Source organism: Periplaneta americana, chromosome 16 (genome assembly GCF_040183065.1).
Source record: "Periplaneta americana isolate PAMFEO1 chromosome 16, P.americana_PAMFEO1_priV1, whole genome shotgun sequence".
In the NCBI taxonomy this organism is placed as follows: Eukaryota; Metazoa; Arthropoda; class Insecta; order Blattodea; family Blattidae; genus Periplaneta; species Periplaneta americana.
Window position 1 is genome coordinate 31491429 of NC_091132.1, and position 72089 is coordinate 31563517.

The window sequence follows — 72089 nt, forward strand, 5'->3', positions numbered from 1 at the left end:
CCCCACTCGTGGCTACTTCCGTCATTGACTTCTAGCAGAATGTGGTGCCCACAAGTGGTGAGGTAACACGTTAAAGTACAATGTGTCAACATGCCCGACTGTCCAACAGACCCTAATTTACCCTAACTCAAAAACTATCCAACATTCTGTGATGAAATTATTCGTGTGTATTTATGCATGTCACATCTACAATATGATGCAAGATCACTTTTCTACCTTTGATAGATTACCTGATAAAAAATAAATTCATTTTAAAGAATGGTCAAATATCAGTATTTTCGTCTAACACAATATAAAAAAAATATTACAGTACTTATTAAGGAATGTAGCTGAAAGAGTATGATGTTGTAAACATGCGTTTTAGCAATAAAATAAAAGAGAGCATGAAGTTAACGAGTTTAAGAGTTATGAGAGAAACGCTTCATCACTGCACAGTGAAGTTCATAATTTTAAAATTTGAAAAAAAATATATATATATTTTTTTTTTAAATCTAAAAATATTTTTATATAGCAAAAGGACACTGTTTTTTAACACATACCAATTTTCATTATCGAACAATATACAGTAATGGATGAAAAAAATGTTGAATATTTCCACAAATTTTACTGCTGTAAGCCGTATCTAACCCCTTGAAAAAAAAAATATATTCGTTTGGACTAAGTACATTTTGATCCGTTGCACATGTATACATTTTTCCTTGATCTGTTCAATTCTGTCACTTTCGTAGAAAAAAATAGCGTGTAACAAACTTGGGGCAATGGCAATTGCAAATTTCGTGCTCCAACGTTCATAATCATTTTACGATAGAGTCTTCACTGCATTTCTATTAATGTACTATTGTATCACTATTGACATAATTTTATACAGCTTTTATTTTGTCTCCCTCATACATATCAAAGAAAATACGGTATCTGAAAAACATTTGTGCGAGATCGTGCGTATTTGCTTGGTTTCCTCACAAAACCAATCCGCCGAAAGTCTAAAATTCCACATTCAGTATTCCCAACCTAACACACATAACAATTTCCCTCTTCTTACCGCTTAAGTGACATATTGATTTTACTGCTTTAGGCTTTTAACATATTATTTTTAGAGACGTTTAACATAGTAATAACTATAAATTGGAAACTTACCACTGCAATTTCACCTAAATTGCAATGTTGATTATTGTTTTTAAATATTTGCAAAAATTAAGTAAACTCTACAACTCCACTAAAGTTACTGCATTCGTGATGCAAGTAACATTAAGGAAGCCGTGAAGAAATCAACAAGATTCCAGACTCATCATAGACTGGGGGGAAAAAAAAGACAGATGTATATTACGGCCTGCTGGAGAATAGTAAACACAGAAAACATTTTGTGCGAGATCGTGCGTATTTGCTTGTTTTCCGCACAGAACCAATACGCGGTAAGTGTGAAATACCACATTCAGTATTCCCAACGTAACACACATAACAATTTCCCTCTTCTTACCGCTTAAGCGCGACATTCATTTTACTGCTCTAGGCTTTTAACATATTATTTTTAGAGACGTTTAACATAGTATTAATTATAAATTGGAAACTTACCACTGCAATTTCACCTAAATTGCAATGTTAATTATTGTTTTTAAATATTTGCAAAAATTAAGTAAAGTCTACTACTCCACGAAACTTATTGCATTCCTGATACAAGTAACATTAAGGAAGCCGTGAAAAAATCAACAAGATTCCAGATGCCGATGTTGTTACTGCAATATGTTATATAAATAATATTGTTAAAATATTAAAATGAAAAATAAATCACTACATAACCTTACCGCTTCTTTTAAGTTCGCATTTATAGACTGGGGGAAAAAATACAGACGTATATCACGGCCTGCTGGAATATAGTAAACACAGAAAACATTTTATAGCAACAATGTTGAAGAAAGATATTTTGGTTTTCCGAAGTTGCCGTCATTAAACAGAAACCAACATGGAGATTTCATTGCAACTAATTAGAAATTCGTCTTTCAGGTATGTAATAAACGATCTTCGCACAAAATAATGTACGATACACCAGCGGTATGTTTGTTTTCATGTTCTCGGAAATTAAAAACGCTCAACTACGTTTCGCTTTTTCAATCTTTTCTTCGACCATGAAAACGTCAACATACCGCTCTTGTAACGTATATTACTATTAAAGCAAGAATGTTGAAGATAGATATTTTTGTTTTGCAAATTTGCCGTCATTGAACAGAAACCAAGATGGAGATTTCATTGCAACTAATTAGAAATTCCTATTTCAGGTATGTAATAAACGATCTTCGCACAAAATAATGTACGATACACGAGCGGTATGTTTTCTTTCAAATTTCGGAAATTAAAAAAGCTCAACTACGTTTCGCTTTTTCAAACTTTTCCTCGAACATGAAAACTTCAACATACCGCTCTTGTAACGCATATTACTATTACATGTTTACTTTTAATAAATAACAAAGTAAGTTCAGAAAGAACACGACAGTCTTTTTTTCAGTTGTAGGCCTATTTGATTTCATGAACTAGAATTTTATTATTGATGTATTTTACTGCCTTTCTTATTCTTTAACAATATTCTATGAGGTGCTGATATAATGCATAAAAGTCCCTACATATTAAACTCGCTAGAGAACGCAGAGAAATACAGAAAAGTCACATGCCTCCATTTTATTCTAGCGTTTTATTTCACGAACAAGATTATTATTAATAATGTATTAGATCGACTTATCCCCTGTTTTATTGTCATTTTGCAGAACCAGTATTCCTCGGAAGCTGTTGTTCATGTGTGTTGAACGAGCAAACCGTGAGCAGCTTATTTAAATCCGAACGCAATGTGGCCCCGACCTCGGGGATAGCGGTCGCATTCCCACAGAGCCAAGGCGCAGCGGACATTGGTGTACATGTGCAACTTCTTCATGTAGGCCTCCGGTACTAAATTACGCCTGTAACAAAGTCTGTTACATTAAGGGAAATTTCAACTTTGTGATTCCAATGGATAAGTCCTGAGTCTAATAAAAATGAAGCACTCACATATTGTTTTACATTTCATTAACAATAAGGTGTACATGAATTTGACAACAGTGCCCTCGAGTAGCCAGATATAACGAGCTCAATAGAGCAGGAGATTTCTCTGGTAGTACATTCTGCGCATATCGGCTGTGTTTGTAATGTGCAGTGGCGGCTCATGATAAAATATTGCATGTGTTCAGAATTTTCTTTTTCAAAATCGAAGATAACTTGAAATAATAAGTCGAAATTAATTAGTAGTAAGAATAAAGCTTAAGTACTTTCTCAAGGTTTATACTTATGAATATGAGGATTTCCTGTGATTATATACTTGTAACCACAGGAACATACTCATTTTCGTAAGAATAAAGACATTCTATCTAACGCGAATATATACTCATCTCTACAGTCTTCTTTATCGTTTAGAAGTTAGTATATACTCGTGTTACCTATTCTCTTTGACCACATTGCACCGTGATGCTCAGTTTTTTTTTTATAGACTTTCACATGCTATCGGCATGCTGTAGAGGTTTTTTTTTTTGCTTTTTCTAAATTTTGATAATGGATAAATAAATGAATGAATGAATTAATTAATTACATAAATAGATAAATAAATAAAATAAGTAAATATATAAATAAAATAAACAATTAAATAAATAAGTAAATTAAATAAATACATAAACAAATTAATAAAATAAAATAATTAAATAAATAATTTAATTAATTAATTAAATAAATAAATAAAATATATAAATGGGTCAATTTAATTAATTACATAAATTAAATAAATAAATAAAATTAATAAATTAGTTACATAAATAAATAAATTAATTAAATAAATTATATTAAATAAATAAATAATTAAATATAATAATAAATAATAAACTAGATTAGTAAAATAAGTAAATTAAATAAATAAAATAAATAAAATTTAACAGTAATAATAATAATGATAATAATAATGAAATTCCAATTATTTTATTTCAGTTTACTCACCACGTTTGTCTTGTGGGATATGATTGTCATTATAGCATGACACATATAGCTAACTAAAGTACTCTGAAGGATATAATTCACTAACTTCATACTTGTAACAGCATTGTACACAAACCCATACAAAATAAAAGATCTGACAACGAGAAATGCTGATACCTATGAACTGTATAGACTATTTCCTACTTAGAGAACGCAGCGACGCACCTGATATATTATGCAGGATAGATTCAATGTTCACTTAACGCCTTGTGCTCTTGACGAGTCATAAGCTGCCATCTATAGACATTTTGTTCCGCGCATGCATGTTAAGACGTGTGGCCACCTTCAAAAGAGCACGACTTTCATGTGAACGTGCTTTGTCAAATTTATACAAGAAGTCTGTGAAAGTTGCGGGAAGTTTAAACAACTCGATTCGATATTATACATTCACAGTACGTCAATACGGCAATGAATAATAAAAGTAGCCATGCGTGAACGGAAACAAGGTGTTCACGCGCTCGTGCGCTCTTATTGACACATCGCCACTGGTAACTTGTGACCAAAGGTTCATATATAGAAAACGTAAATGTATGAAACAAAACTTGGAGAGACTGCCTCTCTATTGGCAGTTATTACGTTGGTGTATAATTAATGGTTACAGATAGGAATTATCGTGAAATCGGAGAAATAATTTTGGGACACTATGTACAAGTTAAATAGTAATGGCGAAATAGGACAGCCAATTAATTAGCATCTTGTCTACTCTCTGCATATCACCCATTCTTATTACACGTGAAGCGTATCTATACAGACTCTTCATTATTCCACCATAAATTTATTTATTTATTTATTTATCTATCTATTTATTTATTTATATTAATAATAAATCTGTAGCCGAATTTTTTCTGGTAATTTTCGATTTTCCAAAAATAATTGGTCCTAACATATATAATTAACCACCCTGAAACAGAAAATCGTTTTTTTTTTTTAATTTTTGTCTGTCTGTCTGTCTGTCTGGATGTTTGTTACCTTTTCACGCGATAATGGCTGAACCGATTTATATGAAAATTGGAATATAAATTAAGTTCATTGTAACTTAGAATTAGGCTATATGTAATTCAAAATATTTTATTTGAAAGGGGGGGTATAAGGGGGCTTGAATTAAATAAATCGAAATATCTCTCTTATTATTAATTTTCATGAAAAATATTACATAACAAAGGTTTCTTCAAAAATAATTTCAGATAAGTTTTATTCCATGCAAAAGTTTGATAGGACTGACAATTAATGAGATAAATGAGTTTCAAAATTACAATAACAACGCCATCTAAGGCGGTGTAATGAAATAAAAAACAAATGACTTCGTCTATAAGGGGCCTTGGACAACAACAATCGAAAGCTATGAAACATACGGTAGCCTACAGAGAATGTTTCTGTGTTTGTATGAAGTAAATCGGAAGCTAAATTAACCGATTTGTATAATTAATTATTAATTTACCATTGGAAAGTGTAGTTTCTCTAGATGGACATAATGCTATAATGTTATTACAGTAACGTCTGAGTGAATCGAGGACAGGTAAGATTAAAATAGCTTCTTATGCACAGAAAACTTGATAGGCATTCGTTTCCTGAATTTCCTAAAATAATTTTTATGACCAAAAGATTAGTCTCTGGATCAAAATGATCGTATTTTAATTTTTTTAATACAATTTAAATTAAGTAACATAATACACGATTTATCCTTCTATCAAACACGAATGTTCTCTGGATCAAACGTCCTATTTTAATTATGTAATTACTTTATATTTATTTCTAACGGGTGCAGCGAAGCGCACGGGTACGGCTAGTTTATATAATAATATAGAACAGAAGAAACAATACAGAATAATACATAAGACTACGGAATATAATTACAACAATAGAAATAGAAATAAAATAATAAGCTCAATATTAAAAGAGGTTAAAATAATATTAACAAAATTTGAGGGCCGAATGAGCAACTACATTTTAAAGAATCAGCCAGACACGCGGTAGTTATCAGAATTTTACTTCTTGTGACGTATTATCTTCAGAAATGGGAACTGGAACTACCTATATCCGGTTTCGGGTCAATAGTTTCCGTACTAGAAGCCAAGTTTATGTCATGGATAAAAAGGCTGCTCCTTCGTACAAGTTACAGACGAGAAATGCTTCTTCAAAAGAAAGAACGAGAGAGTCTTAAAAGAGCAACTTATCGTGTTACTCGTTCAAGACGTTGTAAAACGGAAGAACGTGATGTGTTTGCACTGGTTTCAGGGAAAAGAAACATAAGTGTTTCATGGTGGACGTTCTTGTGTATGTGTCATGTAATAACATCCGCATACATCAACTAAATTTGATCAAAACCATTGCACACATATATACGCTCTTTACGGATAGATGTAATGCGAAATATTTATCAACTAAAAGAAGAATAGAAGCTACAGAAATGAGATTTCTCTGCTTACAAGTAAACATTCTCATGGGGGCAGATAAAAAGTTTTTTTTCTTCTTCCAGCATGCTAATAATGTTTAAACAAGTGCTTACACAAATTTTGGCCACTACAGCGCAATTACGAGAGCGATAAAAATAAGTTTACCTGTGACCGTTTACAAAAAGAAAGCAAAATTTCATGGCAGGATTTATTGAAACAGATACAGCAATTGTTGATCTACCATGGGATCAACTTTTGTATTCCTGTGTCGTAGAAGTCTGTCGCCTGGGATCGAAACCAGTGTGTGACAGCCGTCTGCATCTCTCTGTCGACCCGTGGCATGACAAATGTCTCAATTCCACTGGGGAAAAATAGCTCAACAACTGTTGTATCCGTTCCAGTAATTTTTTTAAGAAATTGTGTTTTCTTTCTGTAAACAGTACCAGGGAAACTTATTTTTACGGCCCTCGTAATTGCGCTCGTGTGGTCAAAATTTCTACAAGAACTTGTTTTGACATTAATAACATGGTGAAAGGAAAAAAAATAACTTTTTATCTGCACCCATTACAATGTTTGTTTGTTAGATGAATATCTGAATATGTGAAATTACATATCACTCGACAAAGTAAGCGAAGATTAAAACATACCGTATATAAATTAGAAGAAAAATATAACAATATTAAATGAAAATTGTTCTAAGAAATGGAAAGGATGGAACCAATTAGGATCACAAAACAAATCTTACAATATTTACCACAAGATCGCCACTCAATAGAACATCTCAGAGCCAGATGGGAAGATATTTTTACGTCTTAACAGGCTTATACAGCCTAACATTACAGTGGAAGAAGAATAAATATTGCAAGTCACAAAACAACAGATCAAGAATGGAATACAGATATAAAAGAAAAAAAATATAAATATTTGAGATAAATGACAGAATAAAGTAATACAGGAATAATTGAGGGGCTCCAACGTAAAACATGGTAACTGACATTTAGGTCAAAAATGAGATATTTAGAGTATAATATGGTATCTTACATTCTGTGTCTAACGCAGTAGTCAGTTTTTCAATATCTCAACAGATGGCAGAATTATACAGATTTCATTTTCCTGGTAACTATACAAACTGTTGTATGTATAAATTTTTACCTACCTAATAACTTCAAAAAACTAAAACGTCACTTACCATGTTTTACTCCCGAACCCCTCAATTAGTACTATGCTCTCAATTTTGTAATTTATACCATATTCTTTATGACTTATTAGAAATATATTATTATTCACACAATCTTTCTCATTTATATAGTGTACCTGAAATATTGTGAATTTTATTAGTAACAACAATGTAATTTATTCGCCACAACAATAATTCCTTTCTACAATTCACCTTAAACGCTCTCGTCAACAATTGGATCTTCACTCAACACAGTATTCCTTATAGCACTCCACCGACGACAATGACAATTTACTTGGACTATTACGCACAACAATGAACTGTTAATCTTAACTAATATTTACAAAGCACTATTTACAAATCAGAACTATCAGTTCTCAGTTCACAGTTCTTCTATCTCAGTCACTCGAGTTCACGGTATCTCGAACCACAGACCTTCAGAGACAGTTCACTGTACTCGAACTCGGGTCCCTCCAACTGCGGTCCACTGCACTCGAACTCAGGTCCCTCCAACTGCGGTCCACTGCACTCGAACTCAGGCCTTCGGATGCTGACGCAGATGCGGACGCACACTCGAGTCGAACTCCGGCTGGCTTGCTTGCTCTGGCTTTCTCACTGACTGAATAACTGAAAACTCTGCTGTCGTTCCTTCGCGTCCGTAATTTATAACCACAGCGACGTAGCCTCGAAAGTTCGAATTCGCGAGTCTTCCATTTCGACGGATTTCTCGGCCTCTCTAGGCAAGCAGAAGATGCGCGCGCAAACTCTCTCCACTCTCTCGCCGCGTTGGCCCTCTCCCCTCTCAGCCGCGCGCCATTCCAAAGTGCTCCGCGCGATCTTCTCTCTTGCGGGACGCTGGTCGTGAGTTCGAATCTCATGTCGCTGTCACAATATATTAAGGCTTTCTTTAATTTTATTTGTCATCTACATTTTCATATAAAACGAGTCTAATATTAAAAGACATCTTTTAGTCTTATTTTCATGTCAATAATGCAACGCAATTTATCTCAAATTTAAAACAGAAACTGAAAATTTGAAACTTGTTTAATATTAAAATGTAATACCATTTTTCAAATAGAATCATAACAATCTTTGAATTACACAACTGGACCTAGTTGGATGTATAATTACGTATATATATTTTAGTCTCATATTCATTTCAATAATGCAACACAATTTAAAACAAAAACTAAAAATTTGAAACTTACTCAATACTAAAATGTAATATTCTTTTTTAATGTGGAATCGTAACAACTTTTCAATTATGCAACGGTGACCTAGTTGCGCATAAATTATGCTGTATGTTGGTGGATATTCTGAATGCAGAATAAGAGAGACCAGCAAAACAGTTTATAAATAATGCTCTACGCTGATTAACTTCGAACAAAAACATGTTGACTTACCATGATGCAATGAACGAGTATACCAATATTTGTTCTCTCCACTGGCTCAACATGCTAATTCACCATGTTTAATTAATATGTAAACACTAAAAAGATATTCTTCATCAGTTTTGATTTGAGTTTACATTCTATAGTCATTATGCAGATGGTGAAACCTTAATATTACATTTCCTAGATTTAAAACAGATGCTTTTGTGTTTCAACCGTACATTAAATACATTCATTTCCTTGTAATTATGTATGTACTGTGACCCAGTTTACACTTCGAGCTTTTTCCCATTCTACAGTCTCTGGAAATATATTTATATAATGTCGTTATAATTCACCGGATCGATTCCAGGCGTCGGTAAATACTTATATCTTTTCTACGCGTGTGGGATTTTGTCCTTGTAATGTACAGTGAGGGACATAATTTTGTTGAGCAGGTGAAAATATTTTAATATCTTTAGCGAGATTCATAAGACCTATGGGTGCTATGCATAGACATTTCGCTAGCCCGCGCTACGAGCGTGCTAAACTAGCCCCGGCTATCGACTGATTATTTGTACAGGATTCATATCGTATCATATCGCTAACACTGGTTTATGAATACGAAAAACGTTAGTCTGCTGATCATCCACCGGAAGCCCGCGCTAAGAATGTCTATGAATATGGCCCTTCAGGTTTAATTCCTCCTTAGTATAGATACTTAATATTTAAGTAGAACAACGAAGCGAATATGTCGTCATCTTATGAACCAATGCTTTTCGCTCTTTGAAGATACTCGAGTCTCTCAACTGTTATGTCCCTCATTGCACAGTCTAACTCTTGAAGAACTTTACAGAGCACGATTCACAACACAATGATTTAACAACTGTTTTCAACCCAATGTTGTTTGAATAGTATTAAAGGAAGATATTTCACTAATGCAAAACGCAGGAAATGAATTTGATAATAAGATCAAATTAATTCAACAAACACTATACAGTACGACAACCCCGATTATGGCAATTCATCGCAAGAATTCCGACAGCTCTGTGTTGCTTGCTCGCAGTTCAGGGTTCAGATACTGTTGGGCACAGAGGTTTTTTTTCAATTAACTGTTGTTTAGTCAACTGTCCGAAGACAGGTTTGAACCTCATGGGTAACATCAATAAGGCATCACTCATGAGGCAACTAGGCCAGGAGATAATGGGGTAGGGTGGCCAGTTCCTTTCCTCCTCCAATGCATACATCGCCAATTAGCTACACATTCCACTAATCAGACTTCAGACATGCAGCTTAATTTCGTTTGCCATCAATCCACTTTAAATATTTGGGATTTAGAGGGATGAAGTCACAGGAGAATAGAAAAAGTTCCACAATGCAGAACTGCAAAAATTGTATTCTTCACCTAACATAATTAGGAACATTAAATCTAGACGTTTGATTTGGGCAGGACATGTATCACATATGAGAAGGTGGACATCTTAAATGACTGGAATGCAATGTGGTTAAATAGTACAAATGGTCAAATCACAAAATCACTATATTTTCCCACAGTTAAAGATAGACTAACCGTAAAGAATTATGAACCATCTTACATATCCACGCACTTTATGACTGGACACGGAAAATTTAATTCATATTTTGAACGTTTCAAAATTGACAATCCAAATGGCTCTTCATGTCCCTGTGAACACCCCACGCAAACAGTCGACCACCTGTTATTTCAGTGCTCGCTACAAGAACGCAAGAGATACCGGCTAGAAACCCACCTTAGCATGTGCGATACAACTTTCTCACCACCAATTACAAAAGTTCTTCTGAAGCAATGTTGCATAAAGGAATTTCACGTATTTATTACAGGTGTATTTAAGACCTTGTAGAAATAACAGTATTTAGTAACAGTGTCCTATTTATTCTTTTGCAGCCAAATTTGTAACTTTTAAAAGTATAGTTATCATGTTGAAGTGTATGTGTTGTAGAGGATGCTTGATTTGTTGTGTATGTGACTCATAGTTGTGGGATGCTTGATTGTGTTTGTGTGACTATTGTGTATTAATTTATGATGTGTTAGGGAAAGTTGCTTAATTGTGTTATAGAGTACGGCTATAAGAAATGTTTTGTTTATGTGTTGTAACTGTTTTCTGTATGTCTCAATTGATGACTGATGTTTGATTTGCAATCGCAATGTTTAAATTACGGATTGTTTAGGTTTTATTTCCATTGTGCAAGCTAATTTATTTTTCTTTTCAATTTGTTTTACGCTTAGGCCTATTTTTTGTGTAAAACTATAGCCCTAGCATACATATGTAAAATAGGGCTACACCCCATTGGAGATACAATAATAATAATAATAATAATAATAATAATAATAATAATAATAATAATAATAATAATAATAATGTATCACATATGAATCCAGAAATGCATATAGAGTGTTCGTTGGAAGACAGGAAAATACCTTTGGGGATGCCGAGATGTAGATGGGAGGATACTATAAAAATTGATTTGAGGGAGGTGGGATATAATGGTAGAGACTGGATTAATCTTGTTCAGGATCGGAATCGATGGCGGGCTTATGTGAGGGCGGCAATGAACCTCCGAGTTCTTTAAAAGTCATTTCATTTCTAAGTATAATTTCATTTTACTGCACGATTGATAAATATTCATCTTGTATCAAGTATAGATCAATTTTTATTGTTTCTTTTCAAATTCCTTTCCGATTGTGGCAATAATAGAAGTAAAATTAATTTCAATAACTACCAAAGCGATGTCGTGTGTACCACTGATTCAGAGCACCGAGCATGCGCAATGCGTTGAATATGGAACGGAAAACTGAGGCGGGCCATTTTTTTTTCTGGAACCGTACTCGTCCAATAACGCCTCCGCGGTTGTCCTGCAAACCGCTGTCCATACGTCAAAAATAATTTTATGTAATATATATTCAAAAGACGAACATGGAAAAATGCCAAAAGAAAATGGAGAGGAAGATAGTTGGCGTTTCACTGAAAGACAAGGTCTCCAACACGGCACTGCAGAAAATTACAGCTTCCGAGAACATCACAGAAAAAGCCCTCATAACGAAGTGGAAGTGGGGTGGTCATGTAGCAAGGCAGATGGGCGCGAGAAACCACCATGTGGGACCCGTACATAGGAAGGAGAACACAAGGCAAGCCAAGAAGAAGATGGGCAGATACATTCAAGCAGCAGCTGGGAGGGAACTGGTCAACCATCGCCCTCAACAGGAACGAGTGGAGACAGATAGTGAACAAACTCAAATAGAACTAAAATTTGACGAACTCTCGTGTATCTCACATAGTGAAGGTGAATGTAAATATTGTTCACGTGAAATAGCTCATCATGTGAACCACACCAACCGAGCTTCTCCTCCTGTAGGAGGCCCTAGCCCTTCATGGGACACAGTGGCTTCCTTCCTTCATTCATTAATTCATATTTTACAGCTTTATTATGAATCACTTAGAAATGTTTCAAAATGTGAGATGACTTTAGGAGCATAGGTTTCCTTTAATCACTTGTGCGTGATTGCAAAACACTCTGTATATAGTATATTGCATAACTAATGTGAACATATTAGTTTCATTTATGCACTTTATTTTTTATTTATTTAGCCTACTTAATTATTTATACTCGTATTTATTTATCGAATTACTTCTCTGTGTATGCACCTCTTTATGTGTCTGTTTGTTTTAATAAATTTATAGCTACGCATATTTACACGCTAATTTGCTCATTTACATAACTACGCCGCTCTGAACTGCGGATGTCAACAGTTACTAATGGAGCTATGAATCAGTACACCGAACTCCATACCAAATAGGGTGGTTACGACGTGTTTTAAGTTGTTATTCCAAGACTTACGTAGAGAAACGGGTTGCCGGATAACTGAGATGGTGAATAAACTAGGTTAATATTGAAATGTCCCGGGTTCAAACGCGATTGGCGGCGGGGCTTTTGTCGTCAAAATTTCCAGAACTACCGACGCTAGCCTGTATACATGCTGATCTGGAGATGCGTTTGGTGTGGGTTTGATTCCCTCTGTACTGAATACCTGGTTCGGCTTTTCCGAGATTTTACTCAAGTGTAAGGTGAATATCTGGTATTCTCATGGAAAATCCTCAACTTTATCTCGCACACTATCTCGGTATCACCAAATGCATGGATGCTACGTAATTTTATAGTTGCTACAGTTCCGTAAGTCCCGCGCCGTGGCGTCGTGGTCTAAGGCATCCTGCCTAGGACTCGCGTTACTGAATGCGCGCTGGTTCGAGTCCTCATGGGGGAAGAAATTTTCTCATAAAATTTCGGCCAGTGTATGGGACCGGTGCCCACCCAGCTTCGTGATGCACTTGAGGAGCTACGATAGGCAGCGAAATCCGGTTGCGAATGCCAGCTACAACGGCTGGGGGATCATCATGCTAACCACACGATACCTCCATTCTGGTTGGATGATTGTCCACCTCTGCTTCGGCATGTGGACGTGAGGCCAGCAGCCTGATGGTCGGTCTAGGCCCTTCACGGGCTGTAGCGCCACGGATTATTATTATTACAGTTCCGTAAAAAAATCACTAAAAAGAAACTTCCGAATGGCCTAGAAGTCCACTCTTCTTCCTGTCAAATTGATTACCGTCTCTTTCCCGGGAGCAAAATGCGTTCAGAGAGTGATGCTGACCACACCATCTAATTCCAGTGCACCTGCGTCGATGTTTCCCCTGAGTCTACGTTTCATGCTTTGACGTCTGGAATGTTTCGTAATTGTTCAAATCTATTTAGGATATGCTCTCACAGAACATCGTCAAAATTAGGTACAGGAGTTGCATGAACTATGGATTTAAAATGTCTCCAATGATAAAAAGCCATTGATTTTAAATCTGGCGATCGGGGAGACCATTCAGTGGATATCCTCGACCAATCCATCTTTGCGGAAAACGGCTATTCAAATTACGAAATAAAGTGAACTGGAGTGCCATTAGGCAGGTACCACATTCTGCGAATAACGCCCAGAGGTACATCATCCTGTAACTGTTGCAATTCGTTTCTGACAAGCCGCTTCAATCTGTCACTCCACTCACTGAATTCATTCCTGTTACTATGGGAACAACCAAACAAACAAAAAGCAATTAAACAAAGGAGAACAAATCCCATGGCCTCTTATATAGAAAACGTTACAAGATGACAGCAATTTTGAGTTGCCTGCTCTTCACGAGTCAATGTAAGGACAAACTTATTAATAAGTCTTAAATTAAGCATTTTTAGAACCATGTTTGTATGAAAGTTTTACAATGTTTTGTTGTTAAGAATATGTTAAAAATTGTTTGACACCGATTTGCATTCAATACGGATATTCTAGCTTTATTTGCCTCCCAGAGAAAGTCATGCCAAGAATTTTATTTGCCTTTAAAATCCATCGCCCCTGCGGGCTTAAAGTTGAGAACTGCGAATGAAATAGTTGTATAGATGACAACAAGATACCGAGAACGACATTAAAATTTAATTTAGTAGAAATTTAGTTCCGTAGAAGCATCTACAAAGCCAACCATGCATGGATGCATGCATTGATGGATGGATGGATGGATGGATGGATGGATGGATAACTGAGATGGCGGGGAGGCATGCAGGCTTAAAAACATATCAATTGGAGATATAATAATGGTAAGAAATATTCAGTGATCAATTTATATACGTTCACTTTTCTTGTCACATATTCAAGACCTCAGAAATTTAATTTTGCTCTACGGGATGTGGCGTCAGTTTCCCTCCGAGGAGGTTCAAAAGTTGACCCACACGGTGTAATAATTCTTCATTGTGGAGAGGCTCTGCCTGGACGGGACGTATTAGATCGCTCTTGTGATGAGGTTAGTATCGACATTCGAAAGAGACGAAGCACTGTCTGCTCTATATATTTTTCCTCGAGTACACACATTTCAGTTTTAGATCTCCTGCTAAGATATTTTGTGTGAAAATGTTCACGGGGACCATTTTTCATTACAGGTAAGTAGTAACTTTAAAAATATGTCCGACATTTAAGGCACTGAAATGAATTGTAGCGAATTTCAGCTGCCTACAATGAAAATAAATTTCTCCAGGAGAAATGTATCCATTTACTACATTTTTATGCATTTATTATTTTTCAATTACGAAATTCGCGTATCTTATACATAAGTGCGTAAAATGCAAAATATTGAATTGAAACTGGTATGATGCATACAATAATTCAAATAATGGATTTAAGTTAATAAAAAAAAAGGTTTGACATAAATTATCTTTCTATCAACGAAAATAAAACCATAATTATCTCATTCTCATCACCTGAAAAATGTAACAAACCTCCTACATCTATATTAAGTATTAAATTACGTAATTTTAATTGATGCCTTATACAGTATAAATGTCCGATTATTAAGGAGTCCTCTGAAGTTAAGTATTTAGGCATAATTTTCGACAATCATTTAAAATGGAACCAACACATTAATTACCTTTGTAATAAATTACGTAAAATAATATATTATTTTGTTTTATTGAGGAATTACTTGTCAATAAGTTTATTACGCACAATATACATATATATATATTTTATGTTACAGTTATTAGCAAAATAAATAAATAAATAAATAAATAAATAAATAAATAAATAAATAAACAAATAAAATAATTAATTAATGACATTGGTAATTTCGATATTTGTCGTATTTATGTAAATCAATTCCGTATGTTTTAATATATACTGTTAAGACGATTTGGTCCTAAAATACGTAACACCAATATTGACCAAAAATACATTTTAAAAAATCTATTAAATATCTTTAGATTTTGTTTTACCACAAAAAAAACATAACTTTATGAATTAAAATAGAGAACAATTGGGATGAGAAATTAAAAAGGTAACACGCGAAAATGAGTCCTTGCAAAGGAAGTTCGTTGCTGAATATGTGACCTCCAAGCCTCTTGGCCACTTTTCTCACTCCGGGTTTCAATGCTCCACTGAAGCAGCTCTAGAAAATTTTGAAGGGGAGAAATCTCTTAGGTATCACATACGGAGGGAACATAACTTTGTAGCATTGTCGCTCTTTTTACGCCCTTTAGCGGTCAGATTTTAATTAAAGGACTCAGATATAAATACAGAAACTATATTGGCATGCCCCAGCTTTCAATTCATTTTTAACATTCTGCTTTATAAGAATGCTGAAGGTTCCACAAATTTTGTTTCATTTACTCAAAATTTTTACTACAAGATATCTAGAATAAATCAGCAGAAAAACTTACTAAATGAAATTTTGTTATATATATATATATATATATATATATATATATATATATATATATATATATATATATATATATATATATATATATATATATATATTAAGATTTCGACTATTTTAAATATTCAAATATGGAAAAGACAAAACAGAACTGTCACGAAAAAAGAGTGCACTTCAAAATAAATAAAAGAAAATATTTCACTATTAATATATGGCAAATAATATTAAAACAGAAATTGATAGTTCGACAGATGCACGAAATGGACGCCACAGAAGCACGAGACTTAAGTGCTAGATGCAAACTGACGTTGAACCTCTGATCATCCTATTTTCCTCTTGGATAGGCTCGGAAATATGTAAGAAAATATTGACAGCAGCTCTCTAACGGAGTCTACAACGATATGGAGCCGGGATGGCTCGAGGGCTCTCAGATATTACATCTGCATAACAAGATATTGAGATCGGATCAAAAACTAAACGCGTTCCTCGTATTAATTCACTATGCCACGCGATTTAACAGATTCTATTACCAGTCGAAAGGTTCAAAGAGTTCTGATTTTAATCGATAAGGCGATTTGCTTTCGTGCTTAAGTAATTTTATCTTTGGAGCTACATTATAAACAACTCAAATGTGAGAAAGGGTAGGCTTATTGTAATATTAAATATTTCCATACAACGTTTTTACATTTTGTACAATATAATGTTCAATGCTTATAAAGCGATATGAAATTAAATAGCTTATTTGTAAATAATTAACTGTGTTACATCAAATCTTACACTTCAAAGATTTAATCTGTTTTTTAAAGTATTTGAAAAACAATATTACTCGTTTAAAATTCATACTGCGGATTTTTGTTAACGGTGACTCGAATAATGTTATAATTTTGATTTGGTTTTGCCTCAATCATAATAACATTAATAACTTATCTTGTTTTTATAAAATACCTATACAGTGTGTAAACGATATAAAGTGTCAAAAATACTTGTGATGGAGTATAAATTACTGAACAAAAAAGTCTAATACAATTTTTCTTTAACTTTTACGGGTTCTCTATAAAAAATGTGAGTCTAATGTTTTTGGAAATGATAGTAGACCGTCATTATTTACTTCGTTCCGCCACTTACACTGCAACTGTTGTTTCCAGGATGTCGCAATATTTATCTTTTCTTGAATCAGAAACATTTTAAAGTGACTTCAGACAAGAAAAATTATGAAACTCATTTTCTTTCAGTTGCACTTTCCAAGCATTTATATCATGGAAAAGATTTCACCGTGTCATACATGTCAACTATGTTCTGATCACGTCCTTGAATTCGGCAGCTTAGTTTGTCCAGCTGTCCAGAAATATCAGATATATGGAATAAAATTTTACTAATCTCAGAACGCCAAATCACTATTCAGATAGTACTTGATAACAGAATAAGCCACTACTGACAGCGCACGCGGAACTTACGTCAGAGTACAGGCGCTGTTTCACGAAACACAATTTTGCGATGCCTGCTCTAAATTCAAATATTTGGATGTTTTATTTTCTAAAGGAAAATATTTTACATATTTTATGGCATTAAATCTAAACGGTCTTGGCTGGGTAATAGATATTGTTTTGTTTTCCTAAAGTTTGCAGCACTTACTCATACAGAGATCAGCTGTTAATGTATGTTATTCAAGAAATTATTGTTGAGGGAATAGCTTTAGAGTTGGCACCGTTAATTCAAGAGCTCCAGGATCAAAGAACTTTTTACTCTGTACTGCATTCTTTCTGCTATTTATTTTCAGTAGTTTGGGTTAATAACAATTAATCTTACATTTCAAATGAATATTTTGAGTTCGAAATGTCACAGTTGTTCGAAACTGGAAAAATAAAGGACATTAACTCATCTGTAACATCCGTGACAAAATGTGTGTAACATCCATGGCATGGAAGAAACAGCTATAAACTACACTATCTGCCAAAAAGTAATTGGACACTGTTTTTGCTCTTTTAGAACCTCGTGGTACCTCCTCTTGTTGCTATAACAGCAGACATCCTGTCAGGCGTGCTCTCCACTAGTTTGGGTAGGATAACCACTGGAAATGCGTCGCTATTCCTTTTGAAACATGGCAATCAGTTGGACAATGGAAGTTGGCCCCATGTTTCGGCGGCTACTATGCAGTGGTATGCAGACAATAATGTTCACCGGTTGGACTGGCCTGCATACAGTCCTGATCTCAATCCCATTGAGCACCTTTGGGACGAATTGGACAGGCGATTGAGGTCTCGGGAGATGCGGCCAACTTCAATTGTCCAACTGAGTGCCATGTTGCAAGAGGAATGGCGACGCATTCCAGTGGATATCCTACACAAACTAGTGGAGATCACACCTGACAGGGTGGCTGCTGTTATAGCAACAAGAGGTGATACCACGAGGTTCTAAAGGGGCAAAAACAGTGCCCAATTACTTTTTGCTAGATAGTGTATTTACCGATTATGCTTTTGTGAACTAATTGGATGCCATGAGATTTGCTTAGCTTTGGTCACTATAAGAATGAATCTGTTTTTGCTTAAGGCATATACCTAAGTTTTACACGTTTTGTTAATAAAGTGTGAAGCGAGTTCAGAAATCTTGTAATATCCGTGATGGAACCTTTTCTTTATTTTCTGCAATAATAATAAATTTTAATAAACAACTTTTTTTTTCTGTAAAATGATAGACTACTCATCGTCTAAATTAATTCTCACAATAAAAGTTGAAAAAAGTCATTTCAGTTTCAATATATAGTTTGAGAATAGTAAAAATCTAACATCCTTGGCAACTGGAATGCAATGACTGTTCAGCACTTCACTTATTTCCGTTTTCTGCTGCTTTTTTCGTTCCTACGTAACACATGTTTAATTCATTTCCCATATTCCGTTCCTATTTTCATCACTGAGAGCTCAAACTCAACGCTTATTCTTTACTAACTTCATTTTAACGTATTATCGAGACTAGAAACGTTCTTCAATTCCCATACACGCTCATTTTCATTCATAGGCTCTATTTTTATAAACAGAAGCAAGTCAAGAACTTATACGAATCTAAAGAAGATTAAAGAACTTTACGAAAAGCATGTTGGAGCATTGTATACTGTACAAGCCCAATACCTCATCTCTTTTAGTTCTCTGTAAGTTTAACGAAGACAATTTCACTGTAATGTATCACCGAAACAGGGTTCGAAATGAAGATATTGTGTATACCTCGATGCTAGAATTTACCAGACATGTCAGATGATTTACAGTGCAGCTAACATACTGCAGTTTAATAATTTCTACTGCCAACTGTGACGACATCTGTCATAGGGAGCGAGTTTTAGTCCCGAAACCACTGAGTTAAGTGAGAATGGACTGCAATCAACTGAAAGTAGTATGAAAGATTTAGTAACTACTATGCAGCGATACTTGCAAGTACAGTCAGCTTAACAACAGTTGGGCCTGGCTCAATAGCTACTTGGGGAATTATGAAACAAAACATGATGTGTTGGAAATATATGTAGATAGGCCTATATGTATAATTCACTGAACAATAAGAATTTTGCTCCGACTTAAAACAATGTGTCCCTTATGGTTTGGTGTGCGCTGAATCCGAACATTCATCTCTTTTCTTCGTATCACGTAGGATTTTTAAGATATACTATAGGTTCATGGATCAGTTCATGTACTGTTCCTGTACCATCTTATGCGCATGCGCTAGTTGCGCATCTGCTATGGGATTGAAACTGACTGGACGCTGTTGGAACGCTTTCGCGGATCGTTATGTACTAAATCCAGAGATGCTATAACTGTGATTATCTTTGCTAAAAACGAGATGCTTATTATTATTATCGTTTCGCAGCTAATTCTAATTGCAGAAAATAGAATTTCGATCATTTTCTATAAAAAGATGAGAAAAAATATGGAAGGCAAGAATTCCGCTAATTCAATGTCGTGTACTGGGGGACTCTCATCTAAAAATAGTTCTTTTTATAATTATTAATGTATGCACATTATTTATTATACTTTTAATCAAAACTGCATGCTGAAATTGTAATTAACTATTTCAATACCCAAATAATTTCCATTCCCTTTCTTTTTGGCGAAAATTTAAATTAATCTCTAGTTTTATTATTCGTCTGTACTGTCACTTTTCATCTTTAACCTCAATGATATGAACAGTCGATCGTGTCTTTCTTCAGTATCCAGGAGACGTTGGTGAGCTTATGCGCATGCGCGTCTTGCGTACTCTTCCGTACATGCCTCAATCCGCGGACTATTTCTGACCGTTCCGAACCCGTGTCAAAAGCTTGTTGGAACGCCCGACTGCAGTACATGTTTCCGGTTCAGGACTGGTTCGGATTGTGTTGGAACGCTTTTTCTGTACTGCGCATGCTCACGATGGTTACGGACGGTTCCTGACTGTTGTTGGAACGAACCTTATGATTTAACTTTTCGATAAGACTCTCCCAGGAAAAATCTGGCGCGGGTTGGGGGGGTTGTAAACCAAAACAAAAGCTAATGCATTTTATGAGTTTATGAACTATTTCCGGTTTCTTATGGTTGTTAACATGTTATTTTGTACTTCTAATAAATAAACAGATATTGGTCCCTTTTATTCAATAAATTTCATAAGAGTTCAAAGTGAAGTCTACGCAATGAACAAACAAGGGTGTAGTTTTTCAGTATTTAAAAGAAAAGATTACCAGTTTGAGTGAAGGCAAATGAAAAGAGGGCATTTTCATCTGTCCACATATTCGAAAAGTTATGGCCGACTCTTTGCTTTAGGTAAAACTTTCCATTACAAAAATTGACGTGGCGCGCTTTCGAAGATGTTTGCTCAAATTTCCTTGGAAATTCTAGGGCAGACAAGAACATCGAACTTGTGGAAACCATGTTTGCATAGCTGTGAGAAAATGGGATGTAATATGTGCTTCAAAACACACTTTCTATATTCTCATTTGGATTTGTTTCCTCCTGACCTTGGAGCGGTATGTGACGAGCATGGGGAAAGATTTCAGCAAGAAATATCTGAAATGGGAAGTTGATATAAAGGAAGATCATCATCCAGCATGCTTGCAGACTTATGTTGGTTCCTTGTGAAAGACAGTCCCGGGTTGGGTTGTGAGGGTAATGCATCCAGAAAATCCTTTTAAATGAATAGTTCAAATTCCGAGATTTTCCTCATTATACTCACATGAAATATTTTTATTGTTCTGTTTTTTTGTGTTTTAAAGTGTGTAACATCATTTTTGTATCCAGTACACATTTTTCAAGTATTATGAGGCATTTTGAATCCCTAGTCTGTCGTAATTTTATCAGTAACGGCGAATAATAAAAAAGAAGTTTTTTTCATAAGAAATTAAATACACTTTTCCCGAAAGGTGGTGCGTGATGGGGCAATTTGGATTTTAAATTCAGATTTAGGGCACATATATTAGTAATATTCACCTATTTTTACTTCGGAGCAAAAAAAAAGTACAAATGTCTTGTAAGGCCGGAGAAAAAAAAAACCTTTGTGGAGGCCGAGACGTAGAGGGGGAGGATAATATTAAAATGGATTTGAGGGAGATGGGATATGATGATAGAGACTGGATTAATCTCACACAGGATAAGGACCGATGACGGGCTTATGTGAGGGCGGCAATGAACCTCCGGGTTCCTTAAAAGCCATTTGTAAGTAAGTAAGTAAGTAAGTATAAATTTGAAAATAAATAAATGAAATCACAGTTCCTTTTTGTAAGTTTTAACGTTAATTTAAATATAAAAATTATTGGATAATGCCTTATTCAAGCAGGAAATGTGTAGTTTTGTAGTTCTTTCCATTTTAATTGAGTTTACTACACTTTACAGTTTGATTAAAGCATTTAATATCTCGAAATCAATGGTATTTATTGAAATAAGAAATATGCATGGAAATTATAACTTGCATAGAAATGAATGTCATTTCGATACAGATGATCATTGCATAATAACTTCATTTCAGTATGGTCGTAGAAGAAGTATATTGCTATACAAGATTGGAAAGTGTTTTTTACAAAATCAAGAAAAGTTTAAAAAACTCGCTCTGCTCGTTTTTCATTTTCCGACATTTTGTAATGTACTTCACAAACGTGTATTGTACAACTTAATTTTTTTGCACGATCGTATGTTTAAAATTGCAAGTGCAATATATTTTATGCTCGACCATGCCGAAATGTAGTAATTACACACCTGGTAGCAGTCCTTTAATGCATGTCATTAAAGTACACCTATTCATTAAAGTTCAGGTTTTCGATTATTCTCGGATATGCAATCGAAAGACGAGGGAAACGTCACGGAGGCTGGAAATCCAGTACTGTCGCAGAAGGTTATGTTCTGTTACTATAATAATTAGCATTAATTGTAAATAATATTCAAATAAATTCAATTTGTCATCTCGTTTTGCAATTATAAATCAATTTCCAGGTTTGTACATTCTCTGCATTACATCAAGGTCAATGACATTATTGTTCCTCGGAAAAAATCAATACTTTCGTGTCTGCGCACATCTCACAATTCACGAGCTATGAACAAGGTCACTTCCGATCTTCTTTCAGATACAAATAAAATAAATACTTCTGAATAATTTCAAGTTAGAAATATGGTCGAGCATAAAAAGTCGTATGAAACTTGCCTATAATGGTAATTAAGACGCTCGTATGAAAATTATGAAACTAGCTTGCGCTCGTTTCATAAATAAACATACTTGCGTCTTAATTACTATCATTATAGGCTCGTTGCATAATGTACTATTGCATTGAACATTTGGAGCAATATTATTCCAAAGCCTTCGCAAAATTGCACTGTAATGGTAACTAAGTAACAATAAGTGTGCACTTTAATGGATCTATTTCAGTGTAGTTTTATGTTAAGAAGAATGGTTTCCATAGAAACAAGTTTTTTTTGTGGAAATTCTAACTTTCAAACCTAACGATAATAGCCGTGAATACAGCAAAAAAACACGATCGTTAAAAATAGTAATATACGTTACAAGAGCGGTATGTTGACGTTTTCATATTCGAGGAAAAGATTGAAAAAGCGAAACGTAGTTACATACCTGAAAGACGAATTTCTAATTAGTTGCAATGAAATCTCCATCTTGGTTTCTGTTTCATGACGGCAACTTCGGAAAACCAAAATATCTTTCTTCAACATTGTTGCTATAAAATGTTTTCTGTGTTTACTATACTCCAGCAGGCCGTGATATACATCTGTCTTTTTCCCCCAGTCTATAAATGCGAACTTAAAACAAACGGTAAGGTTATGTTTACTTAATTTTGCAAATATTTAAAAACTATAATTAACATTAAAATTTAGGTGAAATTGCAGTGGTAAGTTTCCAATTTATAATTATTACTATACTGAACGTCTCTAAAAGTAATATGTTAAAAGCCTAAGGCAGTAAAATCAATATGTCACTTAAGCGGTAGGAAGAGGGAAATTGTTATGCGTGTTCGGTTGGGAATACTGAATGTGGAATTTTTTTCTTTCCGCGGATAGCTTTTGTGCGGAAACCAAGCAAATACGCACGATCTCGCACAAAATAATTAACATAACGATTAGAAATTTAGGTACAACTTCCACAGATCCTTAATAAACAGGTACTCTCGAGTGATAAAACCCATCAGCTTTTGCTGAGTCTGATGGAGGGAAGTGGCTTTAAAATGCTTCGAATAATAAGTCTAATACTACAATGCCCATTATTTGTTTTTAGAGTATCATCACTTAGTGCAATTTATCGGGTAAAGCCTTTAACAAAGAGCGTTTCTCGTTGCAAGTAAACATACCACGTTACTCTATTACAGTATAATCGTAGTTTATCAGACACAATGGACTGTTTTGCTGTTGATAATACTATTGCAATGGGGCCTGCTTGGTTTTGTATCATTGATGTAGCAACAATACTGCTGTAATGTTGTCGCAAGGCACACACCTGTGTATGCACTTTATCTGCAAACAATTACATCGGTGAGTTATTTGCTCTCCGCACTACATCCATGTACATGTGGGTTTACTGTAGAGGTTCCAATCTTTCGGGACGAAATTGACCCAATGAAATGTTACAACTGCGTCCATAATACAAACCCGGTTACCCCACGTTACGTTGTTAAAAACTCTGTTATGGTTAGTGTTTCCACCTAGCACGAATGCAATGCCGAACATAAAGCTGAGACACGGCGATATTCTTGTCCATCCGATACTTATACTTTACAGCATTCATCGAGAATATGGAGGGGATTTTATGGAAAACAGGAAGGAATTAGGAAGGAGGCGTAATTTATTTAATGACATGGAATTCGTTACCTAATGACGTCAGGGACTGCCGGACTTAAAAAAAATTAAATTGGAAAATTTTGTCTTAGTTAATGTTTTTAGGTATTGCTAGAAGTATTGATTTGCACTTTTTTTTATTTTTATTTTTTAATCTAGATTAAAACTGCAAGTTTCTAGTTTATGTTAGTTAATTAGTTAGGATACAATTAATTATGATACTTAATCACTCATTTAAAGTTTGTGTGACTGCAACCTGTGTATATTTTTGTGTGGCTTTACTTTGTTTATAGTGTTTTCTCTCTCTCTCTCTCTACTTCTCGTGTAGTTTTAATTTGTATATAGTGTATTTTTTCTGTTTATTTCTATTATTGTATTTGTATTCCAGGTGTTGTAGAAGAGAAGGCCTGATGGCCTTAACTGCATCAGAGTAGATAGATAGATAGATAGATAGATAGATAGATAGATAGATAGATAGATAGATAGATAGATAGATAGATAGATAGATAGATAGATAGATAGATAGATAGATAGATAGATAGATAGATAGATAGATAGATAGATAGATAGATAGGTAGATAGGTAGATAGGTAGATAGGTAGATAGGTAGATAGGTAGGTAGGTAGGTAGGTAGGTAGGTAGGTAGGTAGATAGGTAGATAGGTAGATAGATAGATAGATAGATAGATAGATAGATAGATAGATAGATAGATAGATAGATAGATAGATAGATAGATAGATAGATAGATAGATAGATAGATAGATAGATAGATAGATAGATAGATAGATAGATAGATAGATAGATAGATAGATAGATAGATAGATAGATAGATAGATAGATAGATAGATAGATAGATAGATAGATAGATAGATAGATAGATAGATAGATAGATAGATAGATAGATAGATAGACAGATAGACAGATAGACAGGTAGACAGGTAGATAGGTAGACAGACAGACAGACAGGCAGACAGGCAGGCAGGCAGGCAGGCAGGCAGGCAGGCAGGCAGGCAGGCAGGCAGGCAGGCAGGCAGGCAGGCAGGCAGGCAGGCAGGCAGGCAGGCAGGCAGGCAGGCAGGCAGGCAGGCAGGCAGGCAGGCAGACAGACAGACAGACAGACAGACAGACAGACAGACAGACAGACAGACAGACAGACAGACAGACAGACAGACAGACAGACAGACAGACAGACAGATAGATAGATAGATAGATAGATAGATAGATAGATAGATAGATAGATAGATAGATAGATAGATAGATAGATAGATAGATAGATAGATAGATAGATAGATAAAATTGTCATGACAGAGACAACCATGGACTTCAGTTGGAAATAATTTGGGCATTAATTTTACAATTTGTGTTCGTTGAAAATGAAATAATCTTCCTTTTTCCCGCTGAATGGATGAGCTAGAAAAATGTACAATCACAAAAACTGTCTTTGCAAAGTATTGTCAATACTTCGTTCCATAATGTCTGACAGGAGAAGTAGACATTGCCGGCAGAGGAGGAGAGAAGTATATTGCTATTCAACCAATGGCAGAGGTCTCATTTCACGCTTGTCTTGGAGTTGGGCGGGGGTAGAACGCTCCAGGTCGCCCAAGTTCTAGTCAAGCGTGGAATGAGTTCTCTGCTATTAGTTGAATAGCAATATACTTCTCTCCTCTTCTGCCAGTCAGTCTTTATGGGACGAAGTATAGATCATCAAAAAAAAACATAAAAAATACATTGTGTAGATAATGAAGAGATACTCTATGGACAGATTCTTTTGACATGCTTCGTTAGATCAAAGCAATCACTTAATATAAGTAATCTTAGTTGTAATTGATTTGTTAAGACACAACAAATTGAAAAATTGTTTGTATGTTAGGATATACTTTACAATAACTAAGAACAAAATCACGTTTCCTGTAACAGCTTGCTTACTTTTATTACAGAAAATTTGGAGCAAATGTTGTAGCTCCTTGTGAAAGACCAGTGATGAATTGTGGTCTTTGAGTCAAGACTAACACTTGTCAGTTGCCAACATTTCAACACGATTTTCATTCCAATGTTACACTGTGTTACTGGGTTGTAACTAAAATAATATTAAATGTCCGAGAGAGAAAGAGAGAGAGAGCGAGAGAGAGAGACAAATCTTGTGATATGTTGGAGAATTTATCTTCCGAATGCCATGAACTTCTCACCTTTGTCGGTTCTTTGAGAGCATATTAATCAATCTTCCAAACTAAAGCAATGTAAAATAAACATTTCTATATTAATTAATTAATTAATTAAGATTATTTGTAAACACTGAACGGAAATTCATTTCATCAATACTCGTATTTACTTTTGTGTATATTATGTACGAGACAACCCTTTGATGTAAACTGACTGATAAAACTAAAACATAATGCTATTACAGATTTAAGTAGCTGTAGGCATTCCATTATTTCTGTAAAATAAGTATTTCTATATTAATTAATTAGTCCAAGATTGTTTAGTAAACACTGAACGGGAAATTCATTTCATGAACACTTGTACTTTCTTTTGTGTATATTTTGTACGAGACCCACCCTTTGATGTAAAAAAAAAACAATGATATATTGCAAATTTAAGTATCTTAATAAAAAAGTGAACAAAAAGCGCAAGAACTGCGAAAAAAAATTAAACATAATTATTACACTTGCTTAATAAAACTAACACCGAAAACCACGCCAGCAAAAGCACAAAATACTGCCTTCGTAACTATAACAGTCAAGACTGAAAATTCAGGCAGTTTACATTGCGACCAATCAAGAAAACAACTATCTGAAAATCAACACAAAAGAATTTATTTTAATTAGTGAAAAGACACACCAAATTGAAATAGTTAACTGTATACATTATATGATATATTTTTTAGTTTTAAAAAGCTCTGAAATCTCTCGGTGGGAAGACATTCTGGAATTCGGGGGAGAAATCCCCCAACCCTGAATTCATCACTGGTTACTGATGTTTTATTATTATTTGGTAATATCACAGATTTGATGACTTGATAAAAAATAGGTAGTTTCTTTTCGTGAAAAAAAAATCTCTGCTTTCAGAAGCATTAGCAATGATAAGAAAGAAAAAGAACTTAAAAATGAGTTTTGTCTTTATTATTATTATTAGTAGTAGTAGTAGTAGTAGTAGTAGTAGTAGTAGTAGTAGTAGTAGTAGTAGTAGTAGTAGTAGTAGTAGTAGTAGTATTAATCGCTCTTGTGAGGAAAAATTATGAAACCAACATTAGGAACATACTGATACACATGAACTGATTTCCTGATCAACTGGTGAGCAAGGTCACCACATACGACAAAACAAAAGAAAAACGAGATAAAAGACACAATTTAGTGTCCCTAAATGAGAAAGATAAGACTCATTTTTTCTTTACAAAAAAAAAAAAGTACTGTAGCTACAGATATTCCATTATTTATTTAAAATAAAAATATTTCTATATTAATTAATCAGTCCAAAATTGTTTTGTAAACACTAAACGGAAATTCATTCCATGAATACTCATACTTGCTTTTGTGTAGAGATACAAAATTTAAAAATATACCGATTGTTGCTAGCAGTCCTCCTCTATGTAGGCAACAAGCTTCTCAAGACTGTTCAAAAGTAGCATACATTTATAGGCATCCAATTTTATTGTTACTAGCATTATATGGTACTAATTTTATTGTATTTATCTGATGCATGTAACCTATAAGATAAAACATTGTAATAAACATAAATATATCATTTTCTTAATTAATAACAGTGTATATCTCCAATAAATGATTCCTTAGCATCGCCACAGATACACTTGATTGTACTTGTCACTATCTCTTGTCACTAGAGAGTTCTTGAAATTTATATTTTCCCCACCATTCATAAAATATTTTTGATACGATACCTCTTGCACAAAAGGGGAGATCTATAACTGAAACTAGATTAATATATTTCAGTATTATTTGTATTTATCCTGGTAATAATGAACAGTTTGACTCGTAGACATTTTGTTTTTGCAGTATTAACTTCCCATGATTGTACGAGAAGATTCGAAGAGAACGGCAGTTACGTAGACTTTCGGCTCCCCCCTACTACCATTAATGCACAACACAATGTCAATACGGCGGTTGCTGTCGTCTGCGATACAACGAACTTTTCTGTTGATTTTCGAGTTCATTTTTTCCGGTTATTATATGCGTATTTAAGTTGTGTTAAATCTCGCTAGTGGTTTTATATTTTATTTTATCCGTCTTAGTATTTATTTTATTATTGTAAATATTTTTGTTTTATCACTATTATTATCATTATTATTATTATTATCATTATTATTATTATTATTATTATTATTATTATTATTATTATTATTATTAATGAATTATTTTGTATTACAATCTTTGTATCATTTCTGTCACGATTACTTTATTATTATTATTATTATTATTATTATTATTATTATTATTATTATTGTTACTATTATTTCTATCTTCAGCATTATTATTTGATCCCTGTAAAATTTTATGTAGACTACTGGACTGTACCCGAGCACGAGCATATGTTCATTTCGGGTATCTATTCACATGTATTCATTTCAAATGTAAATTGTAAATAAATTTGAATTCGAAAAAAAAAAAACAAGGAAAACTCAGTGCGCAGAAACCAGCGGGCGTGACTGTCTCGCGCAGATGTATGCTCCCATTCCCAGCATACTCTGAAGCCTACTGCAGTGGGATAAGAGGGGAATAGCATGCGCGACGCGAGGAGTTCGAGCCGAGTTTTGTTTGTAGGATACCTATAGGAGCTCTTGTTTACTGCACATGCGCACTGCGTTGTATAGCTCGCGCAAGGAATGATTACCGAAAAGCAATGGTGGCGCTACTGTTTGTTTTGACTTGTGTATGTAAGATGAAAGAGTGATGGAACGGAGATCGTATGATGACGCAGAATATCTGCATGGAAATATCATATGTACTTCGGTACATTGAAATAATATATTGTGTATGTAAGCACGCCGAGGGAGCAAGAGGTGCGGAGCGATGGAAGTACTGTCTCTTCCAAGAAGATGAACAGATGGGGACAACGCCTGTGGAAATAAAGAGCATAGCAAGAGAAAAATCCAAAGTGAATTAAACGCGCAACATTATGTTTACGAATAAAATAATGATAACTGTGAGGGGAACGCTCCATCACTACATATAATAATAAAATAAATGCACTTGGAACAACACACGTATTCACATGCAGTGGAACTGAATAAAACAAGTTATGTAACTATCACAACGCAAGAGTGATTCTATCGATGTCGTTTCTCTTCCGAATGCACTCTTGAATATCATTCAAGCTATCTCGTGACCTTTCCTATTGCCCGCTCTTCCTTATCGCATTGTTTCGTGCTTGCAAGACCTATACCTAGTAAAATTAGATGGTCCAAATTTTGTTCCTGGGTCTGTATATTTTGCATGAGATTTCGCCTTCTTCCAGTCCACCCTTAAACAGAGTGCAACCAATAAACCCGCATTTCGATCATGAGCTGTGAGCCGACTCGGAGAACACAAAACTTGTATGCCTTATTTTATTTCAAGGAGTGCAGTTCGGTGGCTCCTTTGAACACCCACTTACAGATTTATGACTTCCTACACAAACAACTCTGACAATTCCATCCTGTCCCCTCGTCCCAACATTGCACAGTTGCCACAATCCTGAATGTCCTTTGAAATCAGACTGACGGGATTCTTGGAATTCGGAAAAGATGCGACAACTCTGCTTCCACGTGGATTTGAGGGGAGCCTGTCAATTCTTCTGAACGAGGGTTGTGATTGGTTACTGACAGGAGAAGACAAGATTTCCGTCACAGTAAGGAAGACATTTAAACCAATTAGTAGGGGGCAGTAGAAGGTCTGTCGGCAAAGTCCTTTCTATGAAACTGCACTCCATGAAATAAAATAAGGTATACAGGCCTGCTTTATTATGTACATAGATGGCCCATTTACTTCCCTTACAGATAAAAAATTTGAATATAAGTTTTGGAAAAAAAAACTAGTTAAAGTTTATATCATAATAATTACAGCAGTAGAAACGTTACAAAATATAAACATTTCACGAAAGAATTAATAATCGTATTATTAAGCGGTCTGGTTCTTGTTGGAATGAAAAACTGCAGCCTCCGGCTACAATTTGTTCCGCTAGTCCTCCCTCTACTCTCGTAGCCGAGTTCTGTGTTTAACAACAAATATTCAGGCGAAGTTCAAATTTGAAGAATGTAATTATTTCGTAATGAATTTTTTGTTTACATGTTTATATTTTTCTCAAAATTACCGGAAGGAGTACAGCTGCAGCCGTATGATAAAGATAGACGTTTTTACTTGAAACTACACTCCTCGTCATAATAAAATTATTAGGTAGCCGGTGGGTCACAAAATTAAAAAGAGATATAAAATTCACAGTCATTCAAGTTGCTTTATTTCATTCTTAATTAGTTTATTTCTTCCTTTGATTTCGTGCGTGGTTCGTTATTTTACTGGGATAGCTTGCTTTATTTAATTCTCAATTCATACCATTTTTTCCCTTTCTCTCCCTTTTTATACTTCTCTGCTGATTTCATTTCTACGGCGTTAGGCGCAAAAATCTGTTGTAAACCGCTGTGGAGTAACGGATAACATGCCTGACCGTGGATCGAGCGTGCCTGGTTCAAATCTTGGTTGGGACAAGTTACCTGGTTGAGGTTTTTCCTGAGTTTTTCTTCAACCCATAAGAGCAAATTCTGGGTAACTTTCGGTGTTGGATCCTGGACACATTTCGCCGGCATTATCACCTTCATATCATGCTGATGCTATGTAACCATAGAAGTTGATAAAACGCCATAATATAACCAATTAAAAACATATTTTCCCAACTCTTTATCACTATCAAATTAATGCCCTTCGATGTTTACACAAATCTCAAAACCCATACATCATACAAACACGTCAGGTTCATGAGGAGAGCATTAGATGTGCCCAATCTCTGAACATTGTTCCAGAAGATGCCTTATTTCATAAGAATGAACATTTCTTAAATGTTACAAAGATTCGTAACCTTCTGAGGGACAGAGAATTTGATATTTGGTGTCGTCATCCTCATCCACAGAAAGGGAAAGGCGTAGTTTTATTTAAACAATATCCTGGTGCCAACAAATGTATTTGTAAACACGAAGGACTGTCCAACAGCGAATGGCGCGATGGCATTAAAATGGTTGGAAATGTTGCTGCAGTACGTGCTGTGCCGGGAAGATCTCAGGACAACCGTTGCAGGCATTGCCACAACGAGGTTGAAACTCTTGCACACGTCCTGGAATCCTGTCCGCACGGCGAAGCTCTGCGAAACGCTAGACACCACCAAGTACGATCAATTATAACCACTGCTTTTAAAGATGCCGATTACAACACCTATGAAGAAGTACATGGTCTCTCCGTCACTGGCAGTACACGGCGCATAGATATAATAGCTTTCAAGGAATCTACAAGATCTGGATACATAATTGATCCCACTGTGCGTTTCGAAACGGATGAGGAACAGCCAGCAGAAGTGGATAATGAAAAAAAAAAAAGAATATCTACAACCCTACCATTCACTATTACCTCAAAAAATACCAGCTAGAAGAGCTTGAAGTAATCGGACTTCTGGTTGTAGCAAGAGGTACCGCTACTCTCTTCATGAAAGATATGTTTAAGAGGCTTGGAATACCTACATCTATTATTCCGATTGTAACCTTAGCTGCATTGAAAGGATCAATTGCTCTCCTGAAGAATCACCTATATTCGAACTCAAACTAAGTTCAGTAGCATTCTTTACTTTTTTGTAACACTTACCTTTCTAAAAATAGGTATATTTCCACTAATCTCAAAAAAAAAATATTTGCAGCTATGTACTTGTAGGAATTTCATTGTTAAAACAAAATCAATGGTTTTTCATGAACTTGTAAAAATTTCTATGGTTAAGTACTCTTTGTCCCTTGTGGCAGCTCACGAATGGTGAGAATATAAATTTATTTATTTTTTCAGTCCCTTCAATCTCTGTTTTTTGCTGGTCGAAATGAGAATGCGTGTTTTTAAAATTATGGTTTACTTAACGACGCTCGCAACTGCCGAGGTTATATCAGCGTCGCTGGGGTAGAAGAATTTTGTCCCGTAGCAGTTCTTTTACATGCCATTAAATCTACTGACGTTTTTGTTCAGTAGGTTATTTTACGACGCTTTATTAACATCTTAGGTTATTTAGCGTCTGAATGAGATGAAGGTGATAATGCCGGTGAAATGAGTCAGGGTCCAGCACCGAAAGTTACCCACCATTTGCTCATAATGGGTTGAGGGAAAATCCCGGAGAAAACCTCAACCAAGTAACTTGCCCCGACCGGGAATCGAACCCGGGCCACCTGGTTTCGCGGCCAGACGCGCTAACCGTTACTCCACAGGGGTGGACTAAACCTACTGACATGAGCCTGTCGCATTTAAGAACACTTAAATACCATCAACCTGGGCCGGGATCGAACCCGCAACATCGAGCACAGAAGGCCAGCGCTATACCGACTGCGCTACCCAGGCCGACTAGAATGCTTGTTTTTCGAAAATGACGCTCGTAATTTTCTATTAGCCATTGTCCCATCATCATCATCATCATCATCATCAATAGCATTCAAGGATTAGACGAAGTTAGCCTGATCCGCCTTCAAAAGAGTTAAAAGCTTCCTTTGCCACTGCTATTCTCCTTTTGACTTCCTGGCAGCAGCTCATGTTACTGCTTACACCCCAGGTATTTGAAGCTGTCCAATTGCTCTATTTCCTTATTTAGGTGTGAATATTCTATGTTAAAGCCTAGATCATATATGTAACAGATAGGTCGGCCTTATAGGCTTTGACGTTAACAACTTTTGTCAGCTTTACTACACTGCCATCTGGTTGTTACATAAGGAGTCACGTCGTAACTCCCATTTGAATTTCATTACCGACTATACTGCCATCTCGTGTTCGTTTACGGGGAACGAGTGGCGATCCTGGCGGTTGTTCTCTTCAATGTGCTGCCGATTTTAACATAGCGATGAGTTATCTTTTAGCTACATAGGGTTAAAGGCAACTCTTTTTACTGAGGATAATATTCACATATCAAATGATAATTTTCATGTAAAAATGTTGTAACTAATATTAATAGATGTGATAATTGCAATGTATTTATAAATTTCACTTAATATGTACCTCGTGTTTTAAGGATGGAAGTATGATAATCCTGCAGATTGAAAGGAACGATAGGGTTTAAATGAATAGAAAACCTAGAGCCCATTATGTTTTGTGATTAAATGCATGGTTATTTAGACAACTGAAGCGGTGAGATCAAATCCACTTCTGGTCATTTATTTTTTGTAAATTTGAAATTAAATGTTGCATATTTCCACAAGTGTTACAACTTTAAAAGTTGGTATATACTTCTTTGTCTTGATCTCTAAAACAACCAGAAATATTACGTGCAAAAAATAATTAATTAAAGATAATTTTTTTTTTGCATTTTTCTCGAAACTTGTGTAAATGGACTTGAATGGTTATTGATCTCACCGCTTGAATTGAGTTGAAAGTTTCAGCAGCTTGGCAACATCGCCGCTAACACATTGCTCTTTCTTCTCGCAATACATATGTAAGAGGTTAATGAACTCAGATCTGTCTCCCTAGGTGAACTACTTTCCACCTCTCTCTCTGGCTACAATGCTGCAAGTTAGACACATCGTTCAGTGCTTCAAATTAGTGTTTTTTTTAATTAAATTTACACGAAAACCGCCACGCTATTGAAATACGCCAGAGCGATAAATTATTATTAGATTTTCTATCGATTTAAACAAAAATTATGATAATTTCAAAAAAATGTGGTAAACATTTGGGAAAAATTTTTTTCTCAGAAAAGTATGGACTTTCAACACTTCCACCCTGTATATGTAAAGCTATTCCATCTGTCACTTTCATTTGATCATGAAATAACTCAATGCAAATCAGACATCAGCCCCGTGTGTGGTGTGAGAGGATATCGAAGTTTCAATGAAAATTGTTCATGGGAGATTTAATAGTAAAATTACTCTTGGTGTTATGTGAGCTATGACTGAGGATTCAATACTATTAAATTTGCAATTATTGACATCAATAAACTGTTCCAATACAGTTACAATTTCGAGTAGCTCATGTGGCAATACTTGTGATTTAACGTTCGTTATAATAACGTCTGCATATAGGAGAAATTAATAGCATTATTACTCTTGGTTTTATCCAAGTTACGGGTGAGACTTTGATACTATCAAAGTCGAAACTTTTCTAGACGCTTTACGTGGACCTCGCCATCGGAGCTGTATATAAACGTTATTTGTTAGCACCCCGTTACTGTGCAATTTATGAGTTGGATAACTGTGACGGCAGTTTGGGTCGTTATAGCGGTTGGTTTAATTATTCGGACAAGCCACAACAATTCCACTAATGCATCCTGACCGCTACAACTGAATTAGTAGCAAACTCCAATCTATGAAATTTAAATGTGCCATGAAGCCGCGGAATTGAAACTACAATGTATTCACGGATTATCTCTCCTAGCATTAAATACAGTGCATTTGGGCATCCGTTCCATTATGCACATAAAAGTATTGCCGTTGTTTAAATGTCAGATCCAGTCGCTAACGGGGAGAATCGTTTCCCTGTCAATCTGATGAGAGTTTCTTTCTCCAAAAATTGGAATTGGAAATCCAGATGATTCTGTAACTTCTATTGTTAACGAAACTGCTATATGGAAGATTTCCTCCGGTTAGTAACCTTTTTCTTGCCATTATCATTCCACCGCCGCACAGTGGTCTAAAATCCATATTTAGGAGGACAAATGTAGAAAAATGACATGTAAAAAAATGAAATTAAACCCTTAAATTATTTTTCCTATATAACTGAGTAACACTCAATTGATAATCTTGATCAGCGGAGGTGGCTGCATAGCGAGATAAGAAGCCGGTAACATGCCACATTTCGCCACCCAGCATTCTTACTCAGCAAGCGCCGCGAGTCTGCCGTTTTCCTTGTGCTGTAACTCTGTTGTAAGTGGTCGATTCCATTCATATTTGGTACCAACGTGTCAAGTTGTTCTTTAGGTATGTAACACTGTTTGTTTGTTTTACATTTAATGTTATTATAGCATGTCAAATTAGCATGAATGGACACGGGACAAAATATAAATATAACCAGTGAGTGCAGACTTTGCTAAGGTAGAGAAAAAAAAAAACCCTTTGGTTCGTCCAAAAATGATTTTTTTTTCACTTCCTCCACTATTTACCTCTATTTTAAATCTAGTCTTAAGGTGCGCAGATTTGCGGAAGTAATCATTTATGAGCACTATTCTTTCGAGGTGCAGTAGTGCAATTTTTCTCGGTTGCAGTTATTTCAATATCTGTGAACCGAATCTGCTTCCGCAGTATAATTCAGGGAATTCAAGATGACAGCTTGTTAATTATGTACCAAATAAGCTTTCCGAGTGTCCAAAAGGTGCAATAGTACCTAAAATGTTACATTTCCCCCCCATAAGATTTTGTCTAAATGCATCCCCCTGTAAGGAGCACTTCTGCTCATACCAACGTAAACAGAGTTTGTACACAAAACAAATGTACTAAGTGTAACTACTGTATAAAATTTCATAAAAATCTGTTAGATAGGACAAAAGTTACTAATTTTGTCTAATTGCGCCCCTGTACAAGGGGTAGTTACACTTAGACCAACGTAATGAGAGCTTGTATACAAAACATACATGCTACCTGTAACTACTTTGTAAAATTTCATAAAAATCTGTTAAATAGGAGAAAAGTTACTAATTTTGTCTAATTGTGCCCCCTAAAAAGGGTAGTTCTCCTTATACCAACGTTATCAGAGCTTGTATACTAAACATATATGTTCCTTGTAACTGTTTTGTAAAATTTCATATAAATCTATCAAATAAGAGAAAAGTTACTAATTTTGTTTAATTGTGCCCCCCTATAAGGGGTAGTTCCCCTTATACCAACGTAACGAGAGCTTGTATACAAAACATACATGCTACCTGTAACTACTTTGTAAAATTTCATAAAAATCTGTTAAATAGGAGAAAAGTTACTAATTTTGTCTAATTGCGCCCCCTATAAGAGGTAGTTCCCCTTATACGAACGTAATCAGAGCTTGTATACAAAACATATATGCTACTTGTAACTGCTTTGTAAAATTTCATAAAAATCTGTTAGGTAGCTGAAAAGTTATTAATATGTCCCGCTAAATTTGCATTCTAGACTACTGTGCGCCGGTTGACTTTAATCGCCTTAAAATCGTCTAATCAACTTACAATAAAGTAAAATTAATTTGTATTGAATTTAAATTAAAGACTGTAACTTCAGACATTGACTTTACAAGAAATAGTACAGACCGATTATTTAGGCTAGTCCTGGCAACTCAGCGACGCGAAAGAGGGGAAGTAATCGGAGGAGTGGGGAGAGTTCCGGAGTAGAGATAAGGGCGAGCAGTCGGTAAAGGCAAGCGAGTGAATAAACCAAACACCCCTTGGCGTAACTAAATGGACTCGCCTGTCCCACGCGCACATCTCCGGCGACTGTTAGGATTAAATAATCGTACTGTACTCGGGGTTCTTTAGTGGTGGAGAATCAACACGTTTCCACCAGGGTAGAGAGATGATTCCAGATCAACGTCGCCAACTACACACCTACAAGGCGCCAGAAAGTAGCCAATTCTCTCTGAAGTTGATAGTGAAAGGAGTAATAAACTTAAAAAAAACCTACAGTGTAATTATCATCATCATCATCATCATCATCATCATCATCCATAGCGCTACAGCCCGAATCGGGCCTCGGCTTCCTTAAGAATTCTTCTCCATCGGTCTCAATCTTTAGCCACCGTCCACCAGTTCTTCACTCCAAGCCTCTTAATGTCGTCCATAACACAGTCCATCCATCGTAGCTTTGGCCTTCCAACTCTTCTTCCTCCAGCAATCCCATATTCCACAACCTTCCTAGGTATTTCACATTCATCCATTTTCTTAACATGCCCTGCCCATCTCAGACGAGCAATCTTAATAGATGTTATTATATCGGCAGACTCAAAAAGCTGGTATAATTCGTTATTATATCTTATTCTCCAAGTGTCACCATCCGTTACAGGTCCAAAAATCCTTCGCAATATCTTCCTTTCAAATGCGGCCAATCTAAATTTATCCCTTTCACTAAGAGGCCATGTCTCTGATGCATAGGTCAACACTGGTTTAATTAGTGTCTTATATAGTCTACATTTTGTGCCACGAGATAGCAATCTTGATTTAACTTGTTTTTGCAGCCCATAATAACACCTATTGGCGCTTTGTATTCTTCTACTTACAGTATTTCCTCTGAGATATCATTGTTACTATTAACTAGTGATTCAAGATATACAAAGCTCTGGACTGTCTCAAATTTAGCATCATCAATCTCAATGTACTTAGAAGCTTTATTATTATTATTTTTGCTATTGACTACCATGTATTTTGTTTTGTTTCCATTAATTTTTAATCCCATATTTCCAGCTGCATCTCTTATATTTCTGAAGGTTTTTATTAGATCTCTTTCTGACCTCGCTATTATGTCAATATCATCCGCAAAGGCTAATATTTGGACAGACTTATAAAAGATGGTACCTCTTGTTTGTATTTTTGCTTCCCGCACTATCTTTTCTAATGATATATTAAACAATAGACATGCAAGAGAATCACCTTGTCTGAGTCCATCCTTGGTAGTAAGCTTATCAGAGAGGTCCGCTTGTATTTTCACATAACATTGACTATGAATAATTTGAATAATTTCGAGGGAAAAATTGTTCCGGAGCCGGGTATCGAACCCGGGACCTTTGGTTTAACGTACCAACGCTCTACCACTGAGCTACTCGGGAACTCTAACCGACACCGATCCAATTTTTCCCTCTATATCCACAGACCTCAAAGTGGGCTGACAACCGTCAAGCAACCAACTTCGAGGGCACACTAACTCCGTGTGACTTAACTTGTGGTTTTCTGTGACGAACAGTGACGTGTATTATGCAAATCAAGATTTTCAGATATAACTCCCTGTAAAGTTGATTTGAATAATTTCGAGGGAAAAATTGTTCCGGAGCCGGGTATCGAACCCGGGACCTTTGGTTTAACGTACCAACGCTCTACCACTGAGCTACTCGGGAACTCTAACCGACACCGATTTGATTTGCATAATACACGTCACTGTTCGTCACAGAAAACCACAAGTTAAGTCACACGGAGTTAGTGTGCACTCGAAGTTGGTTGCTTGACGGTTGTCAGCCCACTTTGAGGTCTGTGGATATAGAGGGAAAAATTGGATCGGTGTCGGTTAGAGTTCCCGAGTAGCTCAGTGGTAGAGCGTTGGTACGTTAAACCAAAGGTCCCGGGTTCGATACCCGGCTCCGGAACAATTTTTCCCTTGAAATTATTCAAATCAACTTTACAGGGAGTTATACCTGAAAATCTTGATTTGCAACATTGACTATTTTCCATGGTGGCCTTCAGTAATCTTATGAGCTTATGGGGAAAACAGTGTAATTATGAACATAATTATTCATATTCATTAACAAATTTCTAATAATTGCATTGTTAATATTATTTAATACAAAGATTCAGGATTATTAACTGGCATTATTCACGTATGATACTTGCATTTTGCTGTTTGTTTACGGATATTACATATTGCTGCATTCGAATTTTTCTTAAACTCTGTAGCTTCTTGAAGCCAGCCTGAAAGATATTAATTTTCTGCATTAGATGTGTTTAGTCTAATGTTACATTTTTAAGATGGTAGTGATTTTGAATTATGACTAAATACCGGTACCGAATTTTGAGGCTTGAATATATGATTTTAATTAAACTACAATTTTATTTAGCCCAGGGCCGCTTCTCCCACTCCTTGTTGTACTTTCTGCACCTCTCATATTTCGGCATCTTCTACATAAACTTATCACAGTTAAGGGGACACTGAACTTGAAAATTGGAGAAAAAGTGTCATAGAAACGAAAAATTAAATTTCTACACTAATTTACGTGACAGAACTAAATCAATATGCAGAATTCTTCCCCTATTCATTGAGAAGTCACAGCCAAATGCACAAAGCCAAAAAATAAAAGAAAATGATAATTAAAAGTGATATTTCATTCAATGATTGATTAAAAATTGAAATATTTTTTATTTTGAAAAGTATTGGATCTAATGAGCTGAGAATTGCATGTTACTTTCCATGTGTATATTAAACTTTTTCTCCAAATTTGAAAAAGATTAGTCAAATAGGAAAAAAGTTCCAAAATATAGTTGAGTGTCCCCTTAAAGAAAGCAGCCAAGTGTAAGAATCAGCTAATAGACCCGGTAAATCGATGAATTCCCGCTATTATTAATTAACGGTTTACTGCTCAGCAACACGTATGACTATTATTACTGTTATTATTATTATTATTATTATTATTATTATTATTATTATTATTATTACATAATTATTTTATTGATGTTGTGAAGATAAAAAGAATTGTCATTGTATTATATTAATTATGTATTATATTGTCTTGTATTGTATTGCTTTGAATTGTATTGTATTGTACTGTATTGTATTGTATTGTATTAATTATGTTATATTCATAGCAATGTAGTAATTTTCTATCATACTGGTTGAGTGGAAGAGAAGGCCGAATGGCCTTAACTCTGCCAGTTAAAATAAACCATTATTATTAGTATTATTATTATTATTATTATTATTATTATTATTATTATTATTATTATTATTATTATTATTATTATTGTTTCTATTAATTATCGAATTTTATAAATAAAGCATAGAAATGGATTACGTGTATTTCAAACTAAAAGTTTAATTGTTAATAAAATCCATTTATTTAACCCATTAATGTGATATGTTTATAAGCATTAATCCCACTTAATTATGTTATTAAAGACATCGTTGTAAATCACAGATCTCCGTGGTACTGCCTGGAGAAATTTTCTACGCAATCTTGAACGTTAGTCTGCCATCTTTTGAAAATTAAGGGGAATACAATAACTGATGAATATTTATTTTCTGAAGAATATTACGTACAAGGGATCACAGTCAGTTGTCTGAAAAAAATATTTTAATTACATTATTTTTATAATTTTAACATTAAAAACACCAGAAAAGTAGCCAGGTCGCAAGTGGAAATTTTCGTCGCCACAAGGAACATAAAAGGCGCCAGAATGGCGACAAGTAGCCACATCTGGCAACTCTGTTTTCTACTGCTTTGATCGTTTTATCTCTTGGGTATAGTAGTGGACCCATCTCTCATCAGTGGTCACAAACCGGCGCAAAAATCTTGTTGGTTTTTCTGAAAAGCGTTTAATGCATTCATGATACGATTATATTGACAGAGTGCGATAATAATCATTTACATATCGCACTCAGTGCGGTAATGAATGCCATTGCTATGGTGATATGACGATGGATAAGTATCCGTTATTATCAAACCAACGCGGATAAATAATATCTTAAACGATTCTGACTGGGGATTTCCATGTGATAACAATGTTTTTAAATTAAGTCTGTTTTAGCGGAACTGGGTAGTGGTTGTTGTACGGTTAAAGCATTTCAGTACAGAAGTTTAGTTCAATATTTCTGGGCTTTTAATGTTCAGAGTGGAACATAAATTGCCACGGTTATACAATGAATTATCCTGAATTCAGTGACTTTTTTTTAGTAGGTTATTTTACGACGCTTTATCAACATCTCAGGTTATTTAGCGTCTGAATGAGATGAAGGTGATAATGCCGGTGAAATGAGTTCGGGGTCCAGCACCGAAAGTTACCCAGCATTTGCTCATATTGAGTTGAGGGAAAACCTCGGAAAAAACCTCAACCAGGTAACCGGGAATCGAACCCGGGCCACCTGGTTTCGCGGCTAGACGCTCTGACCGTTACTCCACAGATGTGGACAATTCAGTGACATAAAAGACAACTACTTAGTTTCTTATCCAAGCGGGGGGGGAGGAAAAAAATGAGAGAGAGAGAGAGAGAGAAACAAATTGATAACCTGTTTTCCCACTTTGATAAATGTAGTATCTTAAACTTAAGCGCACACTGCTTTCTACAATCTTCACACATATTCCTCGTATTTTCTTAAGTTATCAAGTAATATAGGGCCGTATTCATAGACATTTTTAGCGCGGGCTTTCGGTGGATTATCATCGTTTTTCGTATTAATAAACCAGTGTTAGCGATAGGATATGATTTGAATTCTGTACTAGTAACCAGTGGATAGCCGGGGCTAGCTTAGTACGCTCGTAGCGCGTGCTGCGAAATATCTATGAATACCACCCATAGATTCTAAATTCTAAAGCAGTATTTAGTTCAATATTTCATCCTAGCAAAACAAAAAATATGTGTGCTCTGATTAACAATGTTGGCACTTTTTCCCATGAACATAATTATTTTGTGTATTAAGAAGTCTGTATGCCTACTTTGCAGAAAACACTGTAAAAATTTCGTGTAAATAGACTCAGTAACTTCAGAAAAGAAAAATGCACATAAGTTTGAAAAATCTTAACTTACGGAAAATTTCATTTTTTTAGTTGGTTATGTAACGACGCTGTATCAACTACTAGGTTATTTTTCATCTATAAGATTGGTGATAGTGAGATGGTATTTGGGGAGATAAGGCCGAGGGTTCAGCATAGATTACCTGACATTCGCCTTACGGTTGAGAAAACCTAGGAAAAAGCCCAGCCAGGTGATCAGCCCAAGATGGAATCGAACACACACAACTCGGGATCGGCAGGCAAGCGCCTTAGCCGATTGACAAGCAAGCATTCTCATGAGAGCTGATAAAAGTATTTTTTTCTTCCACCATGTTAATAATGTCAAAACAAGTACTTACACAAATTTTGGCCACTCGAACGCAAGTATGAGAGCCGTGAAAAAATAATTTTTCTTGTAGCCGTTTACAAAAAGAAAACACAATTTCATGGAAAGATTTGATGGCACAGATACAGCAATTTTTTTAGACTTTTTGAGCATATTCTCCACCGGAATTTATATATTTGTCATACTGTGGGACCAACGTTTGTATCCTTCTGACGTAGAAGTCTGCCGCCTGGGATGGGAACCAGTTTGTTACAGCCATCTGCACCTCTCTGTAGATGCCATTGAATGAGTGACAAATGTCTTAATACCAGTGGGAAATCTGTTTTAAAATACTCAACATTTGTTGTAATAAATTTTTCAAATGAAATTGTGTTTTCTGTCTGTAAATGGCCCCAAGGAAACTTATTTTTACTGCCCTCGCAATTGTGCTCGAGGAACCAAAATTTGTACAAGCACTTGTTTTAACATTATTAACATGGTGGAAGAAAGGAAAAAAAAACTATCTGCCCCCATGAGAATGTCTGCTTTGTGAGCTACGAAATTGCATTTTGAAAAAAGAGATATGAATTACATACGATGCCATATTAAAAGACATCGTTTAAAGAGCTTATCTATGGAGATACTCCCCGCAATATACATTGTTTTAAAGAACAAACCTTCTACTAGGTTCTGAAACACAAAATAAAAAAGTCGGGGCTTTCACTCCAAATCATTACTCAGTTCCGTCTCAGTCAAATGGTATGAGGAAGACAGTAAATAAGGAACGGTTAGTTAACGAAATGAAACATTTAACGAATAAATTGAAGACAAGGGAAGGATTATGAATGATGTAAACGATCATCTTTTGACAGTTTTACTTATTTCCTAGTGATTTTGTGGTTTCGAACCAGAATCTGAGGAATAATAAACCCGTGATCTTGTACTTAGATGCAGGAAGGGTTCATCTCGTGTAATCACGTCTGAGAAATTTAATAACTCCCGCTACGTCACTGTGGGTCGGAAGCCACATCCTGAGGTCACGGTGGTGGCCTACCTAGCTGACTGCCTGTTCGAGGAGAGAATGTCATGACGTAAGCTGGCAACTACGAAGCTTCCCAAACAGATCTTGCAAACAGAAACTAAATTCCCGTAAGTTAATAGACCCCAGACCCTACTGGCGCCTTCTACGCTGGGATTTCGAACCGTCCTGTACATTGGATTAAGTCCGTAATTAGTTTGCACTACAACTACAGCGGATGGTGTAGCGTGAGATGGATGTCGACTTGACATTAAGGAAGAAGCATTTTGTGGAGACGAGAAGAGTAGAGAATGTACAAGAGTAATAATAAAAATAATGAAACATTTTCTGCAAATATATTAAAGAGACAATGTCGAATAGAAGGATGGCACAAATTTGTTGTGTAACGGCTATATTCGAATTAAATAACAAAAAAAAAAAGTGAAATGATTATGACGACCGGAAATTTGTCTTCGGTTGCCATGGAAATGCGTATGCTGGTTGAGTGGAAGAGAAGGCCTTATGGCCTTAACTCTGCCAGCGAAAATAAAACATTATTATTATTATTATTATTATTATTATTATTATTATTATTATTATTATTATTATTATTATGTCACATCTCGTAAAACGTGGCTAACGAGAAAGACAAGTCACGTGGTTATCAAGGTCTAGTCATAGCCATCTTGACAATCGCCTAATATAAATACAATTGTATGTATGTATGTATTTATTCACACTGCAATGGGTATATATACCCAGTGGCAGTGGTAGCTAATTACACTCAATAATGGCAATAATAAACTTATTAATTAAAAATACAATTAATAATAATACTACTAATTAATACTAACAATAATTTATAATAATAATAATAATAATAATATTAATAATAATAATAACAATAACAGGGAATATCCTACATTAAATGAAGCACGATCACTTAAAATAACATTTAAAATAAATCTAATTTGTATCCTAAACCTAAGTTCGAACTAAAACCACGAGTATGATATGTTCATATCTGCACAAGTACCTTTCAACACTACTCATTTCGCTGTCAACTCACTCACTGTACTGGAATTACGACACATTTCACTGATTCTATCCTGATTTCACTAACACTTCAAAAACATTTCACTGTTCAAATACTTTGCACTGCCACTATAAACTATAAAGCTTCCCTGACAGGAACATGTTTCACTGACACAACACACTTCACTGACACAACATAATTCTTCACTGATACAACACTTCAATAACAAAATATCATTTACACCCTTTAAATACTGTGTATAATTACCGTCTATTAGTAAAGTCCTTAAGCCTATTTTTAAATACATTTCTGGTTGTTGATACAGCCTTTAGTAAGTCTGCAGGTAAAGCATTCCAGTCACTGATAGTACGATTGAGAAAAGAAAACTTTCCAGTGTCCGTCCTCTGTCTTCTTTCCCCCAGTTTATATGAGTGGTCGTTCCAGAGGGGCGTTTTCAGAAAACTCATTATCTACAAAATCTTCCTTTTTTCAAGACAACTCTTTTCTAAAATACACAACTGAAATACCGAGATTTGAAAAATCTCTTTTATTTCAAGATCAATTTACTGATATACTTACCAACTTTAGCTTAATTCTGACAGCACCATTGGTTTCTCCTGACCCAAAAACATAAGGATACGCTAAACCCTCAAAATCGAAAAAAATGTAGATAACGAGTTTTGTGAAAACGCCTCTCGTTCTAAGTTCTAAAAAAGAAAGGAATTGCTGTATTAAACTCATGTTAAACCTACATTTATATATAAACTTGTTGAATGTTGGCCATGTTAGTCGCAAAATGCCAATGTCAAAGAGTTCCCATACGGGATGTGTTCTTTTTTTTTTTTAACTTTTCAGCTGATTATCTCGAAAACAACGCGTTTATAAGAATAAAATTTTGAAAAAAAAAATTCTTCAGTTTGGAAAACAATGATAGTAGTTATTTTTTAATTAGTGGAGATTTTGAATATCATTTTAGGTTCGACTTAGTTTATTTAAACGGGAACCCAAACTTTTTTCCATCAGATTCTGATTTTACTCAAAAGAGAAACAAATTTCTCTGAAACATTTTATGACACCCTTATTTTTAAGTAAAAAACATTAGGCTACTATAATACTTTAAAAGATTGTATAATATATTATCAGATTTTACTTAAGAATGTAGTTAATTATAATAACGACTTTCTGATGTTAATATGAGAAACTAAGTGGTGTATTACCTAGTTGACCAGTTTCGACTTTCGTTTAGGTCAGTAGTGTCAGAGTTGTAAGCTCCGAAACCGGTTGTGGTGCTAGAGACGTCCAGTCGGAGCGTGAACTTGCTTATGTCTGTGGAAGCACCGGAGCTCGCAACGAGTTATAGTGGAGCGCTCCGCTCCGTTTAGGCTGTGTCTGACAACGCTGGTTTAGGTCATCCTCAGAACTATACCTTGACCAAAACTACTTCCGACTTGACAGTTTACAGAGAAGGGGGAGCAGTGTTGTCATGTTGCCCATCTTTCGTGTAAGCGAGCGCGCTGCCGATAGAGTTCAGTAATGAACGGCTGACATAAACGTATACATTTCTAAGCAATTTGTTGAACACTAGGCATTAAAACTGGTGTACATTATTACTTTTATTAGTCTATTATTATTATTGTTATTATCATTATCATTATTATTATTATAATTATAATTATTATTATTATTATTAGTAGTAGTAGTAGTAGTAGTAGTAGTAGTAGTAGTAGTAGTAGTAGTATTCTTCAATGTAATATCGTTAGAAAAGCGTCGAAAGGATTGTAAACTGTAAAAACAGGTTTAAATTTAATACGAAGCCTTTACTTTTATGAGTGTCGGTATTCTTCAATGTAATGTTGTTAGAAAGACGTTGAAAAAATAGTAAACTAAAAAATATTTATGATTAAAATCTCCACGGCCTTTTTCTTTTCCAATATCGATAACAGTGCCCATATTAATTTTAACACAAGCAGCAGTTCTAATTACGACTTGCGCCAAAGGTAAAGAGGCTTGACTCTTTAACGGGGCATCTTGTACAATATTCTTTGTTCTCCGCCTGCCTTTCCTTCCTTCCTTCCGACATTGCACAAGTCATCTGTTTAGAAACTCTCGCAGAAACTAGAAAACGCACACTAGCCACACACTCCACCAATGGCAACGAAGATAATACGTGTAATATAATTTAAACACAATAATTATCGATACACTAAAACAATAATACAACTAAATAATATTTTTAATTCACACAAAGCACGCGTTAACCAGCCAACTCAGTCATTCCGGCCACTGTATTCACCGCTAGGCCGTGGTATTCACGTGCAACTTGTAAACATAAACACGGCAACGCCGTCCTGTTACCATGGTTACGCGTCTCTCTTGATTGGTTGATTTGAATGGTTGCCATGGTAACATGCTAAAGGCGCCATTTGTCAGGTCGGAAGTTGTTTTGGACAGACCATAGTGAGGTACTTGCTTCTTCCGGTTTCTTCAGTTGTTTTGGAAGCGGATGCGCTTATGTTTGATAGTGTGAAGTCAATTAGGGTGTGTGTTCTAAAAAATTAGTTGTACCGTGGGGATTTGTTGTAGGCGTGTTTTTGTGTGTTTATTTCGTACTGATGTAGTGTATTTAATTTGTTTTTTTTTTTTTTGAATGGTTGGAATTTCCATAATCTGTTTCTCTGTTGCTCTAGCTGTGGTTGCTATTTGTGATGTGCTCTGCTTATGTGGAAGCGTTGTGTGGTTTGGTGAATGTCAGGTAATCTATGGCGAATCCTCGGCCTCATCTCGCCAAATACCATCTCGCTATCACCAATCACATCGACGTTAAATAACTCAGTAGTTGATAAGTTAAAGAAACTATTATAAGCTTACTCTTATTGGCTTTATTAAACACTTTAAGCTTTAAAATGTTGTACAATAGTAGGCTAATTGTTACAAAATTAAAAACACACACACACAAACGCGTATTCATTAACTTCTCAACGTGAACTCACCTGAGACTGAAATAAGTTTCGTAGACTTCTTTTCAAATAAGAAATAAATGAAGTTCAAACATCACAAAGAAATCTGTTGTATTTTCAGTACAAAAAATCATTCAAGTCCACCATTTAAAAAATTCTATAGACGAAAGAGAACTAATAAGACTATTGGTAAACATTAAAAAACGTACACTTTCCTAAATTATTGTGAAAAAAATCAGTTTGTAATTAATGCACATTCAATTTTTGTGGATTTCTTTTTAATCTTCTGTAAAATTTTCATTTCTGGACTTGACCGGCTTTTGCACCAAGGTCTTCAATTTGTTTTTGATCACTGTGCTAAGTGTGTTGAATTGAAAGTTGATTATGTTGAATAAATAAATATTTAGACCAGTGCTGTCGATCGATCAAAATATTTAATCGATCAGCTATTTAAACTTAATCGATTAATCGATGATAAGCATAAGTATTAAATTAATATGGTATATCTGTATAATCATATTGTACCGTTATATTACAAAACAACTATTTTAATTACTTACTAACATATTTATTATGACGTTTATAATTGAAGGGTCCACTGCAAGAATGATGGATGTTACTTTCTTGTCGAAAATGAACCAAGACTGTCAATGCGTAGCTTAAGACATATAGAATGTACATAGAGAGTTATATGGCATTAACATTGATAGTCATTGTCCAGTAATGATAGGAAAATCACAATTAAGCTTTGAGCGCTAAGCATTTCAAACTTTCAATTGCTTCTCCTGCAAAATGTATTCCAAATGACATCCATCATTCTTGCAGTGGACTCTTCAATTTATTGTGTAAATTACGCCGGGAATTTTCGAGACAAACATAAATAACAAAAAGTATGAAGACTCACCTAATTAACACTGCTTCATCCATGATTATAAACAATTTATTGTGTTAATTACGCCGGGAATTTTCGAGACAAACATAAATAACAAAAAGTATGAAGACTCACGTAATTAACACTGCTTCACTCGTGATTTTAAACATGTGAGTGCATTCACATGCTCCGGATTAAGTGCCGCTCTACGTTTAGTAACAATGTTTCCTGCATCATTAGACAGGAAAAAAAAACTTTTTTTCTGTCAACTACTTCTCCACGATCGTTCAATTTAAATCCAAACGTTTCACCAAGTTAACCTCTCAAATTCTCATATGATATAATATAACAAACCACAGAAAATTGATTTTTATTTCTTTATCAAACTAAACACACAACCGTCATGTACAAACTCAGTACAGAAACTGCAATTCCTGCAAAAGTACAGCGGTCGAGACAGAAGACTGGCCCCTATTGTAATCGAATTACCAGATTTTAGAAAGAGAAGAAGGTAGTTACGCTCTCACTTGCACACAGTGTAGACATGGCTATTTTATAAGGGATGAGAGGGACGAATCCCAGAAAAGTATGTATTTCATATGCTAGGAAGATGAGCTGACAACAAGGTGGAAGTTTTCTTGGGAAATCATAAAACTTAATAAGGGTTTCACATTGTGTTTCAACTTTCAATAGAGGTAGACTAGGTCACTGTACTCATATCTCCATCTCTTTCTGAAGTGTTTGTGGAAAGAGTTTCCCTACACTATCTGGTTTACAGTTAGAAAATAACAGTACTATTGTGTTAAGTGAGAAATTTCCGAGAGAGACATATTGTTGGAATTTTTAGTATGAATTTATATTAAGAAAATAATAATTAATATCAACTACAACCGATTAATTTTAATCTACTCGATTATTCGATTAAATATTTTTGATCGATTAATCTCACAACAGAAATTGATCGATTAATCGATTAAATCCCACAACACTAATTTAGACACAGTAACGTTTTCAACGTTAGCCTGAGCACTTATCAATAGGCCTACTCTACAGTATTAACACTAACATAGTGACAGCATATAGGCCTAACTGAAACTATTTTTCCGATATCAAGAAAGTTAGAAAGTTAAGAATGTATATTTTCGTGAAATTGTGAGAATCTCTTTTTAGCGTTATATCCGAATACATTTTCGTCACATAACAACATGGACCGTGGTGTACGTTTTAGAGACGTCTATAACAGGCTTAAATGCAATGCAGAAGCTACAGCTGAACTCGATTCCCTTGGATGTTTGTCCGGTTGGCGGCGCCACATGTGAAAACGACATCTTTCCCACGCAGTCGTAACTCCGCCAGCTGACAGCTTCTCACCAAAGTGACTGGCGTTTAATCCCCCGGGAGATCTTGTGGGACTTTAGGAGACAAAATGACTGTAGAACTAGAACAGGTTTCTTCCGAAGATTTAGGTCCATTGCAGTTTTAACTCCACTATTTGCACTTATTTTTTACGCTTTTCCAATTCACTGCAGGTTAAAGCAAGGAGATACACTGCCATGTTTACTTTTTAACTTTTCTCTAGAATGTGCCATTAGGAAAGTCGACGAAAACAGGGTTTGGAATTGAGCGAATTAAATGAGTTGCTTGTTTATGCCGATGACGTGAATAAGTTAGAAGAAAACCCTTATACCCTTAGAGAAAGTACGAAAATTTTACTTGAAGCAAGTAAAGAGATAGGTTTGGAAGTAAATGCCGAAAAAAAGTATATGATTACGTCTCGTGACCAGAACATAGAAAGAAATGAAAATATATAAATAGAACATTTATTCTATGAAAATGTTAAAAAAAATTCAGATAGCTTGGAGCAACAGTAAGAAATATAAATAACACTCGAAAGCAAATTAAACTCAGAATAAATGTGGGAAATGCCTGGTATTAATCGGTTGAGAAGCTTTTGTGATCTAGTCTGGTTTAAAAAAAACAAAGTTAGAATTTATAAGACAGTTATATTACCAGTTGTTCTGTAGGGTTGTGAAAGTTCGACTCTCACCTTAAGAGAGGAATAGAGGTTGAGTGTTCGGAAATAGGGAAAATATTTTGGGTTAAGAAAGATGAAATTACAGGAGAATGGAGAATGTTATACAACGCAGAACTGCACGTATTGTATATCCTTCACCTAACATAATTAGGAACATTAAATCCAGACGTTTGAGATGGGCAGTGCATGTAGCTCATATGGGTGAATCCAGAAATGCATACAGAATGTTAGTTGCAAGACCTGAGGGAAAATGACCGTTGCGGAGGCCGAGATGTAGGTGGGAGGATAATATTAAAACAGATTATTGAGAGAGATAGGATATGATGGTAGAGACTGGATTAATTTTGCTCAGAATAGGGACCGATGTACAGTTTGCAAAAACGCAAATCCAGATGGATAAAATTAACAACTTTTCTGAATTCTACCGGATTGCTATGAAACTTTATACAGCATTTATAGGTAGCACATATTTTTTTTGTGTACAAACTCTGATTAAGTTTGTGTAAAAAGAACACACGAGACTGATTGTGTTAACTTTGAGTTCAGTTTTATTTTTATGTCATTGTCTTCATAAATTGTAGCTACAGCTATAAACAAGTTCAAATATTGTTATTAAATACTCGGTGTTAAAATTTAGTATCATGCACGTTGAAATATCTTACGAAAAAAGCACGATATTTTGTGTGTATTTTTGTTCATGATGGAGTAACCGGCGTGATTATATTAAAATATGTTTAAACGAGAGTCTATTTATTAGACTTTTTTTTATCTCAGCAGCTGAAAGTCCAGAAGGAAGACTAGTAAAGGAAGGCAGTCATCAAAAGTTTATAGGAAGAAAGGAAGACGTTCGTTCTTGGAATAACTGGAAACCCGTTCTCATTTAATTGGTTTTATAAGTCTTCAGTTAAAAAGAAAAAATAAAAAGGTCAAAATGAAGAGAGTGCTTCCCGTTATATTACTACACTACATCTGGCGTTCATTTGTTGACATAATGAATGGAATTTTCTTCGTTAAATGCAAAGACCTCAAATTATAAAAATAAACTTCTATGTAAAACAACGCATTCGCCCTTCTATGATATTCTTGACTACGGATTGATTAGTAGTTTCATCATCGTACTCAGTGTGTGGTGGTTATAGTGACAGCCGAGAGATTACAGTTTTGCGGTTTGAATCATAGACTGAGTCGCTATCGAATGTAGCGGTAAATACGGGTATTTTTTTCGATATTTTTCTATATCGATAAAGAATATCGCAAATCCTTAATACAGATATGACGTCAGTTTACGACGTTTTTTACCAGTATTGACGTGCATTAATAAAAATATCGGTATAATACCGTTAAAAAAACACTATAAAGTGAATAAAACAAAAATGTTGAAACAAACAGAATCGAAACTGAAAATACCTACAAAAAAAAGGTAGGCCTGTTCAGTTAGTACTTAACTTACTTAATAGTAAATTTCATATATCCTTCATACCGATACGACACTATAGAACTTTCTACCGATATAGACATACTGCGTTTTCAGTTCAAAGTGTGTCATGGCTCGCTGTATGCCGTCATGTGACTAGCCGATGAGCCTAGAGAATTTAATCTTCCGCGAGGCGTATTACCTATGTGCCAAAGAAGTTGCCTAGCAAATACGGCTTTCATTCTGAAGAGTACGTACCGATACGTACGGTAACGCCAGTAGTGGCAGGAATGTGAACTGTTTGGAAACATGTACTGAGGTGAGTTTTTTTCTTACTGTCGGGATATAGGGAGAGGGTTAAGACGATTACTTACGTATTTGTTGACATTAACTTCGACGGTCAACATGGACACGGAGCATTTGATTTCTGTTGTGGAATGTTGCCGTACGCAACCGATGATAACAAATACCCTGCGTACGACTTGCCCGCGCAAAACACAGTTCGAAAGAGGTTATGGTAGCACACAGACCGTACAGACCGCCATCTGTTGTTACGAGTTCAAGTTATACCGTACACGTTCTCAAGTTCAGATTGAACGCCTTGAATAATAGGCAACTTCTCTGACATAAAAACTGAAACTCACTCCAAATCGCTGACTTACAACAATGTCATGACACACTTTGAAATGAACACCCAGTATACCGCATATGGGGCGGAGTCTATCTGTGCAGGAGTGTATTGCGGGCAGCATCAGCTCGAGGCCGCTAAGGAGTAAGATGCTTTTTTATTTTATTGGGTTATTTTACGACGCTCTATCAACATCTGGGTTATTTAGCGTCTGAATGAAATGAAGGTGATAATGCCGGTGAAATGAGTCCGGGGTCCAGTACCGAAAGTTACCCAGCATTTGCTTGTATTGGGTTGAGGGAAAACCCCGGGATTCGAACCCGGGCCACCTGGTTTGCGGCCAGACGAGCTGACCGTTACTCTACAGGTGTGGACGAGTAAGATGTTCGTGGTAGAGAGTTCAGATAGAAATGATCCTCTTCCTGCAAGCAATTGGTAGCTTCGTTCAACCAATGCCTCCCCCAGAGCGATCATTGGCCCTAGCCCTCCCACATACCACTTGCGCAAAGGTCTTATTTCGAATTTCTACTCCACAAACCTCTGGGACACACCATAGTAGCCTACATGAATTAAATACTGTTACAAAAATCATAATGTACGACATAAGCGTTTATTTAACTCCCTTAATAACAGTAATCTTTCAGTTGCTACCCTTAACAACACGCTAATCCCTTATTCATCTGTCGTAAAAAATCTTGGCTTCTTTTTTGATAATAATCTAAGTTGGAATTTTCAAGTTAAAGAAACGATAAAAAAAATCTGTTCCTCCATTCACTGTTTGAGTCGCTTGAAAAACTTCTTGCCCCAGCAACTAAAACTTACCCTAGTGCAAACCCTAGTAATGCCCCACTTCGATTATTGTGACGTTTTGTTAAGTGACCTAAGTTCTGAACTGTCAGTCAAGTTACAGCGAGCTCAGAATATGTGCGTCAGATACGTGTGCAGCATCCGACGATATGATCACATATCACCGTCCTTCGCAAGTCTCTCTTGGCTCCGACTTAAAGAACGTAAAACTTTACACACTTTGTCTTTACTCTTTCGAATTCTGCACACCTCAACACCAAATTACCTTTCGTCTCGTTTTTCTTATCTATACTCTAACCACGACGTAAATACCAGATCACTTATCTGTGGCACGCTAAGTATACCTCTTCATAGAACATCTTGTTATTCATCATCTTTTACAATATCCACCTCGCGTCAATGGAATTCCTTGTCACAAAGTATTAGGGGCTGCAAGACAATAAACACCTTTAAGAACAGCTTAAAAGATAACCTTATTAGCATTTCACTCCAATCATACTGATTTAAACTATCACTGACTACATTGTTACTTTTTTCTTTAGACATCATCCTGATTGTGCTGTATTTTCAAAATTATCTCATAATAATCTCTTTCTATTATCTAATATTATTTTAAATATATTAACATTCTATGTATTTTAGTTTAATTCTGCTACATAGTTTATTTCAGTGTTTAATTAATAGTTCATAGTATTTTGTTGTTTAATTTGTAAATAACTCTTGTATACATGTAACTCTTATCTAAATCAAATTGTTGAATTCTTTGTAAGTTCATGGATATGTATATACACTTTTTGCTGGTCGAGTGGAAGAGAAGGCCTTACGGCCTTAACTCTGCCAGCTAAAATAAATTATTATTATTATTATTATTATTATTATTATTATTATTATTATTATTATTATTATTATTATATTTGAATCTAATGTAGGAACTTTTACTGCGCTGACACTGCTTCACTTGGCACTGTTGTTTTCTTTTTAAGTTTAATACACGCTTTAACATCTGTGGTCATATCGCGTGTTTTTTTAATCTTTGGGTATATCAATAGCCCGCTTTTACTATTGTTGAGTTCCTGATTCTATTTTGTTGTTGTAGATGGCTTGTGTTCATGTAACTGATCTGTTGTCTTGTTACGTACTTACGTACGTACATCAACGAGTCAGGCTGTCTTCAATTCATTAATGTTTCTTCATCCTATTTGCTCCTCAGTGAACACCGATATTTAATCTATGAATACCGGCATAAAATACCGGTTTTCGACGTATTTTACCGGTAAAACCAAAGCTTTTTATAACATCTAAAATGTAACAGTGTAAGTAATACGGGTATTATATCGAAACCTAAATAATTTCGGTATTCGATCACTGGTTTTCAATACAGATCGAGAATAATTTGATTTTAAATTATTAATTGAACACCTCTGTATCAACTACTAGTTTCTTTAGCGCCAATTGGATTGGTCATACGAAGATATAGGGGAGTAGTGGGTACAGTGAGACACAAAATATTAAGACATATGTATGCACGTGAAATTTCAAGTATTTTTGAAATCAAGTGCAACAGAAATATACATTAAAACATGGAGTACAATAATACATAAACAGAAATGTTAATAGATAAAGGATATAATATACAATGCGTGTTTGTCAAAAAATGCAAATGTCTCACTGTTCCCATTCAGGAGGATACAGTGAGACACCAGTGTCTATTAACGGACATTGAAATGATTTACATTTATTGCAAAAGAAAAGAAAACTTGCTGTCTCTTTATCTTGCCATGTTCTGTAGACTTAATTAGGATCATTTTGATGTCTGACTTCGAAACCATTGAAACATCTGGAACATTTGGAAAAGTGAATTTTCCATTACTTTTCAAACTTTTGCTAAAAAATAAAATGAATTTTTGGTGACAACAAAGCTTATAATTATAAGAATTTAATTTAATTCTTTATTATTTTTTAATTTTTTTTTTTAATTTGTGAATAATTTTTTATTTAAGAAACCATTAAAATGTAATGTATCCATTATTTTAAGCTATAGTTCCTAAATTGGTTACTAGTATGTTCATTTTTAATGTTAGTTACCGGTAAATGTAATATAATTACAGTTTATTTTTGCAAATCATTGGTAAATGGGAACAGTGAGACGTCTCAGTGTACCCTTCAATAGCATGTCTCACTGTTCCCTTTACGCATAGTTCGTTTAAAAATGGCACCATCACTTCAAAATCAAAACAAGAAAGACGAAACTTTGCAAAAGATAACGTGAAATACCATAGTATTAGGTAACAAAACATTCATATTTCTATTTAATTTGTATTTCATTAAACACAAGCCAAAATTTTACTTCTAGAGTGAAAAATTACGAATTATTTTTTCATCACTCACTTTTATAACTAGAATCAAATCGAGTATGAAAATGCTGTTATTATATTCATGCAACATACAACTCCACTGTTACCAACATTTCAACATCAAAATTTACCATCTAATAAAAAATGTCTCACTGTTCTCCCTGTCTCACTGTACTCACTTCTCCCCTACTTAGCGATATAGGTTCGAGTAACTGCCGTGAGATTACTTAACATTCGCCTTGTGCAGAACGTTGAGCAGTAACAGGCTTCGCTCAGGTAAATGGTGTCGGTGTAACTGTTATAGATTGAACGCGGGTGCCGAAAAACTAAAGTACGAAGTGAATCAAAAGTCCGTCGACATAAGTTAGACCAGTGGTACTCACTAGGAATTAGAGGAGAACCAAAAGTGAGAAATAGTAATTTTCCGAGCGCCACAATGCATTTCACAGTATTGAAGCTTAAGAAAATGCTGGGATTTTTAATTACTTAATATTTTTTCGATATTCTTTTATTGCATTACTTAAATTTAATATATTCAATTCTTCTCTTATTGCTTCATTATATTGTTTATCGGATCTTCTATCAACAGCAACCGCCCTCAAGAATCTTATTTCTGATACCTTCTGATGTTTTCGTCCTTTCCAGTCATTCCATTAAGCATCTAAACCAGTGATGTCAAAGCAAGCGCATTTTTCTCACCTTGACGTCGTGGGCGTGCAGCAAGCGCTAAGTATGGAAAGAGGAAGGGTTGTGTATATGAATAAGCAACATATTGGATTAATAAAACAGTGGTGCACAAACTTCAAACGGAACGTGAAATTTTATGTCGTTATTTTTATATGGCTTCTTTCTGTTTAATATTATCTTTATTGTCTGTAAAACAAAAGTACTAACACTGATTTCTTAATATTGCACTTGTGTTTTAAATCTTAATAACATAATAGAGAGTTAAGAAGGAATATTCACTTAAATTCCATAGTAGTATAATATTATATTGTATTAAGTGGATGAAACACATAATTCATAAAGAAAGTGATATTCCAAAGAAAGAGATTGATAATTTGGAATTTATATTGATGGTATCTTTGGCCTTACAAAAGTAATCAATAAACTAATCAAAACAATATTACAGTACAAAGCAAAGTTACCTAGGTACTGCATCTGTTTTAAGTGTAACTAATATTACATAACAAAACTCTTATCGCATTATGCTTTTAAGGTGATATTTGTGAGCAACTTCATATCATCAGAATATTAAATTATTTTCTCGAAATCTGCTGAAGCTATAGAGCTAACATTTTTACAACACATGGGCACGTATCTTTCCCTTATGATGTAACAGTAGTTGCTTTGTTAATTCATTTCCTTACAAACAATTTCCATGCAAATATTTTCAAAATTTTCAATACACTATCTTCAATAATACCTACTTATTTACGGTATATTAGATTTACGAAAACATTCTGTAAGGCTACTAAATAAATATGTCTATATCTCAAAATTTTACTTTTCTATACGAAAAGTTGAGAAAATATTTCTTTTGAATAAAGAAATCAAACTTATAAAAATGATCATTAAAATTAAAACTTACATTCTTATAATGCAGTTATACTTCTCAGGCAAATGTAAAAATTAACATGGATACAGTTTTAATAAGTTCTCTTCCCTTTATCTATTGAATCAGTGCTGGCCATCCCATCGTCTGTCTCTTTCCTTTCCGCTGTAAAGCACTCAGGCTCTCCTGGGCTCTAAAGCGTGCGCTTGCTCCTGTGGGCATCAATTGACATGTCTGATCTAAACCAAACACGAGTTAATCTGTGAAGAATTTATAGATCCATCAATTTCACCATTCACTTAATAAAATTTAAAATAATTATTCTAACAACTCCATTAACTTCGACAACTTAAGCTCGCATAAAGCTCTAGAAATGTTTCTTCCATTACTTCAGACTAATTTTGGAATCTTCCTGTTGTTCATGTCTCTGGTGGCCCTCATAATTTTCTCGGCTCCTTTGTTGCATCATCGTTGCAATTTCCTCTTCCTTTCATGCTGCTATTGTTCTCCGGTTCCACATCGCGCATCTAAGTAGGTTACGTATTATTTTTTTGTCCAGAATAATTTCGTCTCTTATCTTCCAAACTAATCACAGCTGTAACATCACAACAAGACCAGTTTTGTATCTAAATTATACTATCCACCAAGTAATGCATCATAATTCCGTTTCCTTAAAGAGATAATGCTTTGCATTTCTAAATTTATTTCCTTGTTACATTAGTATTCAGACATAAAATATTGTCCTTTTATCAACAGTAATCTCACTAGAGGTTTTGATTTATCTAGAGAAAATCAAAACTCGAGTGGATGACTATTGCACGATTAGAAGAAAGTATATGAAGATTAGAAGTAACAAAATACTCCAATACAATAAAAGATTAATTGGCTTACGAAAATAAAACTGTCTTCAAATGTATAATTGTACCATCTCAACATTACGCTAGATGGCAGTAGTGTTTTATGATTATGTTTTCTTGTTATCAGTTGTACCAACTATGGAATCTTCATTGAACTCTATGGACGGTTACTAGTCAAGAAGGCTCTGTTCATTCAGTTTAATTTTTATTACAACATTTGCATTCCACTTCAATCATCCGGATCCCAGTAATCAACGTCACTTGACAGATGATTTTCAATAAATCTTAGTATTAAACAATCTCTGATACGTGATCATCCATAATATCATATAGCAGAAGCTATAGCAAACATAACCTAAATAATATAAACAATTATTAGAAAAGTTTTAGTTACGGATGATGAAATAAACAAGAAACGTTTTAATTAACGATGATGAAACAAAAAATTAACATGAATAATTTTAAAAGAAACAATTATTGAAAGTGCAATTTTTAAATTTGAATGTTTTAGTGATTGGTGGTTCAGTTGATATTATATTGGACGTGTGCGTAAAAGAAGTGAACTCGTTGATGTACATGGTGTATCCCTCAACTTATTCAGGATTTCCGAATGGTGCTCTTCATATATGACCAGTGATCTTTATTAATTCTTGTTCTTGAATGCCAATGCGAGTCATATTTGAAAGTGCTGTGCATCGACTGGAGTGGTTTGTAATTTTCTGTTTTTTGACGTCCAGACCAGTGCAGTTTGAAATGCTGGCAAACAAAGAAACAAATGTTAGGATAGTGTTAAAAATAAACAAATGCTAGGAACGCGATAAAATTGTGCGATAAGCAGCCATGATTGGTTGAAAGACGTCCTTTCGTGCCGCTTTATTGGTGAAAAGCAGTGTGACGTAGTAAAAGTGTAATAGTCATGTCGGAAACAATTTGGTCCCCAAATTGTCATTTTTGAAGTGCTAATTTTACTTAGCCACATGTAGAGTTGGTCATGAAATAACAAATTTCTTTTTTTATTGCATGGCTAAGAAACATCTGAAAGTCATGAACGTATCCATAAAAACTTTTCAGTCAACAACAATGACAGATTAGGGCCGTTTGAGTGTTGAACTACGAACTAAAATTGTTTTGGTATATGAAGAGCTGAAGAATGTTACTTCAGTTTAGAGACGTTTTAAAGCTCACTATAACACGAAGTGGGCATCATACAAAAACACAATTTTGAATATGCGCAAGAAATCTGACGGAAAACGAAGTGTATTTGTATCAAGGCCCCACGTCAACCTAGGATTCGCATCCAAACAGTCAATGCAGCGATGACAAGAATCCCCAGAAAATGAACAAGGGCAGCAAATCAGCAGTTGTAAATATCAAGAACAACTGTTCGGTGAATGTTGGACTTCCATCTCCATTTGTACACATATGAAATTCAGACCGTATAGGCCTACAGGGTGTTTCCTATGTGGTGTTACAAACTTTCAGGGATGATGGCGAAGGGCACATGTATCAATTTGAGATAAGGAACCTTGGTCCGGAAATGACTGAGTCGAAAATTATAAGCAAAAATAGTTGTGTGGAAATGGAATTGTAATTTGGCACCACGTGCCCTCCTTCCCTTAACCTTTGGAACAGTCATGGAAAGATGGTATGGGCCGGATGTCTCCTACGTGGGTACTCGGCCAGATACAATTTGTGAGCTTGTCTACTGTTCCCATTGGCTCATCCGTATTCGAAAATCATGTCTGCTTATTCCGCTCCCGTGTACTCCTCCATTTCACTAGGACTGATCGACTGGACACTGCAACTTGTACACATACACTGCTGTCTACAGACGTACAAAACAGGACCGACCATGTCCGTTACACATTACGCTATCTGCATTGCTTTAGTGTAGTTTCCTGTTCCCATCCCTCAGACAGCGCACTGAATGGAATACTGTAAGTAGACAACGTAAACAACGTCAGATGAATACAGTATGTGTAAGATAAATAAGGTGTACAGAGGAATAAAATTATTTCATTTACACACAACTATTTTTGCTTGTAACTTTCGACTCGGTCATTTTCGGATCAGGATTCCTTATCTCAAATTGATACATGTGCCCTTCGCCATCATCCCTGAAAGTTTGTAACACCATCTCGGAAACACTCTGTATATACACACATTATAAGTAACGACATTAATTTCAGAAGGTTAGTCTTTGATGGCCGTATTCATCGACATTCTTTCGGTGGATGATCAGCGAACTAACGTTTTTCGTATTCATAAACCAGTGTTAGCGATATGATATGATATGATATGATATGATATGATATGATATGATATGATATGATATGATATGATATGATATGATATGATATGATATGATATATGAATCCTGTACAAGTATCAGTCGATAGCCGAGGCTAGTTTAGCACGCTCATAGCGCGGGCTAGCGAAATGTCTATGAATAGCACCCTAAGATATTTGAAACAAAAGAGTTTAATGCAGTGTTTGCTTCCTTTTGGAGATAAAAACTGTTTTATTTGAAACTTTTCATGGCGTGTTCCGGGAAAGCCATTGATTTAATTCCCAATATGCTCAGTCAACTTAAGAGAGCAGTGTATTATGATAATAAATGATTGAAAGAACTTTCCATTAAATGCGTAAAAATTTGATCCGAAGAAATGTAACATTGTAAAATTCCTTTACAGAACGAAAAGTTACATGGCCCTCGAGGAACAATTTGCTCATCACTACTCTAGAACATTTGATTGTAGTGTGTTAAAAGTAGTTTTTAGAAACCGTACGTTATCGTTCTCATTTTAATTTCGAAATGACATTCTTTTACGCACAAGTGTATAAAAGTAAAAATGGCGAAGAATTTTCAATTATTCCTTCAATTATAAATATTTAGAATACAGTTATACAAATTTGAAAATCCAACATTTGTATGTATGTACAGTATGTATGTATGTATGTATGTATGTATGTATGTATGGATGGATGGATGGATGGATGGATGGATGCATGCATGCATGTATGTGTTTAGATTATGAAGTTTATTATGATTAAAATGTTGAACAAACAACATCCGTAAGCAATATGGATTCTGATAGTCACCAAAAGATGGCCACACTGTCAGTGATAATTTTTTCCTAGCATATCTGCAGGTAATTGTTAGGTGAGTTTAAATGGTCCAAGTGAATACCTTGTTTTACGTCGAGCCCTATCATCATTAATAACTATTACACATTTTATATCAGTGTTGTTATATGAATCTTACGTTATAAGATTAATAATTTCCGGCAGTTTTGAGAATTCTGTCAACACGCTTGATATATCGCAATTTACTTTAAAACTGGAAGCTGCTCATCCAGCGGACAAGAATTTTTTTACCAGCGGGCGTCCATCTGGTACACCAACTCACGCCTGTCACTGAACTTAATTAAAAAATTAATTATTTCCAAGACGTGGGCTATCCTTCACTCAAGATCGTTTTTCTGAGAACGTGGAATCCTTGGAGGCTGATCTAAAAATGGATGAAGCAGAAAAATATTTTGATAATTCTAAAATTGCAGTATTAGAGAGCCCTTTGTATTAGCTAAGGAGATGTTGTAGAAAGTGATGTATATTTTCGCGGAAGTACATTTTCTTACTTGGTCATTTAACGACCTATACTAACTACTGGGATATTTAGTGTCGATGGAATTGTTGATAGCAAGAAGGACGAGGATTCGCCATAAATTACCTGACATTCGTCTTACGGTTGTAAAAAACCTCGGAAAGACCCAACCAGGTAATCAGCCCAAGCGGGAATCGAACCCAGGCTCACGAGCAGCTCCAGATCAGCAGGAAAACTCGCTACCGCCTGAGCTACGCCGGTAGCTGGAAATACATGTTCTAAAATTAAAATTGAGACAGAAAAAGCTTATATAAATATTTGCTTTGTAACCTTTTGTATTAAATATATTGAAGAGACTAACGCGATTATTACAACTTACAAATGGCTTTTAAGGAACCCGGAGGTTCATTGCCGCCTTCACATAAGCCCGCCATCGGTCCCTATCTTGTGCAAGATTAATCCAGTCTCTATCATCATATCCCACCTCCCTCAAATTTATTTTAATATTATTCTCCCATCTACGTCTCTGCCTCCCCAAAGGTCATTTTCCCTCCGAAAATACCCATATTATTCATGATGTTCCTCACCACGCTGCAAAAGTTGGGGTTTGGTGTGCAGTGAGTGCGAGTAAAATTATCGGTCCCATATTTTTCGACACAACAGTTGATTCACATGTTTATGTAACTTCAATTTTAAATAATTTTTTTCAGCAACTAACAAGAAATGAACTATTGAGTGGCTGGTTTCAGCTACAACGTAAACCGCAGCGAATTCTATGCATGAATTGCGAAGTGTGTTTGGTGACAGAATAATTAGTCGAGGATTGTGGTCACCTCGTTCTCCTGACCTATCTCCATGCGATTTTTAATTCTGGAGAACGTTAATAGTACATTATGCAACAAGTCTATAATGATAGTAATTAAGACGCAAGTATGTTTGTTTATGAATCGAGCGCAAGCGAGTTTCATAATTTTCATACGAGCGTCTTAATTACCATTATAGGCAAGTTTCATACGACTTTTTATGCTCGACCATATTTCTAACTTTAAATTATTCAGAAGTATACATTTTATTTATATCTGATAAGTTCGGAAGTGATCTTGTTCATAGCTCTTGAATTGTGAGATGTGCGCAGACGCGAAAGTATTGATTTTTTCCGAGGAACAATAATGTCATTGACCTTGATGTAATGCAAAAAATGTATAACCTGGAAATTGATTTAGAATTGAAAAACGAGAAGACAAATTGAATTTATTTGAATATTATTTACAATTAACGCTAATTATTATAGTAAAAGACAGTATTGGATTTCCAGCCTCCGTGACCTTTCGAAGTTGTCTTTCGATTGCATATCCGAGAATAATCGAAAACCTGAACTTTAATGAATAGGTGTACTTTAATGACATGCATTAAAGGACTGCTACCAGGTGTATAATTACTACATTTCGGCATGGTCGTGCATAAAGAATAAAGTGTACGCATCAAATCCGCACACGTTACAAGAATTGAAGGATGACATCACGAGAGAAATACAGGCAATCAGTCAACATGAATTTTTGCGAGTGAACTAGAATTGTTTTCGGAGATACAGGGAATGTGTTCGAGCTGAAGGTCATCACTTTCAACATCTGCTGTGATGCAGGTAAGCCTAATGTTAGTAGAGTAGATAGTGTTCCGTACCCATGACTTGCCGGTCGTTGACGTGTAACTCTGGCGGCAGGCGCGCCAATCTTCCCCCAGTCCAAGGCCGCCGCGGAATGGTCCGGCCGAGCTACGAACGCCCTGTAGCACAAGTATCATAAGATACAGTACAAAAGTCGGCGCTGTCCTCACATCACCGTGCTAGAGCTGTCACAGACGACTGAGTGGGCAGTTTTAAACGTGCCGTGGTTTGAATTATCGTCCGTTTGCATGTGACATGGTGGACAATGGTGCAGAAAGATCTGCCTGCAGATATTACAGTAAAACAGCCTTGGCGAAAATGTGACTCACGAGCACATTGTGGCTCGCAATATAGCTGTGCATTTCTCTTGCTTCCTACCTCCCCCAACCCCCACCCTCTCACTTACTGGAGTCAAACTCCGTTCCATTTGTATTTTTCTCTGACCTGCGAGTGGCGTATCGTTGCAATGTCTCTCTCGAAACCATGTACCTCTACAAAAACGAAAGTTTCAAGTAGGATGGGAGGACCTACTTTTTTACTCCCAATATGATGAGAATATTAAATATATAATTTGTTCACAAGTATTACGAGGAAACGGTGTATAACATAAAACGGCATTATACTACATGTCACTCGTTAAACATTAAACAGTTATGTATTATTATTATTATTATTATTATTATTATTATTATTATTATTATTATTATCTCTGTACGTCGATCCTTTTTCAGAAGATGTACGAATAATGCCGTTACATCTTCAATTTTATCTCACAGATTTACAATGTGACGTTAAATGAAAGCTAGATGTAGTACTTGACAAATGTTGAACTTTTCAAATCTTTTCCAAAAAATAAATATCCGAAGCTTCGTTCTTTCGCTTGCTCTGTTGAAGCCATGTTCGCTACAACTTACGTTTGTGAAAAATTATTTCCAACAATGAAAATAGTAAATACTAAATTTAGATCACGACTGACAGAAAAATACCTTCGTGATCAACTACGACTGGCAGTGAGTGACACAATTCCTGATTTTGAAACTCTGTCGCAGAGATATTCTGAAGACAGTTAATTTTAGATTGTGATAATGTGTCCTATGTTTTCTTGTTCATTTCTTTCTTCGTTACACGTACTAAACATTAGTTTGTAACCTTATACTGTATAAAATTATATTTAAGTGCTTGACGTAAGGAAAGTGAAAATCCGTTAATAAGTCAGACAGTTGCTTCGCTTCCCCTTTGAGTGTCCGCCTCCCTCCAAAGGTGCTATGCAAGTTGCAGGTTACACAGTGGCTCGGGGCACGATTACATTTTCGCCACGGCTGCAGTAAAATCTTGTTGTAACGCTCCCGCTTATAACGTTTTTCCACCTTTATCACTCATTTTTCCCGCTCCTGTTACAATCGTACACCACAAAAAACAATGTTAAAACATATGACATTTAAAGGTCTACCTTTTTAACATCCACACCTGTGGAGTAACGGTTTGCGCGTCTGGCCGCAAAACCAGGTGGTCCGGGTTCGAAAATAAATAAAGTAAAAAAGAACAAACGACATAGCCACTCAATCATAGGGATTCTGTGAATCTCCAGTCAATTTTCTACTGGTGCGACAGTCTCCTCTACTTCCAATGTATTGAGTCACTCCTATGCCAACATATTCATGTTTTCCAAGACTTCTAACTTCGTGGAATATGTTGAGGAGTAAACCAATATCGGTAGAACCCCGTCTGTTCAATATTCCAGACATTCGCCAGAGACCAGAGTCCCAAGTTCACTCTCGTGCTATGTGGAAGTTCTTTTTATATATTTACCGTGTCAAAGTGTTTTACCTCTCTTTCTATAATTCAAAATCAAAGTCACGTAGTATGTACACGTGCGCACAAACAAGTGCTCTCCAGTATACATCACACGCTGAAAGGTAAGTTTCTTAGGTTAACTTTTCAAATAGTTCTGAGAATGCAATACTAAACCAAATAACGTACTTCTATACTTCTAGGAAATGTTACCGAGCATCGGCAAGAGTTATCTGTAATACATATATAGGCTACATAGTTGCTCAGTCTTTCGTTTCTTCTTATTTTTCTTTTCTGTATATCACGTATCTGTCTTAACACAGTTTTCTGTCATTTCCTCACGTTCTCTCATTTCATCCTTTCGCACTCTCCTTCCATCACTTCGTCTTAATTCTCTCTCTGCTTTGTTACGTCCTATGCCACGTCTTATAAAAATGTTCTCACATATCCTCGTTTTTAAACTGTATCCAGTTTTGTTTTGCCCATGATGGAATTAGGTAAGGTGGGTGCTCCTGTTATGGCCATGTTCCTGATATGGCCACCCCCCTATTGTGAGTTAGTTAACCAAAAAATCCGCTAAATTGCAGCAGCATCCAGTGAAAGGACATCCTGGTATGTCACTTGATCGTTTTCCATCCAGTCAGGTTGAGCAATATGCCGTCAGTTGCCTGTTTTGCGGTTTTCATGTGACCTCTTCTTATTTTTCTCTGGTCAGTCTCCTTTGTTTTATGCATGTTTTTCAATGACTTGTTTAATGAAAAACATAGTACTCCATTCAGTTTTAAATGTTCTGTTGATTGGTGTTGTCGCTGATGGCGTATCTTTTACGAGTTATTCATAATCAAACGACTTTCGTGGAAGCTTACCTGCTCCTGATATGGCCATATCAAATGCACCATGGCCATATCAAGTTCATTTCACTTTTATTTATTTCACCTGACAAATTTACATGCCTTATAGCTGGAATTACGGAAAAATTTTGTGTTTTAAGAAAAACAGCTTAATTTTTTATGGAAAAACCTGTTTTGACTACACTTTTGAATTATAAAAAAGATTAGGCCTATTAAGTGTCATGTTTACTCATTTTACACCAAAATTATTTAATTTTAGCACAACTGCGCTGTAAAACTGAAAACAATCGCGATTTGTAGAGCATGGAACAAGGGTGGCCATATCATGTGCACATGTTCCTGATATGTGCCACTAGGTAGACTTTTGGAATTTGGGACTTTTTGGACAATTAAAGCTACTTTTATGGGGAAAGGAAATTGTTTTAAGAAAGTCCATTAGACTGAGAACGAGTAAGAAAAAAGTGGTTAATTTTTTTTTTCAAAATGGCGGCTAGAAAAATTCTCAAACCTTATTATGGCCATATCAGGGACACCTACCTTACAATAGTCTATAGTGTGATAATATGCACAAAAGAACTGAAGCCTGTATCGAAATGAACGGCCACCATTTTATAAAATGTGTTTAAATATCCATATTATGATTATTTTCCAATTTAACTTCATTCTCTATATTGTACGCTAATGTGCTGTAGACAGTACAATATACACTGCATAATGAATACGTCCGAATGCATAGCTCAATTCGTGAGTAAAAACACTTATTGTTAATACAGTACTGTATTTTCATTAAACAAAAACCTAATGAAAATTATCAAACTCAAAATCGCGATATTTCCTAGTTTAATAATAATAATAATAATAATAATAATAATAATAATAATAATAATAATAATAATAATAATAATAATAATAATAATGGTTTATTTTAACTGGCAGAGTTAAGGCCATTCGGCCTTCTCTTCCATTCAACCAGTATGATAGAAAATTTCTACAATGCTATGAATATAACATAATTAATACAATACAATACAATACAATACAATACTACAACACAAGACAATATAATACATAATTAATACAATACAATGACAATTCTTTTCATCTTCACAACACCAATAAAATAATTATGTAATAATAATAATAATAATAATAAAAAAAAAATAATAATAATAATAATAATAATAATGGTTTATTTTAACTGGCAGAGTTAAGGCCATTCGGCCTTCTCTTCCACTCAACCAGTATGATAGAAAATTTCTACAATGCTATGAATATAACATAATTAATACAATACAATACAATACAATACAATACAATTCAAAGCAATACAATACTACAATACAAGACAATATAATACATAATTAATATAATACAATGACAATTCTTTTCATCTTCACAACACCAATAAAATAATTATGTAATAATAATAATCATACCTAAATTAAATTAAATTATTATACTCGATCACAATTGTAACTTGAATTTGACTGCGTTTACATAAATGGATGAACTACTTTTCTTCCCTCCTATACCTAGTAAAGTGATTTGTTTGTATTTTACGCAATATCATCGAACTCCAGTAGTGATAGGGGGTAGCAAACTGTGTTTCCGGAATCCAAAGGTATAGCCAGGTTAATATTAGAAATGTTAGCAAAAAAAAATGATGTTCCTATATATAGTTCTGAATTGTTAGAGTTCCTAAGTTCCAGCAAAAGGTACAATAGAAGAATGTCTTCTTCTCAAAAATAATCCATTTATAAACCAATTTCAATGATGTGGTGCACAAGGAGATGAGCAACATGACCAACATCAGACTTCCATTACTAAAAGTGGACATGTTGCTGATGGGCCTCAAAATTAACTTAATTGTGATGGGTGAATATGATATGTTACTAAACTAATTCGTCTGCAGCATTCCTAAGGACAAATAAATGAGAAGGAGTAAGTTTACCCTAATCAGAAACTGTGTAGCATAATTAAATTTTATGAAACTCAATTTATATTTTGCCATTTCATCGGGTAAACCAGGATGGGTAGCATTCTAGGAACCTGCCTGTCAATCGTTTGTCAAACAACGATATTAATTTTAAACGTCAAAATTTCAATAAATAAGTTCGAAATGTGTTTATAATCCTGTCGAAATGTGGCAGAGAGATGTTAATCTGAACAGAAAGGTGAACTAAACAGTATTAACTATGGACTTTTCAAATTACTGAACTGAATCATTCGGCGAACAACTCTGAAATCATGTTGTCATTAAAAAGTTCAAATTGGGAACAATTTCAGGGCGTAATTATGCCGCTTTAAAATTTATCAGCACTACGAAAATATGAATGAAAATTGGATTACGAGAGAGTTTTAATTACATCGAACTGTGGCGGTCGCTATGTTACAGGTACACTGGACATTTCAATGACTTTAATCTAATTGTCAGGCATCCTCGTTGGTGATAGACCCAACAATTCACGCAATATGCATTAATGTATATACATGAGCAAATTATTAAACTTTAATTCGCCTCATGGTGTACTACATTCTCTGCATAAATAAATGTTGCAGGTTTCATTTAATTATAATATCTTGCATCCGAAATGGAATGAGAATTTACATATAATTCGTGCCTTTAATACCAACAGTTACTATATTACATTTAAATATAATGCATATAGATATGCCTACATACACTAATACAGGGACATCATTTTATTTTTACTTGAACTTTTATTGTACCTGAGTTTTTGAATGTACTTCACTCCCACCCCTTCTACTAACCAAGTTCCAACTGTCCACACAGAACTAAGGCCGAAATACTGAGTTAGTGATTATAGTACGTTTCAGAAATATGTTCGCGTTTTCCAGTGACAAAAATTTTCCAATATTGAATCATATTTTCGCACAGGTACAGTCGTCCGTTTGCCTACGTCGCATCCCTACTTCCCCCACCTGCTTCTGCTCGGTCCACTGTAGTGGCTGGGCTGTTAGAAATTAATTGGATCTCTACGTAATATTATGCAACTGTTTAAAATAACTTAAATAAAAGGTCCTCGTTAAGTAATTAACTATCACGTGATTCCCCCCCTTTCTACGATCCTGCGACATAACCACTTGGACGGACAGTAGATGGCATGTCTGCGTAATTTTATCTGTGCGGGTCGGGCAGAAGTGAAGACTGAATGTACAGTACGTAAGGTACTCTTTTATAGAGTAGGTACAGAATTATTTCAACATGAGTTACTAAGTATGAAGGACGAAACTGGTAATTGGAATTAGATGCAATAGTCTATAGTGCGATAATAGGCACAAAAGACCTGTCTCGAAATGAACGGCCACCATTTTAAAAAAGTGTTTAAATATCCATATTATGATTATTTTTAATTTTAACTTCATTCTCTATATTGTACGCTAATGTGCTGTAGACAGTATAATATACACTGCATAATGAATACGTTCGCATGGATAACTCAGTTCGTGAGTAAAAACACTTACTGTTAATACTGTACTGTATTTTGATTAAACAAAACCTAATGAAAATTATCACACTCAAAATCGCGATATTTCCTACTTTACGTAAATAGATGAACTAATTTTCTTCCCTCCTGTACCTAGTAAAGTGATCTGTTTGTATTTTACGCCAGTATCATCGAACTCCAGTCGTGGAAGGAGGTAACAAACGGTGTTTCCGGGTCTCAATCATTAATCAAAAGGTATAGCCAGGTTAATATTAAAAATGTTAGTAAAAATAAAATGATGTCCCTGTATATTAATTACATTACAACGCAAACTTACACAAAGTTACGCACACCCTCAATTGCGTACCCAGTTAATCCTTGGTTTTTCTGAACCAGTGAGTGGTTTCTATAACTGCGAGGTGTGAGGTCTGCGCAGCTTTGTAGAGAGGCCTTGCTGCGTCGCCATGGATTAATATATATTGGATGCGAAACTTACTGAGTTTCCCGTAACACATCCTAGAGGCGCTGTTGTAGAAATTGATCTTGCTGCCACCTGTTGGGGGGAGGGGCGTTATGACATCTAGCAGTGCACCAAGTAGCGAAAAGAGTAATTACTCCATGCATTTAGCAGCGCACCTGGTGACGAAAATGTTAAACTGTGCAGAAAATATTCCCGCCCACTCTCATCGATATTCAAAACTAACCCAATTTAAAATAAAATATTTACATTTTTATTCCTCACAGCATCTTCTACTGAAAATTCTTACCGAAGCCAACAAGAATATAAAAGAGACGATCTATTTTACACTACCCAATTAAAATATAACCAGACAGAGACAGAAAATAAACCAAAAGATTAGATAATTGGGATTGTATTCTTTGGGTATTTATTGTACAGCGCAATGGAAAAGTCTGCAAGAACTACTTAGATAGTTCAATTTATTTTATTACTATTACTTTACAATACATTGAACAACACTATTTTTACAACGTCCATAAACATCACTGTTTAACATACACTGCTTATACACACACGTAGTATCACTTTATGTTCACTTATTAGCAAGTTTCTGTCTGCCATCTTGTCTCTTCGACCAATATCTCGAACGGATGAATAGAGAACTCTGCGTAATGTACCCAACACGTAGTTCTAATGTTCACCACCTACGACGTTGGACGCTGATCATCTTATTTCAGCCCCCCGCCGCCAGATGGTGCTGACCGCAGTCTCGCATCCTATTATATATTTATCCATGGCGTCGAATTTGACCAGCGGTGACCAAACTAGGTATCGTGATTACATCGTGTAATCAAAGAAATTCATACTGGTAAGGGGAGTTTCCTGTGCATTGCTCTCTGTCTCCCTCACGTACTGATGGTAAGCAGTGTCGGTACCATGTCGCTCTACAAACCCTCTGTCTCTACGTGCAGGAACAGAAGGTTTCGTACAGAAAGGGAAGAGGAATTTATTCGCTGTTCTGTTGGACAAAATGTAATATGTTGTTTTGCTTAACGGTTCAATTAGTAGTAGTATATAGAAGCGATATTACAGGGCATTACGCTGAATACACAGGCATAACAAGTATTATTACTATTATTATTATTATTATTATTATTATTATTATTATTTATCAGCAAGTGTTACCATAATTCTTATATACGTGCCTCAATACATAGGCCTACATCTTCCCTTGAATGATAAAATAATTACTACGCCATAATCTTCATTTTAATTTCTTTTTTAATCTTTTGATGATTATTATCAGTTATTTACTAGTTACTGATATAATAATAATAATAGTAATAATAATAATAATAATAATAATAATAATAATAATAATAATAATAATAATAATAATAATAATAATAATATAGAGAAACTGACTAAAAATTGGAGACTTATCCTTCGAAGAGGTGGAAAAATTCAAATATCTTGGAGCAACAGTAACAAATATAAATGACACTCGGGAGGAAATTAAACACGGAATAAATATGGGAAATGCCTCTTATTATTCGGTTGAGAAGCTTTTGTCATCTAGTCTGCTGTCAAAAAATCTGAAAGTTAGAATTTATAAAACAATAATTAGGCCTATACTACCGGTTGTTCTGTATGGTTGCGAAACTTGGACTCCCACTTTGAGAGAGGAACAGAGATTGAGGGTGTTTGAGAATAAAGTTCTTAGGAAAATATTTGGGGCTAAAAGGGATGAAGTTACAGGAGAATGGAGAAAGTTACACAACGCATTGTATTCTTCACCTGACATAATTAGGAACACTAAATCCAAACGTTTGAGATGGGCAGGGCTTGTAGCACGTATGGGCGAATCCAGAAATGCATATAGTGTGTTAGTTGGGAGGCCGGAGGGGATAAGAGCTTTGGGGAGGCCGAGACGCAGATGAGAGGATAATATTAAAATGGATTTGAGGGAGGTGGGGTATGATGATAGAGACTGGATTAATCTTGCTCAGGATAGGGGCCGATGGCGGGCTTATGTAAGGGCGGCAATGAACCTCCGGATTCCTTAAAAGCCATAAGTAAGTAAGTAAGTAAGTAAGTAAGTAGAGAAACTGATTGAATATTACGTGCTAGTGTAGTAATGAAACGAGATATTAAACTCCAAGAACTGAAATCAGCCTTAAATCATCGCTTGAAGAGAAAGATGACATAATAAATAAATGCAAGGAAGCAGCTATTTATTGGCGAACGAAATAGCTCGTTCTCTTAAGCCTTCCAACGAAGGAGAGTTTTATAAAAGCGTAA